This window comes from Terrapene carolina, unplaced genomic scaffold, assembly GCF_002925995.2.
Source record: "Terrapene carolina triunguis isolate 2854851 unplaced genomic scaffold, T_m_triunguis-2.0 Scaffold62, whole genome shotgun sequence".
In the NCBI taxonomy this organism is placed as follows: Eukaryota; Metazoa; Chordata; order Testudines; family Emydidae; genus Terrapene; species Terrapene triunguis.
Genome location: NW_020664413.1, coordinates 44,949,250 through 45,021,338, shown reverse-complemented (window position 1 = coordinate 45,021,338; position 72,089 = coordinate 44,949,250). Strand labels below are relative to the sequence as shown.

The following is a 72,089-nucleotide window of genomic DNA, read 5'->3' as shown; positions in this document are numbered from 1 at the left end:
TGAAAATTATTTCATTACTTTAAAGCAGGAATTAATTTGTTTATGTATTGAAATCAAATGCTGTTTTCATCACAAAGAAATGTTCTGGTTCTTAAAAGCTTCAAAGTATAGTCACAAATATTATTAGTAGCTATAGTTTCTATTGCAATTAAAATGTAATGACTCCAATCAGGGATCAGGGCCCCATTTTATAGGCACTGCAAAAACAAACGATACAAAGATATAGTATATTTATAAACAAAATGGTCTGCATGCTTTGCATTTGCAAAAGTAAAGATGAGTCACCATGGTTGCCCTCTCTCAAGAGTGGAGCAGTTCCCTGGCACATGTACTAAACATCCTATCTCTGTTCCTTCAAATCCTTCCTTAAGACCCTTATCTTCAAGAACACCTTCCTCTCATCGGCAATATAACTGCCACTCCTGATGTCTTGTCCTCTGTCTTGTCTATCTTAGAGTGTAAGTTCCTCAAGACAGAGAACATCTTTTAATCCATGTCTGTAAATTGCTGCATACACTTATGGCACTATATAAGTGTTTCCTAATAGCAATATTTTATTCAAGAAAAAATTGTGCTTCATTACATGATTATTAGTTCCTAGGAACTGAACTTCAGCAGTGGCATCTGAAGATAAGACACAGCTAGCAACAGATATTAAGCAGATATATATCCCAACCTTTGGTGGTTAAAATACTGCTCACAGGAAGCACTGCTACCAAGAGACTTTGTAGAGAAGTCTAAGGCTGTTCTCCTTGGGAAAATGTGGTGCTTCTTTCCCTAAACAACTAAAAACCCAGCGCTATGTTGTTCTTTTCAAATCCTTCCTACCATTACAAAGTGGACACAACAATGATGTGGCACTCATTGGAGCCAACCCCTTATGACTCATGGTGCTCAATTTTAGGGCATGAGTCTGAGAGATTGAAGAGCAGTTTAACAGAGTCTACTGTACAGAATGTGAGATCAAATCCCCGAGCATCAAACTTCTTCCAGCCAAGAAAAATGTCTGGCCACTGGTTCCCAATTCACCCAACTGAGACCTTGATGTCAATTCCTCCCGATGGTCTGGGAACAACACCCTCAAAGCCATTTCTAATAGTTTATGGGAACTCACCCAAAGTCTACAGGTGCAGTTAGTAAAAGCCTGGCACACAGAGCAACAGTCAGAAATGTGTCTCTTTGTGGTAAAGTCCTAGTGTGCTCACCTACTATGGACATGGTACCACTTGGTCTTAGACAAGGATCAAAAGACCTGTCATGGAACAGGGACAGCTTAATGGAGCCTTGAAAAAACAAAACCAATGGGGCCAAAAGGTTGGCAAAAGCTTAACACTGACTTACACCAGCAACCCTAGAGCTCTGGGTAAAACTTGAAAGAATAAATGCCAATTTCTCCCACAATGGATGGATGCTGGCAATGACAGACACTGCTGAGTTCTTGCTTACTACCTATGGCAGTCAGAAGAAGCTAAGTAGTGACATGGGAACTTCACATGGGAAGCACAAGGACATAGGAAGGGATTGGCAGGTGGGTCATCCTGCAGCCTCTGAAGTAGAACTCCCATATGGTGCAGCAGCTGCTTGGCCCTGGCTCCTTTCCTCTAGGATCCTGAAGTAGTTGGTAGGATGGAGGGCTACAGGGACTATATTGCCACTTTAATAGAGCATGCATAAAAGTATTCCCCATGCAGTAGCTGCCATGGAAATGGCTGGCACACCCACAGCTGGCTCAGTCCCAGTTTAAGAATGAGCCGAAAAATATAACCAGCAAGACTGGCCTTACCCTTTTGGAGTGGGCCTGTGAAATTACATGAGGGTTTGGGGGGGGGGGGGGTTAATTAGATGATTCGTTGAGATACACTCTTCACTTAATGAACTCATCTTACGTGTGTGTTGTGACGTGTTAGATCACAGAAACCCCCCTGGGAGCTGCCAACTGATGTGCCGTGACTACCTCTGCTCCTGTTTTCCCTGCCAGCTCAGGACTCCAGCACCCCATCTTGCTGAGCCAGACACGCCTGTCTACTCCAACAAAGACCCAGGGTCTGAATTACCTGCCCCAAAGCTACAGGTTTACCTGAAAACAGCTCACAGAAACATGCTTGTCTTTAGCACTCAGATGCCCAACTCCCAATGGGGTCTAAACCCAAATAAATCCATTTTACCCTGTATAAAGCTTATGCAGGGTAAACTCATAAATTGTTCGCCCTCTATAACACTGATAGAGAGATATGCACAGTTGTTTGCTCCCACAGGTATTAATACATACTCTGAGTTAATTAATAAGTAAAAAGTGATTTTATTAAATACAGAAAGTAGGATTTAAGTGGTTCCAAGTAGTAACAGACAGAACAAAGTAAGTCACTAAGCAAAATAAAATAAAATGCACAAATCTATGTCTAATCAAACTAAATACAGATAAGATCCTCACCAGTTCCAGAATGCTCCCTTTTACAGACTAATCTCCTTTTAGCCTGGGTCCAGCAATCACTCACACCCCCTGTAGTTACTGTCCTTTGTTCCAGTTTTCTTCAAGTATCCTGAGGGGTGGAGAGGCTCCTTCTTTAGTCAGCTGAAGACAAAATGGAGGGGTCTCCCACAGGTTTAAATAGACTTTCTCTTGTGGGTGGAGACCCACTCCTCACCCTGTGTAGAATCCAGTCACAAAATGGAGATTCAGAATCACATGGGCAAGTCACATGCCCATGCATGACTCAGGACTTGCAGATAGCAGCCATTACCCACATGCTACCTTGAACGTCCTCAGGTAGACTTCTTATCGGGATTGGAGTCTTCCAAGCTCTTTTGTCTGTTAAGTGCTTCCTGATTGAGCACTTAATTTGCACATTCCTTTCCCAAGAAGTGACCAAATGTTCTAACTAAGGCTACTTAGAAATCAAGCAATTATACAGCCAATGTTCATAACTTTGAACACAAAAATGGTGCCTGCATACAACTAGGATGAACATAACCAGTAGATCATAACCTTTACATAGATATGTTACATGGCATATGTAGCAAAACCCTATTCCAGTTATATCATACATACATTTATAAGCACCCCACATAAAGCCTTATGGGGTACACTGTCACATGTGTATCATTGGATTTCCCTCCCTCAGCCTCCTGGTTCACAGGTGGAGCCCAGTGCTTGTTCTTTCAGCCTAACAGTATGTCTGCCCAGAAGCCAGGCGGTGTAATTCCCAGCATGGATAGATATACACACACTAGCTCGGCTCGAGCTAGCACCTAAAAATAGCATCGTGGCCACAGCAGCATGGGCAGTGGCTTGGGCTAGCCACCCAAGTTCAATCTTACCTGGCCACCTGAGTCTGTACTCAGGCAGCTAGCCTGAAACCCCTCCCAGGCCATCAGGGCCACACTGCTATTTTTAGGCACTAGCTTGAGCAGAGCTAGCATGTGCATGTCTACCAATGCTGGGAATTACACCTCTCACCTGCTCTGTAGCCATACCTTTAGCGTCAGTTTGCTTTGATCATCTACATCATCTTACATTTCAAGGCTATTGTGATAAATGAAGGGGCGGGAGCTCCCTTTTATGGACACCCAGCCAGCCAGTTAGCTACAAAATCCCTGTTAGTTGCGGTTCTCTACTTGCTTTACCTGTAAAGGGTTAAAAAAGCCATTAGGTAAAAGGAAGGGAGTGGGCACCTGACCAAAAGAGCCAATGGGAAGGCTAGAACTTTTTAAAATTGGGAAAAAACTTTCCCTTTGTCTGTCTGTCGTTCTCCGGAGCGTGGAGACACAGAGCAACAATTCTATAAGAAGCTTTAAACCAGGTATGAAAAATTATCAAATCATACCTTGAAACTACTTATCTGAAACCCCAGATATGTAAGTAGATCAGGGAATGTCTACGAAGACGTGATTAGGTTTCTCTCTTTTATTTCTTTATGGCTTGTGGACTCCTCTGTGCTAACCCCAGGTGCTTTTCTTTTGCTTGTAACCTTTAAGCTGAACCTCAAGAGCGTTATCTTGATGCTTAATTTTTGTAATTTTTTTTTAAGATCTAGCAAAAAGCCTAAGTTCCAGATGTATTTTCTTTTTGTTTTTTAATAAAATTTACCTTTTTTAAGAACAGGATGAGGTTTTTGTGTCCTAAGAGGTTTGTGCATATGTTGTTTAATTAGCTGGTGACAACAGCTGATTTCCTTTGTTTTCTTTGTTTTCTTCCCTAGAGTGGGGGTGAAAGGGCTTGAGGGTACCCCACAGGGAGGAATTCCCAAGTGCGCCTTCCTGGGTTCAAAGGGTTTTTTTGCATTTGGGTGGTGGCAGCATCTACCCATCCAAGGTCAGAGAGAAGCTGTAACCTTGGGTGTTTAAAACCAGCCTGGAGTAGCTAGTATTAATTTTTAGAATCCTTGCGGGCCCCCACCTTCTGCACTCAAAGCCTTGACCTCTATCTTACATAAGAACATAAGAATGGCCATACTGGGTCAGACCAAAGGTCCATCTAGCCCAGTATCCTGTCTACTGACCAGGTCCGGCTCTACTGTTTTTGCCTCCCCAAGCAGCGTGGGCGCAGTCAGTGTGCCGTTAGGCCAGCAGGCGCGTTTCCGCGGCTGCGGCAATTCAGCGGCAGCTTCTGTCTTCAGCCAGAAGACAGAAGCTGCTGAATTGCTGCCGCAGGCAGCTGAACATAGAAACTGCCGCGGAATTGCCGCCGCCGCGGAAACGTGCGTGCCGCCCTAACGGCACACGGACTGCCCCCGCCGTCCGCGGGCTGCTTGGGGCTGCAAAAACACACGGACTGCATCCCCTTGCAGATTGCCGCCCCAAGCAGCTGCTTTGAATGCTGGTGCCTGAAGCCGGCCCTGCTACCGACAGTGGCCAATGCCAGGTGCCCCAGAGGGAGTGAACCTAACAGGTAATGATCAAGTGATCTCTCTCCTGCCATCCATCTCCACCCTCTGACAGACAGAGGCTAGGGACACCATTCCTTACTCATCCTGGCTAATAGCCATTAATGGACTTAACCTACATGAATTTATCCAGTTCTCTTTTAAACGCTGTTATAGTCCTAGCCTTCACAACCTCCTCAGGTAAGGAGTTCCACAAGTTGACTGTGCGCTGTGTGAAGAAGAACTTCCTTGTATTTGTTTTAAACCTACTGCCTATTAATTTCATTTGGTGACCCCTAGTTCTTGTATTATGGGAATTACTAAATAACTTTTCCTTATCTACTTTCTCCACATCACTCATAATTTTATATACCTCTATCATATCCCCCCTAGTCTCCTCTTTTCCAAGCTGAAAAGTCCTAGCCTCTTTAATCTCTCCTCATATGGGACCCTCTCCAAACCCATAATCATTTTAGTTGCCCTTCTCTGAACCTTTTCTAGTGCCAGTATATCTTTTTTGAGATGAGGAGACCACATCTGTACGCAGTATTCAAGATGTGGGCGTTCCATCTTCAAAAGGAAAAGGACTAGATGCTCTTTGTTTTTGTTATATGAAAGCTGAAACTCTCTTTTCTGGCTGCCAGTGACTGGCTGTGCTGCCATGAGTTCATCACTAGGCAGAACAGGGATTTTTCTCCTATCAGAGAGAAAATTGGGAAGGAGGAAAGCAGTGGTACCATTCCAGGCAATATAATTTGTAACACTCCGATTGCCAACAGTTCCCATTTGGCATAACACAGACAGTGCTTCAGTGATTGAATCATGTTGTGGTTCTGATTGCACATGAAGCAGAGTAATGAGGATAGAGAGAAAGTTGGGGGGGGATACAGTTATGTCATGTTTGTCTGCTTAGAACACTACTCTCTTTCAGCCGATGGCAGGTCTGAAAGCAGACACAATGTTGTCCAACCCCATTCATTATATGTATTATGGTATAATGGTAGCTGTATCATAGTTAAAGTTTCATTACAAAGTTAAATTTTATCAGAAGCATTAAACCTTTATTTGTAAAAATCATACTGAAATGCCAAAAAATCAAAATGGAATATAAACTCAGAGCACTATTTGAATTTTTCATGGTGGTTTGATGATAAATGAATTGATACAGAGAGAATAAGAGAGAGAACGGAACCTGTCCTTTGGCCATAGTGTTGCAGCTCGTGTGCTGATTCCTAGAATAGCACACCAATGTAGAAGGGTAGTCTTTGTCTATAGAGAATTTTATAACTTTTCATCATAATGGAAAATATGCCCACCAAGCTTACCCTGCTGAATGTTAATGTGACAACAAATCTGCCATAGTGCAAACACCCGCACTAGCTTCCAGGGGCCCAAACAAACAAGAGAGGCACTTTTGTCAAATACTCCTATAAGTTTGGGGAAAGTTCCTTAAGCTAGAATAGAGGAAACTAAGAGCTCAAATATCACCTCTTCTTAATGGGGTTTAAATTCTCATGCAACACTCCTTCCCCCATATTATGATGATAAACCCAAGCTTATTCATTACTACACCACACTGCCTTTCAGAACAACAAAGCAGGTTAGATTATCATATCTTTAAATCTGATGCAGCTCACTCTTCTCCCAAAGCCAGGGATAGAAAGAATCCAGATTCCTGATCACTTATAGTCTACTGCTAACTAGTAAATAGTTGTATGATGTACAGGAAAAGCGTCTGTCAAGACTTCCTGCAGGGGCTGGTATACAGCAGGGCTAGCAATTACTCCAGCAGCTCAACTAGTACAGAACTGAGCTAAAGGGGAAGAGGGTCAAACCCTGCTGATGATGTTTGTGCAGGGAATGATATGGTGTGTGTGAGATGCATAGCGAGAAGACCTCTTCAAAAGAGGTTCTGTTACTGAAAAACAATGATAATCTGTAAATTGTGAATAAATCACCAAAATGACAATATGAAAGGGGAAAGGCATGCCTAAGTCTTTTCCCTTAATTCTTATTTCATTTCTGGCAAGATTTGGGGTTGTGGAGTGTATCTGCCACTAGCCCTTGCTTTTGTTTTTTAATTTTCCCTGTCTTGAGGATCTTTGGACAGGGACTGTCCTCTTCTATGGTTGAAAAGGGTGTGGCACATTTTGGGTTCATTGCCATATGATCACATTTTGGCACATCAGTCTAAATAAATAAATTGTACTATTACTATAATAACTGCATAGCTATTAAGACAAACTAGTTGCTTCATAGTTAAACTTCCTGCGTAATTTTACCTATACATTATCATGATAGTGTATACGGATTTAATCAACATACAAAATCTAGATTTGTGCCTGCCTTCCCCTAGATTCACCTTTAGAAAGATGCTGTAGGCCTAGAGGTGTTGGGTTCTTTGTTTGTTTTGTTGTTGTTTTTGTTGTTGTTGTGTCACACACCCCGCCCCCGCACACAGTACACCTTGAGTGAGAAAATAACAATTTCAACCCTCAGGGTTTGATATTTCTTCCTAGCCTAAATGAGAATTGCACTTGCTGGAAGAAGTCATAAAGCTTGACAGAAATGGGAATTTGCTGTATATGAATAACATAAAAATGAATGTGTGGATTTGAATAAGTGTAAGAAGGTGTCTAATTTGGCATTAGTAAGCGTGAAGTAATGTCCCATTCAATATGCATGGAAATTCCATTTTTAATAATGTAGTCATTTGAAAACAATAGGGCAATTAATGTTTATTTGACTGTTCTCTAGCCTGTGCATAATGAAGCTGACCCTATGTGCAATTTTCACTTCACTGTCTTCAACCTGCAAATGAACATGTTCTTATGTTCATGAGCACAATTCAATTACAAAGAAATAGAAAATGGTCCCTAAAATCAATAGCCTATTACAGTACCACTATGATGGGTAATTTCAGCTCCCTTTAATGTATTGAAATATGAGACTATGTGCTGTTATACTATGTGCTTGGAAATTCCTATGGGCTTCAGCCTGCTCCTACTGAAATCTATGACAATACTCTTGTCCACTGCAAAGGGAGCAGGATAAGACCCCAGGGGACTAATCCAGTGAGGCACTGGTCATCCTGAATTCTCCTTGCCCTTAAATTTAGTTTAGGATGTTTAGTTTGGATCCTAAGTATGGAGGACGTATTTAGCACACAGAGGCTTAGAATATAGAGGCAGATGATTAGAATGCAGAGGATGAAGATAAAATCATTTAAAACTCAAAAAAAGTGAGAGACACAATATAAAAATAATAGAGTTAAAAATATTAAAGATATTTTTAAATATAATTGTAGGATGAGCTATAATCATAATGAAAACACTATTGGAGGAAAATGTCCAGTTAGACTTCAAACATTATTTTTATTTTATTCAAAATGACAAAAAGAAGAATATGCACATTCATGTAATCTCATTTAACTCAAAACAGATGTACATTTCCAATCATATATTTTTTCATAACTCAGTTTGCTGATCAATTTTGATGTTTTACATGCCTATTTAGTAGATTTAGTGCCAAAAAGATTCTTTGAGTCTGGGTTTCTTGAAGACTTTAGAGTTCCAGTGGGAAATGATAGGATGGTCTTATGAAAATCAATTTTGATCAGATACAGTAAGTAATATTTAAGACATCTGGCAAAAAGATGCCTCATTTAATATGAACATTCTTCTTTAAGTCAAGACAGGAGGCCACAGAGCTTTTTTTAAAATAAGTATATCGGGGTTGGGGAAAACTGAATATCTTACTGAAACTGAAAGAGAAGTGCAACAAGGGAGCACTGAAAAGAGGAGGTTGCCTAGTGGTGAGAGCAAGCCTGCTGTCATTGAAATCAGTGGCAAAACTTCCACTGATTTCAGTAGGAGCAGGAGGAGGCTCCAGGTTTATTCTGCCTAGATTCTTTGAACCCAGGATTTTCAATTCTACCAAGTTTAACTTAGCGCTTCATCTTTCTGTGGAAAATACAGTTTACGTCAGTTTGCTGTGTGGGAGTCTTCAAGCTGTAACTAAAACCCAAGTTCCTTTCTTCCCTGCAATGACATTAAAGATCACATGACACTTTTCATAAAAGTAAGAAAGGAAGAAAACAGTAAGCCAACATGTTTCCTCTCCAACTAGCATAGTGTGCACCAAAAAACCAAAAGACTACATTTTATTACTCATGGTTTGTCAAAAGTTTTTGAAAAATTGGAAAAAAATGAAAATATCGAATTCCTTTTGTGAAAATGAATTTTCCAAACAGGCCATTTTGCAACCATAATGTCAACCAGCTGTAATCATAGTGAGGTGCCATGCATTCCACAGTAAAGTGGACCTAAACTCTACAACAGTCTTTGGAATGCATGGAGCAGACTAGAAATTCTGTGGTACTGTTATTTAATTTTAAAAATGCAGCTTTATAATAAACTAAACATGAAAATGAGAGGTAGGACTCTGAAGAGTAGCTGTGTTGTTTGCATATTAAATTCAATTTATTTTACCTTGTCCAACATTATTGGCATTCAGTATGCTACAGATTTTGTAGAGACGGTGCATAGTTGCACTCTAGAAGTTGTAAGGAAGAAACTGGTGGCATTGGCATTTGTGCAGGGGACTGGCATATGACGAGGAATGTTGGGTTTGTGAGAAGTGCATTAGTGGAATGTTTCTACTAAAATGATCAGCAGTGAAATAGTTAATATTGACCGATATTGTGCCATCATTAGGTTTCAGGGTGAATAACCAATTTCGATTAATGGGGTGGTTCACACATCCGAGCTATTGTTTTAGGCCTTCTACAGGCTCAGACAAATATCAGTGCATCAGTTTATCCTTGGTTCATGTTTGCAAGGTTATCTTTGCAACCATATGTGCTCGAAAGCTCTTTTTTTTTATTTTATTTTTTATTTTTAATTTACAAAGGAAGCTGAGATTCTGGAACACAATTCTGCAGCAAGGGATGGATTTTGACAGAATAAACGAGGCTGGGGTGGTCACTAACAAGATGTTAATTAAATAGCAGACACATAGGAAAAAGACAATGTCCTTGCAAAGGAGGATTTTTCCTACTAAGGATAAAATTCACCCCTACTATGAACAAAGCCTGAGTAAATGGGTTTCTGTGGAGAACTACACTGGAGCTGTTGGGAAGTGAAAACAACCCTAAGCCTGAATGTAAGAAAAGACAGCAGGATGAAACTAAAAACTGCTCAAAGTGGCAGTCCCCATGGAGTAGAGTCAAAACTATTCCTGGACTGCTGTGGAGACAGCATAATTGCAATAGGGTTTTTTTCCCCTAAAAAAAAGATATCTGAAGATTTAAAGAAAAAGGGTCTTTCCTTGCTATAAAAAAAATATACTTCATCTACAAAAAGCCAAATTTGCAATTCAACTTACTTCATTGTCTTTGTATCATTATGCCAGGAGTGAATTTGGCCTATTTAAGGTACAAGTCCATTTATATATTTATGAAACAATGACAAAACCCCTCTCTGGTGGCTCTCAAATAATATCAGGATATAGTCTGCTGAGAGCATTTTATAAGGTCGGATTCGGATGTCCTTTCTCAGGCAAAACTGCCACTGGCTTCAGTATGAGTTTTGCCTCTAGCATGGTGGCAGATTTAGCTTTATCTGAGGAAGCACAGTACATATGCATCAGGCGATGATATACTTTAGTTGTGTTTAGCAGGAGACTGGAAATGTTTTACAAACTGATTATGTTGATATTATTTATGCATTCATTTTTAAAGGTCACTTCACTAAACTAAAGACTTTCTATCAAACTGTTGTTGCCAGTACTTGGCTCATCATTGTAGAACTTGTAACAACTTGTTTTCCTCCTGGGAGGCAAAAACCTCATTCATAAACATTAATACATACAAGCCTGACAGCCGGTGCTGTTAGTATTTCAATGCTTATTAACAGTTATGTACTACAATCGAAGGCAGGCCTTTTTCTCTTGTCCGATCATCTAAAAATATAGCTTTACCAAAGATGCACAAATTTGCCTGAGGGCTAACATTTCTACTTTATGGATGAAGAATGCTTACTCCATTGACTGTACCCATTCAGTTCAAGGTTTATAACCTGGTTCATTAATCTTGTAGTAAAGTTTGTAAGTAGTTCAATTCATTTTACTTAAATCTGAGCAGCATGGTGAGGAATCCTGGGATTTCTCCCTGTTAACTGTAAATATGTCTCACTGCTATGTGTTATGATGGCGATAACAATTGCTTTGTACACATTCAGTTTTGTCTTGAGGGAGATGTTTTTGAGTTGCTAGATGTTTCTGAGTCTTCCAAATGCAGTGTTTACCTTCCCGATTCTTCTTATTATTTCCTCGGAACTAGTACCATCTTAGCTGATGGTACTTCCAAGATACGTAAAATTGTTCACCTTCTCCAGTTTCTCTTCTTCAATTTTAATTTCTGTCCCTGTAGTCCCCATTAACATGACTTTACACTTCTTTGCATTGTATCTCAAACTTATACATGGCAACTTACTAAGAAAGATTCGCGAAAGCTGGATACATTTCATCACAAATGTCTGAGAAGAATATTGGGAATAACATATGGAGATAGGAAGACAAATGAAGAAGTCAGAAAAATTATTGGACAAGGCACCCTCTAACAAACAATCTACAAAAGAATACATCAGTGGCTGAGACGTGCTGAGAATGGAAAAAGAATGCTTACCCAATACCACCCTTGAATGGAAGCCCGAAAACACAAGAAGAAAGAGAGGAAGACCACGAATAACATGGAAACTAACAGTTCTAAACGACATCAAGCACCTCAACATGAAATGGGAAGATTTGGAGAGAAGGGCAGTTGACAGGCAAGGATAGCAAATGTGGGTAGCCCAATGTGCAGCAAAGCATAGGATGGACTAAGGTCTAAAGTAAAGTCTAACAGTAAATATATTTGGATGCTAAGTAACTCAGCATGTCTGCAAACTTGTCTTTCTCCTCTGGACATCTGGTATCAAATCAGACTTTTTTATGATGCAATTGGTCTGAAGTCCAATCCTTTGTGGCTACTTTACATAAATAATTATGACTTAAGTTTATAGAGCATTATTCATCCAGAAGGATCACAACTCATTTTACAAATTGATTTACAAAGCACTGCATAGGCCAACTCTAACCTTGGTCTTTATGCTAAACTTACACTGTTAGCAATGGAAGTTCTGCATGAAAAACAATGGAAGAATATGGTGACCTGTGCACGTGTGTATATATTACTTCATCTACCGCTGAAACACAGCTACCACTTGTAGGAATGATTGCGAACTGAAAGTGCACAGAAACACTTCACGACTATTTAGGAGAGGATATGAAGAATATGTTATATAACAGAAACGACAAGGAAAACATTTGGAAGATATGGACTAGCCACACTGGAATTTTCCAGGATACTGAGGTTAACACATCCCTAAGCTTTGAAAAATTTTAAAAAAAACAAACAACGCTATGGGATGTTCAATTACCACAGGTGCTCAGGAGCTTAGTTTTAGGGCTCACCCAAAAAACAGCACCAGTTGCACAGGGCTCCCTCGGACATTAATTTGATACTGCCTAGGAGATAAAACTGCCACCTGCTTAATCACCAACACTACTTTTCCTGCAGAAACTAGGTGATTTTTTGGAGGTCTCCCAACCCACTTATTAACCAAGTTTGGCCCTGCATAGCATATGAGATCTGGAGAGATCACATTCCAAGATAGAATAACTGCTGCCTATTAAAAAAAAATCAAACACAACAACAGTGGAATAGCAAGGGCATTTCATAGCACTAATCGGAGACGCCTACCTTGCCCAGCTAACGCTGTTTACTTTATCTAGCCAGAGCTATCAGTCCCTTGCATCACAGGCACAGAAAATCCAAATTTTTTGGAGAGCACATAATCTATGGCCTAATGGCAGCCTGTATGGAAAAATAAACATCCTGATGGCATTTTCTGTTTCTTCTTCCATTACTAATCTCATAGTATAGCACAGGTGCCGTCTATGCTTTAATGTAGTTTTTCTACACACAAAGTTGTACTGCTTGAACTGTTACAGGAGGTCCAACACCCCCCACACCAGTATGCATGCAATTTTATTGGTATAAATGTGCTTATACTGGTATAGCCATTCCTATACTGGCATTTCTGGTATAACAGCATCACTGTGTCCACATTAGCCGTTGTACTGGCATAACTATATCAGTAAAAATATAAATCACACCGCTAACTGGAATAGTTACAGATTACAAAAACTGTGTAGATCAGACCTTACTTTGAAACTTGGAATATAAATTCATGGACTAGGAGTAGTAGTTTAATTTTTTTCTTCAAATAAGATTGCCTAGTTTTACCCACTCCTAGGTAGATAGCATATAAAATCCCTCCTAGTAAAAAGTTTTACTTCATTTTAATAGTGAACATTTGCATGCTACTAATCAATAATGTGTGCACAAAGGTATACATTTGAACAGCACTTATCCACATTAGGGCAGCACTAACTGTTAATGCACAGCAGTACTTTCCAATACACTCTATATTGCGAGGCAGTCATAAAATTATAATGGATCCACAACATTCATTGAAGGTTATTATTATGTATGTTGTCAATGCTTAACAGCTGTGCAAAACTGCTACATTGAATGGGGGACAAAAGAATCAACAGAATGGGCCTACTCACTTATCAAGTCTAAAAATTCTACAGATATTTGGAAAGGTATTGGGGGAGCGGGAGGTTTGGTTGATGTTACACTTGTTTAGTGCTGTTAACAATATTTTTAAAAATAAATTAAATGTAAGAAACATATTATTAAGATTCTATTTAAACCCAAAAAATTCCAAACTTAAACCTTATTTTGGAATTTCCTCATTCTTCATTGTCAGTTCTTTAACAGTGGTTTTTAAATTGTATTTTTGTATGTAACAAACAAAACAGTACAGGCTAAGCTATCCAGACCTATAACCATATCAATAATGATATTCAACAGCCTCCCCATCACACAAACTATAAATTTCTGTCATATTCAGGCAGTCCCTCTTCTCCCCACATTTCTAAGCTTTTACCTGACCTGGTCACTTCATCCTATATGTCATCCCTAAAATTTGTTCTTTACTTTCCAACTCTATCATTAAAATACATGCCCTTGCCTTTGCTACCTCTAATCTACTGAAACTTTGTCTTCACATCTCATCTTGCCCTAATCCACATCATACAAAATGCTGCTGTTAAATCATCTTCCTCTCCTGCTGTTCTGACTTTGTCATTGCTGTTAGAGGGCTTTCCCTCCCACTTCCCTGATTCTTGTCACGCAGACAGCAAGCATCAAAAGACCAGAAGTCCAAAGTGCAGACAATGCGATGTTTATTGGGGTCAGAGGTGTAGCGAGCGCCCTCCGTACCCTCCGACCGGAGGGGGCCCCGCAAGGAAGGAGGCCCCTAAAAGTGGCAAAATAAATACCGCATTCCAGTTTCTGCATTGTAAGGGGCCCCGCCCGGACATATGTTTGGAGGGGGCCACCGTTCGGAGGGGGCCACATTCTTTGTTGCTATGGCCCTGATTGGGGTTAATTTCCAGCAAGTATGATTCCAATTTTTTTCCACCCACTTCCTGTTTGCCCTCAATTTATATAGGAATATTCTCAGCTATACCTTATCCAACCATTTTACTGAAATTTAACTAACCAACCCTAACATATTGTAAAAATTATCTAACCAATTATATACCACTACCCTAATTAACTTACACCTCACAAAATTAATTATACAGCAGACAGAAACAATTAAAGAACTAGACAGATTAACAATAGAAAAGTGGGGGCCATAAAGATAAAACAATACAGAAATGAGGGTTTCACAACCACAACCATTGATAAGTAATTTCTTGCCAGACAGGATGCAAACTAAGTTTTCTTTAACCATCTGAAGATCTCCGTCTTTATCTGGTGGTGGTGGTGGTGATGGGCACTATTAGGACAGGATCGTCTTCCTAACAGCCCAATATCACCTTATTTCAATGTGACTGGTTTGGAACGTGAGGATATGACAGTAGCCTTCCCAGCCTATGGCTTCCCCTGCTGCTTAGCCAAAGGCCTTACCCTAAGAACAAGGCCTCAGACTATCCTAGTGAGACAAGGCCCATACACAGACGTACTGTGATTTTGATTCTTTGTTTTTATACCCCTGTAACTAGCTAAGTCAGGGGTGGGAAAACTACGGCCCGCGGGCTGGATCTGGCCCATCAGAGCTTTGGATCCGGCCCACGGGATTGCCACCCCCATGGCGCCGCGGGCCCTGCACTGCTCCCAGAAGCAGATGGCACCACGTCCCTGCAGCCCCTGGGGGGGGAGAGGGGGCAGAGGGCTCTGCGTGCTGCCCTCGCCTGTGGGTACCTCTCCCAAACCTCCCATTGGCCAGGAACGGGGAACTATGGCCAATGGGAGCTTCGGGGGAGGTACCCACGGGCAAGGGCAGTGCGTGGAGCCCTCTGCCCCCGCTCCCCCAGGGACGTGGTGCAGGCCGCTTGCGGAAGCGGTGCAGGGCCAGGGCAGGCAGGCAGGCAGGGAGCCTGCCCTGGTCCCAGTGTGCACCGCTGCCAACCCGGAACCGCTCTAGGTAAGCGGCACTGGGCCGGAGCCTGCACCCCAACCCCCTTCCCTGAGCCCCCTGCTGCACCCCGCACCCCTCCTGCACCCAACCCCCGGCCCTGAGTTCCCTCCTGCCCAATTCCCTGCCACACGCACCCCAACCTCCTGCCCTAATCCCCCTGCCGCAGCCCGCACCCCAACCCCCTGAGCACCCTGCACTCCTCCTGCACCCCAACCCCCTGCCCTGAGCCCCCTCATACACCCCACACCCCTCCTCTGTCCCAACCTTTCCCTGAGCCCCTTCCCACACACTGCACCCCCTCCCACACACTACAGTCCTTCCTGCACCCCAACCCCCTGCCCCAGCCCTACATTCATGGTCATGCATGCAATTTCCCCACCCAGATGTGGCCCTTAGGCCAGAAAGTTTGCCCACCCCTGAGCTAAGTGATAAAAATACACTTAAGTTCTTAAAGTATAGGCCTTTACAGGCAGGCCTGAATATCTATGTTCTAATAATTGCCCCTCTGAATCCTTTCACTGAGGTCCACTCACTATAGGTATTTATGTTTCCCATCCTCACCTTCAAGGCTCTGCTAGATCTGCCGTGCCTATATTTCTGCTTAGGTGGAATTCCTCCTCCTCCTCCTCTTGTTGCCTATGCTTGTCTCATGCCCCCTTCTGACTACCCTTTTGTATTCGTTCCCCACTCATTTTTGTGCCTCCTCCCATGCATCTCCCGCCCTTGTGCACTAAACAGCTTCCCTCTCATCATTCAAATCACTACACACACACTTCTTGTGTGAGGCCATCAGTTCTAATTTGCAGGACACTGTTAGTGTCTTTCTTAATTGGTTGCAGCTACTATGAGGACAGGTAAAAGCACTCAAGGTGCATTTGTACACCCGATGAATGTTATTTCTCTCTTGGCACCTGCTGGCAAAATCTGTATTAATGGCCTTTCTAGTACTTAACACAATTTTATAGAACTAAACGGCTTTTTACCAAGAACTGTGCTTACACTATTTTACATTACCTAAAAACTCTTCGCCCAAGGCATTTTACAAACTACACATATACACTACCACAAAGGCAGTCTATTTTATTGAGCTAAAGAGGTCCTGAGGAAGGAAAAGAATGGACTAGAAGTGTACAACCCCTTACCCTTAAAAAAAGGAATCACGGAAACGCTGATGTGTTTGAACAGTGCCTAGCACAATGGGGCCCTGGTTGGTAGCTGTGCAGGCACTCCTGCAATACGAATAAATAATGTTCACTAGACAAAAACAGCGTCTGAGCATAAGAATCTCTCCGGAAAATGAATGAGTAAATACTGATGGAACTTAAGTGAGGTTCCAGACACAATATAGTTCAAGCCTAATATTTAGATACATAAGCCATCCCCTTTGTAATTTGTTTGCTACACTGGGTAAGAACATTTCTGCTATATATACACACTAGCTCTGTACTTTCCTTCTCTTTTGCCCACACCGCTGCCGGTCTAGAGGAAAACTTATTACATTTCTTTTTTAAAAGGTGTGCTTTTTTCTTCTGGTATTGTTTACGCACATAGGTTTAATAGAGCATATGCACTGGTACATCAAGATTAACTGCTGTTGTGTGAAGTTTAACCTCCAATTCAATTATAAAGCTTGCACACCAGACAGTTCTAAAAAGCTGCCACAAGATGGAGATAGCAGTCTACAACATGAAGTAGAAACTGTATTTTCGGTTAGAGAAATAAACATATACTATAGTTAAAATAACTTTTAATCATTCACATTTGTGTTCTATAGTTGTCCATCTGGGCAAAAAGTTACCAAATTAAAAGTTACCTAAAAGCAGGCTGTAAATTTTGGGCTGAGAGGTGGTTATGTTCTCATCTATTATCCAGCAATGAACTTGCCTGCAAAAAGGACACTGCCAACTAAATTGTTCATGAAATGGATATGAAATAGCAGAGGCTACAGGACCCTACTAATGAAGAGTTTAAAACTGTATAGAATTAGGACATAATAGTAGATGTGACAATCAAGCCTTTGACTAAGCTGACTCAGTTGTAGCAGCAGGAAAGATTAAACAATATGTTGAATATTTATGAAAAAAAATTGTTTAAAATTATGGCCTTGGTCCCACGTGGGTAGATCTCCCAGTCAGCACAAAGCCCATTGAAGTCAATTGAGCTGAATACATTTCAGTTTGCAGGACCAGGGCCTAGGGGGAACCTGACACTGAATAAGAACAGATTTAATTTTTTTTATTAAAGCTAATGTTAAAATTATATAATACACAGGTTAAGGAGAGTGTGTCTGTACATCTGGGTATAATGCTTAAATTATCCAAAAGTACAAAGTGTGGTTTGAAAATCATAAAATACCTATAGTACATAATCCACAATATCCAAGATTAAGGTTAATAAATTCAGTGGTTCAGTTAAAGTATTAGCATCCAAATATTCAGGTACATCACTCATAAAAGGTCATACTAAGTATCTTGTAGTAGTTTTACAAAATGGCCCCTTAATTCCAGGTACAATGCCAGTCAGCTACCTGTAACTATACTTTTCCATTATAAAGCAGCAGTACTAAGTGCACAGGACAGGAACAACTCCTAAATTTCTAATGCCAGTTCTCCTGTAACTCACCCTCCGGCCTTGACAAAATAAGGCTGGAGATTTTCAAAAGCACCTATGCGATTTAGGAGCACAAGTCCCTGGAAGTCTCTAAATACTTGAGAGAGAAAGTGTGTGAGGTAATATCTCTTATTGGACCAACTTCTGTTGGTGAAAGACAAGCTTTTGAGCTTACACAGAGCTCTTCTTCAGGTCATTCTTCAGAATGTCACAGCTAAATACAAGGTGGAACAGAATGTTTAGTATAAGTAGTTAACACACATACCATTCAAGGTAAAGTGGCCCATTAACATCCCTGCAGGACAAAAATAGGACAGAAAAAAGAAGAGCTAGTGGGTTAAAGATTCTTGTAATAAGCCATAAATTCTGTGTTTTATTAAGACCATGATTTTTAGAATCTAGCAAAGTTACCAATTTAAGCTTCCAGGCTCATCTTTTGAAGTTGTTGTTCAGGTTTCCTTTGAGGAAGAGGACTGAGAGGTCAGGTATGAAGTGATTGTTTTGTGAAAAGTGTTCACCCACAGGTAATATGGTGGTTTTTGTTTATTTTTCTGAGAGAGTTCATTCAAGAATGTGATGATTGGTTTCACCCACATAATTGTTGGGGGATTTAGTGCACACATGTAGTGATTGGCATGTATAGGACCCAAAGATATCAAAAGCTTGTATCTTTCAGCAACAGAAGCTGGTCCAGAAAAAATTCTCACCACCATCTCTTTAACATCCTGGAACCAACAGGGTTACAACACTCTAAATGCACTAGGCATTTTTGAAAATCCTCCCCTTAACATTCAGTTTCTTCATTTGTAAAATAGAGATGCTTTCTTTTGCCAGCAACATAGTCTAAAAATGAGCATTTCGTGCAATGTTTTGGGTGTGTAAGACATTAGATAATTCTTACTATATTCACGGTGAGCATTCCGTTTTAAATGAGCTAGTCTATAAATAAAATGAATACAGCTACTAAGCACACCATTAGACACTATTTGGAAACACATATTGTAACAAGTGTGTGATACAACTTCAAGTCAGTCCAGGAAGAACCTAGATCAGCAACAGAACAGCAGAAGTTAGACAGTAGAAGCAAAGTGTATTGATTCTTTGATCCTGAGCATGTTTTCTCCCTGCCTACAGAGAGAAGTGAACCAATATCCAACATTCCTAGGCAGTTTTAATGTACAGACAGCATCAATGAGGAAAAAAGTAGTATGTGAAGGTGCTGGTCTGGGCAGAAAAGTCATCCTAAACTCCATGAGAAACAAGACAAAAGAATAGCAGCAGTCGAGAAACTAAAATCTGGTACCCGAAACAGTGTGAACCATCAAATTGTTCAGCAGTTTAGTTAGTGAACAAATGATCTTGAGCTCGAAGTTCAGTGAAGGGAGGGAGAGTGAGCAAGAAAGGAGATAGATCCAAGTGGAACTCAGGAGATCAAAAGTGAGCAGCTAAATACAATACACCAAGAATTCTGTGGAAGTCATGAGAGTTTATAGGAGGAAAGATTGTACTTTGCCAGTTGTCAGAAAAAAGCTTCATTACCTGTTTTCTGTATGGGCTCATCTGTTTAACAGGCTGTTTGGAAGCTGGGGCCAGAGAGAAGGTATTGCATTTTGAGCAGGTGTATTGGGGACTGCAATTAAGGAGCAACTGGAACCCAACATACTGATTAATAGACATGTGATTGCTTGTCCCTGTTTAGATTCCAACAAAAGGACAGCTCTTTAGTAAACACCAGCTATTATACACAATATAATAGCTCTCAAAAGGAGCACCGGGCTGGTCTAGTTAAGCAGATGACACTGCTTGTATAAAGGTTATTTAAAACCGATATAGTTAAACTAGTACACAAAGCTATGTGGGCACTTCAATCAATAAACCTTTCATATCAAATTAGCTTGAATCAATTAAGAACAAGTTTAAGCTAAACCACCATAAGCTACTCTTAAACAGTGTCTCTGCTGGGTTTTGCACTGGTTTAAAGTCTGTTTAAAAGTCAATTTATCTTAAACTGGTGCAATACATATTTAGACAAGGCTTAAGACTGCATATGTTTCCCATGGTTTTATGTTCCCAACTTTGTGTAAGATCCAGGACGTACCATGTATAGTTGGTTTCTATTTGGGAGTAAAGACACATGCACCTTCTTTGATATGCTCTGGAACCAAGTACAAACTGCTGGGATAAGACTATCAGTGGTGCACTGAGCCACATGCTGCCCCAAGCTAAAGGGGTTGCCATCAGCTGTAGAACTGAATTCTGAGGAGTTATTACTAGAGCCCAATACTAATTGAAACATGTTAAGCTTATTGAGGGGAGAGAAGTTTCCTCTCAAGCACCTTGAGAAAGGGAAATTTACAGAGTCAGGCTGAAGTTTGTAACTGTGTGTAGGGGTAGTAGTGTACAGAGGCAAGATTTTTCCCTTTGAGTAAATGTAGAAAAAATAAGCTGTATTTAATCACATCTCAATCTATGATCATGGATCTCACATAATGTAGGGCGAAGCCTCCTCAGTCCCGGATAGGCCACCTCTCAGGAAAGTCCTGGATACTGAAGGAAAGTATGTTGGTAAGACAGCATTCTACCCTTTGATTCACTATTCTGCCAACATACCAGAAATAGCTTCTTCATTAGAAAGTTTTATGATGAAAAAGGCTCTGGCCCCCTGCAGTAATTAGTTTAGCCCTTGTTCTGGCCAAGTTACAGTTCAGGAATTTTTTCCACTTGCAATTGCAGTTGGATATTTTTAACTGCTTGTTTCAAGCTGTAGTGGTGCTGAACATGGTTAGAAGTGGGCATGTCCTGTGCACTCAAGGGGAGGATGTATTTTAGTCCTGGTGAAACATACAAGTTTGTGTAGCATATTTTTGATCTTTTCTAAATAATGCATAAGGTATTAATAAGTGGCACAGTACACTACTACATTAGTTTCTTAGTAGGTCCAAATTTAAATATTAATAGTGTTACCAATTCCAATTTACGCAAATTAAATCCACCCATTTGGTTTACCTGGCTACCTCAACCCTGATACAGTGCCATGTAAGTTCAGGTAGTACATGCAATATGCCTGGCTCAAACCTGAGAGACAAATGGGAAGTTCATGAACACATGGATCACTCAAGCTTTTGAAAGAACTCAACTTTGCAAACTCTTAATTAAATTTTATTAGGAAAATGTAAGTTAAAAAGATTAAAAGGCTGTTATGAACATTTAGAATGGGACTCCAAGATGAACTTTATATAAACAGAGAAGTATTAAACAGCATCCAAATTAAAATTTAAACATTCATTTTAAAATTGGTAGCCCAAGAAAAATCCCTTGTTTTACTAGAATACATAGTGTTCATCCTGCAGAAAACGTACTATCTTTCCAGAAAAGATTAAGAAACATTGTTACATTATTGGGAAACAGTGAACTGAGTTATCATTTATACATTATCACTTTACTGGAAAGTGAAATTAACACAATTTCATAACTTACAGCAAATCAGTACTGACTTTTTTCCTGAAGTCATGCAATCACTAGAGCACAAACAGCAAGAGACCACTTGTATTTACACTGATTAGTTTAAGATTAACATCTTAAAACGCTGTGTACATTGCACTTTAAATGATGGCAAACAATGTATGCTGAATTCTCCTCTCAGAAGGCATAACTGGTATGAAGGGAAGCTGAAATACTGCCATGAGTGGTTATACAACTAACCAGGAAGCTGGCAGTCTATTTGTAGCCCTAACTGTGTTTTAGTGTAATACTTTCCATTGCTTACTACCAGCCAAACATATATTCCATAGCTTTAGATACAATACTTTCATCTTTCCTTGGGGTTTGTCTGTCAGAAACCACCTAGAAGAAACAAAAACACTTGGTCAGCCAGCATGCATTCATTCTATTTACACACCCCAGCTCTTAGAATTACTGTGACTGTAAAAATGGGCATCTAAGGGTCTCAACGCAAATTCAACTTCTTGGAATGATGGACTTTCTAAAAAAAGTCACTCCGAAAGCTTTTTGACAGATGAATAGGCTATGTAGGCAAGTTTGGAAAAAAAAAAAACTGCCTTGACAAGTGGGAAAGGAGCAAACTACAGGTGGAGATGAAAAATGAGTTACGTCTAGAACAATGTGCTGATGTCCCCACTACTCAGTACAGAAAGTACAAACATGCATTCAGCGTGTCTTTTGGCTTAGTTGTTTCTTTTGCAGTTTACCTTGAGAAAGTCAAGAAGAATACAAATTCCTTTTTTGGAAATGTGCTTAAGTATTTTGTAACCTTTGTCGCTCTCTACCCTCTCAAAATACCTGATAGTCACTAGTGGAAGCTTTATATGCTGTTGCAAGAGGTCTCATTGTAGAAATCCTTGGAGTACTTGCAGGCTGCATCGGTGTGCCTAAGGTTTTTGTCGGTGGCGTGAAGACTGAAGACATGGAGGATGCAGAGCCTCTGTCAAAACTTTCCATCACACTCTTGAAAGAGAGGGGGAAAATAGGCTATTTAAATGTCAATAAACTGGAAGCAAATACTAGGTGCATATCAGTTTAATTCCAGTTAATACAGTAACCGGATTTGATTTGACAAAAAGTAATATCCCAGTAGCTCAAGTTGGACCAGGACTCTAATAAAGTTGCCATTATGTATTCAATGAAGAGTATGTAAGATATTTACAGACAGTGTACCAGACAGTGAACTACCAGTACATGTTCTACGATGAACATTAATGCACAGAGCAGCAGTAAGAAAAATGCTTATTTAAAAGAACTGAATGAGGCTAGTACAAGCGAGTGGTGAACTAATGATTTACTAGCCTTCAAGATAATATCACAACCAAATTTGAAAACAGTACAGACAACATGATTTTAGTGATTTATAAATAAACTAAAAGCAAGTCTCAACAAGCTTGTAGTGGGTCCAACCTTGGGTGTTAAATACCTAAATGTTATGGATTCAAACCTGGATAGTGTCAACTCAACCCTTCATCCTTCCATGAGTCTACTGCCAAACAATCCTGGGTTATCTGTAGAGTTAGTGATCCGATGGCTTTTTCCAGAACAGAGGTTTATATTTTGTCTTTCCAAAGAGTTTTTTCCCCTCCTTTTATTTTTTGATTCTGCAACACAAGACAAGCTTCTTGACAGCCAGCCCATTAAAGCTGGGGCAAGAATAGGTCTCAGTCCTGTTTAGAGGATTTTCTGAGCAGAATCGTTCGTTCGTCTACTCCTATTCAGTTGTATTTCCCCAGTCCTACATTATTCCTGCTCATCCTTCACCCCCTTTAGTCTGGTATGTAGCTTAACCTCTTCCCTTTAGATGGTTGACAGCCACACTTGAACCCCATTACATGTGACAGCATAGTCAGCTCAAGCAAGTATACAGACGAGACTGCCAAGATAGCCAGAGTGCTGCAGGAATTGGTGTTTAAACAAACAGGCAGGCATGCTTTCCTCTTAGTGTAGAGGAGACAATTACCAAGTGTCTCTGTACTGTTTTGGTTGGGGATCTATATACTTGCCAAAGTCTATATGCTAGCCAAAGACTCAAAAAGAATAGCAAAAAAAAAAAATGTTTAAGTACATCAGAAGCAGAAAGCCTGCTAAGCAACCAGTGGGGCCACTGGATGATCGAGATGCTAAAGGAGCACTCAAGGACGATAAGGCCATTGTGGAGAAACTAAATGAATTCTTTGCATCTGTCTTCATGGCTGAGGATATGAGGGAGATTCCCAAACCTGAGCCATTCTTTTTAGGTGACAAATCAGAGGAACTGTCCCAGATTGAGGTGTCATTAGAGGAGGTTTTGGAACAAACTGATAAACTAAACAGTAATAAGTCACCAGGACCAAATGATATTCACCCAAGAGTTCTAAAGGAACTCAAATGTGAAATTGCAGAACTACTAACTGTAGTAGGTAGTAACCAGCAAAGTGTTAATCCAAGTGAATCAAATTCCAACTCAGGTAAATGCATTCTACCCAGCTACATTTCCCCTGCAGTTTTAGATGAATTAATATACTCATTTCACAGCCTTAAGTGTGGTTAGCACTGCTGTACACAGTTCTAGTTTCCATGTTAAGTCCTCAGATAACAAAGGACTCTACTACTGCAAACTACTGATGTATACCACCTGATTTAACATATGAACCCTTTCCCCCCCACCCCCACCCCCACCCATCTACATGCTTCTGGAAAAGGAAAAGCAAGGAAGAGACCAAAACAAAGATGCCTTATAATTTAATTTGTTATTCCATACAGAATGGATGGCTAACTTACTTTATCTATACAAGGCTTGACTCCGATCATGATAGATTCACCAAAAATCCTTCCGTCTTTGCTTAAGGCTTTCCGGGCTTGCAGTTTGGACTGATACCGAATATGCATCCAGTTTCCTGTATTGGACATCTGTCTCGGTTTTGGTTGGAAGTAGTGAAATTTAGTATTTGAAGAATGAACAAATTAGCATATGTTTTTAGGAGATAGTCAACATAAGACTTACCACATGCTTTAATATGTTTCCATACTGTGCAAACTGTAGTAGAATATAGGAAGCAGATGCTTGTGGAAACCTGAAAGCAATAGACAAGATACTCAAAATGCTGTTCAGTGAGAAACTATTATAGAACACACTAAATATTCTATAATTTTTGCTGAAATATATATCCTTGGCAGAGTTCCCAAAGTGCAACATCAGCTGAACTGTTCATTAAGCACTGATTCTGAAACAGTATTTAAGATAACAGAATGTTCTAGATCTTATTGGCTCATCATCATCTACACTTTTGCATGAAGAGAATGATGTGCAGATTTCCTAAGGAAGCCACTTTACTATTTAGCAGATGTATTTACTTGCTGTCTCCTGGCTTTGAGGATCGAGTCCTGTGATTGCTAGTACCCCAACACAATGTCCTATTGCTGCTTCTTTCTGGCCTTGCACTGCCCACTCTCACCCACTTCCTAAGAAGCAAGTTAAATTTCAGTGTACTGTAGTGTAGAAAATTTAAGTAATTAAAACGCATACATTTTTCAGTGATGTCTAGATTGTACATCTACATGTACCAGTACTCAAACAGAATAGCCAAGTATAAGGACTTTGCCATTAGATGTCTTAGAAAAATGCTGCAGATCACTCACCCAAATACAGTTACCCAGGTGTCATCGAGATGATCTTCTGAGGTTAAAGAATCCCCTTGAGTGTAGAAAGGATCCAGCTGAGCAGGAGACAGTGTAGTCTTTCTGGGCTGTCCAATACTTGCAGGACTAAATACACCTGTGGCTGTTAAATTGAAATAGGATTGGTTTCAATGAATTGCTACTGTAACTAAGCTAGTCAGAGTAGTGTACAAAGCTAGGCACCTAAGAGTATAAATTTGATATCAAGATTATTTTAGCAGGAAAAATTAGGCGATTTATTTTCATAAACACAGTAGAACGACATTAACTCACACTTCAGACTAGTGAAATTTGAAAACATGTTGCTAAGCTCTGTGACTGAGCTACTTACCACACCTTTGTCAGCTGCTGCTAGAAATGGGGCCAAATCCTGATCCTGCATCTACTGTGGGAACAAAGAACCCAGCAGAAAGCTTTACAAGACGCTGCTGGGTTCATACAAGGAAATGAGGAGGCTTTAGAATGGTGGCACCATGTGTCATCCTCCATAGTATTCCTTAAGAGCACTTCTGCCTCTGTGTTCAATACAGCAGAAGGAGTTCTACTACAAGGAGCAGATAAATAGCTGCAGTTCCTTGTTCTTGTTCTGGCTGCAGTACCCTAACAATAAATAAGGCAGTACTTTCCTGCTCACATTTATCGCCTGCAAGCAGAAAGAATGCTACTTATTTGCAAGGCAATTTACAAAAAAAGTGAAAGAGTTCAGACAGAGTTGGCCCTCTACCATGCTAACAGAAGTATAGCAAGCAGTTTGACAGGATGTCTACCTGTTCCAGGGGTTGCTGGCATAGCTCCAACCAATGGACTCTGCGTTACAGAATAGCTGGGCTGCATTAAAATACAGAAAAGTAACAAATCATAGTTGCATGTACATTCTTTTCATATAGTCAGTAAAGACCAGTTTTCAGCCCAATTGTTAAAAATCAGGAGAAAAGGTTATTTTTTTGCCCCAATATCAATTTAAACCAAACATTCTTCTGCTTGCAGCTAGTGAAACAATTGTGCAAACCCAATAAGTGGATCCTAATATGCAATAATTTATATAACCTAGTAAATTCCTTGTATATCCAAATAACCCTCAATTGGTAGATAATGAAGAGCTTAATTCACTGTTTATCCTTGTGGAATAAAGTGCAATTGACTATGGGTCTTCTGACTAAAAGTATCTAACTCCTATTCTTTTACATAGTGAACTCCTCTAGTAACTATTTCACATTGGGGAAACATTGTGAACAGCACACTGCTTATAAATTTGTTCATAAGGCAGTTGCCATCTAGACAGCAACCAATCATCATACATTAGGGACATCTATGCACACCACAGATTGAGGGGCCTCTGAACTACTGAAGTAAAAGTCAGCTTTCCTATAAACAGCAATGTTTTGCCAAGAATGAATAAGTATTTTGCATCTATACCCAAAGACCTTTCATTATTTTGAAGAGTTTGAACATAACTCACCACAACAGCTTAATAAATATTTACAACGAACATATCAAATGAGAGGCCTCACTTGTGTCTATCAGTTCTTTAAGTTAGTTATGTCCCCTTCCCTTCACTCAGTTGTAAGCTTCGGCAACATCTGCGGTATGACGAGAACACTCAGTTGGATTACCTACCCTTGAACGACTTTTACCCTATGCTATCTATTCTCTTCTTTCCCCCTTCCAAACTGAAACAGAGTATTCAGAAGTTTAGGTGTCTCAAAAGGAAATGTCAGTGTTTTAAGTTAGGGCTTCAACAATGCCCTTTCAACATTAAAGGCAGCATGTTTTTTCTTAAATACAAAATATGATTAAGAAAACAGAAGTACTTTTAAATTTAACAGGAACTATTAACTATAGTGAAAGAATTGGTATGCATTCTGTGAAGTCTCCAGCCCTTCAGTCTACATTAGTGGCTTCTCCCCTTCATAAAATAACTAATTTTCAGTTTATAAGATCCTTATGCCAGAAAACATGCCTATGTTCTATGCAGGACCAAGTACACAATCAATAGAGTACGTCAGTTCTCTTTAGCAATAGAAGAGTTTTCTAGTGAAAGTATTTGCTCTCTTATTATGAATCAAGAGGCCGACTGACAAGTTACTGAACTGACCATCCAGAAATCTTACTTCTGGCCTGTTGATGATGGCCTGCATCAGAAACAAAGTTTAACCAGGCATTTCACTCAATAGAATTTAATTGAAAAGCATGAAGATGACTTGCTATTCCTGGCAGTGCCCCCTTGCTTCGACAGAATACTGCCATCTCATTTACGCTAACTTTTTGTTGCATTTTTGATACCCAAAAAAACTTAAAATATTTTGTCTTCCTGTATTTTAAGTCTTAATTAAGTTGTGGCAAACATGTAAAGATATGTAACTTCTGGTCTGATGTAAGAGACTTGACTGTTTTGTTTCAAGAGAAATTCCTTGATTTCATATTTCAACCTCCAAAGTCATATGGAGGAAGAGGAAAAAAACTAAAGGAGATACATGCTAATATTGCAGTGCTTGTTTGTCAGACTAAGCAGCTGGTAACCAGACTAAAGTGAAATTTGAGCTAAGTTAAGATTCAGGAGCTGAAGCCCTCACTAACCAGAACATGAGAGGCATTCAACACTGAAATAAAAATTGTATGAATCAAATGCCTGCACCCAACCTGGGAAGTAAAGGCATTCACTACCTAAGTTAACTCAAGTTTCAGTTTAGCTTTGCAACTAACCTTTAAGATTACCACTTACTGGTTTTCTTGAGGTTAGAGGTGTAGATCCAAGTCCTGGACTAGATAATTCATCATATATACTTCTAACAGGGGGAGCACCACTTTTATCCTTATGTGTAGGAACTACTGGTTGTGGAGGAGATCCACCTGCAATGGAAAGGAGCAAGTAGAAAGCCTATCATTTCCATTTACTCCACCAGATTAATTTTGAAACTCTAGCCTTTCGACATTCAAACACTTAGCAATCATAAGACTGTCTAGTTAGTTTTTTAATTGTCCCCCCCAATCTCCCTGGACACCTAATTTCTATAAACTAAGAACAGACTGTTCAACCACTTTGTTGGACAGTTTTCAGTACATCGGATATATCAAAGGGACAGATTTTGATACTATCACTCACTGAGTAGCACTTTAACTCCTTCAGTTATCCCATTGAAGTAAATGGGACATTTTACAGAGGAAGGTACTACTCAACATGAGGAAGGATATCAAAACCCAGTCCCTAATAATTACCCAATGGTCTTCCAGTGGCAATGCATTTGCTGCTTATAACATTTAAAGTTATACAGAACACAGCATGAAAAAATACTGTATGGCACAACACTACAGCAATAGGGGAATATATCCAGTAACTTCAAAGATTATATGACACGAGTTTTGATTACTATCCACTCACTGGAAGTGAAGTTACTTTAAATTTTGAGTTCTGTTTTGCATTTCTGTGGACACTGTCAGAGTGTGGTCTATGTACTTTGTCAGAAAAATAGTATTAATGTACAAATGTTAATATTAAGCTCGAAATACAAACATCCCAACCCTAATTTGTCACTTGGTTTCATTGTTGATGCTTGGACAGCATATGAAATGCTAGATGCCTAATGTATCTGGATATTGTACAATAGCAGGATTTGAGGACTGTTTGCACTAAGTTTACCATACTATGAATGTACAACAGGATGATCACAGATTTCTTTTAAAAAAAATAGTCATGAACTACACTACCTAAAGACATAAGACTACTCTCTAGGATCAGTTTACAACAATTGCACTGATTTTTGCAATGTCAAAGTTAGAGGAACTTCTAAACCATCTAACCTAAATCCATTTAGATGTTCCTTTTCATTTTCTTCTGATTTCTAATGTTATTTAACAACTGTTTTTCCAGTTACCTCTTGCTGTTTTATGGCAGAGTAACAATGTAGTATTCGCCACAGTCATTTTATGTTAACCAACTGCACTACAGCATGAAACAGAAGACGTCATGAGAGATTAATCAACAACAACAAAGGACCATGGGAGATTAAGACATCTATATGAGTAATCATCAAGGATTTTGAAACATTAAGGTGTGCATGCAGTTAAACTATCTCATTATCATTGCTCAAATTCTCTCTTCCCTCCCATTTGTATTATGTCATAAATTAGACTGTAAGCTCTTCGGGACAAAGACTAACTGCCTATGAATTTATACAGCATCAACCAAAACAGGGCCACAAATCTGACTGGAGCCTCTGGGTGCCACCACAACACAAGGATATTTAGTAAGAGTAGCTCAAGAAATTGAACTGATTTAAAGAACCTTGATGCACCCAAGAGAACATTTACGTGGGCATGCTCAAGAGAATAGTTGTGCGTGTGGAACTCGGTAAGTCAATAATGTCTACATTAAACTTCTATTGCTATCCAATTCAAATGTATTTCTCAATCCTGCACTACAAGACTCCCTATGAATGAATTATTTGTGAGCTGCAGAAAGCGGTGAGTATATCCACACAGCAATTGAGGGGTTTGATAGGTATACACTTGATAGCTCTACTAAAGCTATTGCCTTAAAACAGGTATGTTCCCTCAACAGCTAGCCAGCCACGCACGCTCCCAGGGCATCAGGGAGGATTTTACTTGGGCAGCTAGTTCAAGACTCTGCTTGTACTGTTGCAGCCACACTCCTATTTTTTTAGGTGCTTGTTCAAGTGGAGCTAGCACATGTACATCTACCTGAGCTGGGAATCACACTTCCCAGCTTCTGGTTAGACATACTCTGAAAGTCTTCCAATCATTTAACTACTTTAATAGCTCAAAATGTCCAGAAGTTGCTATAAAGCACTATATGGAGCATCCACAAATTAATGCCTCCAGGTTACTCATCTCTTAAATTAACCCAAGTTTAAGATGACATGTTCAATCTTGTCCCATTTTGGGTCTTGTAGTTAGACTATCTGATGGCTTGCCTCCAACCATCCCTCAAGACTTAGGCGGAAGCCCTACTTTCACTGTCTTGCGGGGTGTCAAATTTGTGGCAATTTATTCTCTATTGCAGTAACTCCTAATTTTGGAGGATTAAGTTAAATCTACATTGTTATTCTAAATTTGTGTTGGTAATTTTCTGAAGAGTTTGTATTTTAAGAAAATCAGGAGCGCCAAGTTCTTAATAGACAATGCAACATAAACTGCTGAAATTTCTATTTATGAACACTTAAAAAAAGCTAATCAATTAGTTCAATAGCTGAAAGTAACAGCACATTTCAGTCCAAAGTGATATTTAGACCAGTTATACTGAAATATTGACACAATAGCTCAAAGGAGACAGAACATGTCAGTATTGCATTCTGCACCTTTAACCCCGTCCTCCGTAATGGAACTTTTGCCCAGTGGCACTAGCGTGCTGCTCACACTATACCCATGTAGTTAGTTGATTCAGTGAAACAAATACTTCCTACTTCATCTGGGACATTGAATACATTGATTTACAGATGTAGAAGCTGGTAAGTGTGTCTAAGGAAGGGAGAAAAGCTGACATAGTATTGCATTCCTCTGGGTAAGAGCAGAGAGAGGGGGTAAAGCCTCTTCCACCCACTCAGTTGTCAGGATGGAGAACAGATTCACACAATTTTCCCAGTAGTCAGGAGGGAAAACAGTAGATATACATTACTTACTACATGCCTATGTAATCAGTAATGCCTATGTAATCAATAATTTTCCCATATATGCCCAATTTAACTTGACAGCCTTCACCTAATGTAGCTAATAGGCACCTCACAAAAACAGTCAGATATTCTGAAAAGGATTTTTAGTTCTTCCCCAATGACAATTTTATCTATGTACAATTTCTCAGGCAAATTTACCAGTAATGTCTTCCTTAAAAATCAAGTTCCCAAAAGCTTCATTTTATTTGTGCTAGCACAACAGATCACTGCTTTGATCGAACAACTTCCCAACTAGCAGAGCAGCTACTTTTACCAGCAATTTACCTGTGGAAACCCAAACTCCCTTTAGTATAGATTGAATTAGGGATGTAAATATTGTTTAAAACATTAAACAATATAATTTTAATTGTTTAACCGGTTAACCAGTTAACCGAGGCTGCTCCGGCTGGCCCAGCTCTGGCCAGCTGGATGTAGGCAGTAGAACTACCTTTTTGACTGCATGATGGTGTCATTTGTAAAACGCCTGCTTAAGGTCTTGATCACTCATGCCTGGTATACAATTAAAATTTAGGTTAACATAGCTATGGTGCTTGGTGTTGTGATAAGTTCACCTCCAATGTTGACCATCATAGTTACCTAACCTCTGGTGATGGAGATGCTTCCATCAACCTAGCTACTGTCACTTGGAGAGATCGTGTTCCTAAAACTACAGAAAATCCCTGTCACTGTAGGCAGTGTCTACACTACCACGGTATGCCAGCGTAGCCATAGCTATACCACTCTAGTCCCCACAGTGTAGACATACTTAAAGAGTATGGGAAAAAGTGAACTAATTGACAGTTGAGCACCTTGATTTACTAGAATCTTCTAGAACAAACACTGTATGTATATCTTTACTTGTGTACCACACCATCAATCCACATGGCCATTTACAATGTACATTAAACAAAATAAATACATGGTTCCTTCCCTGAAGATTTTACACTCTAAACTGACTAAACAAATTTACAGGAATTAAAAAGGGAATGTGGGAGGGAGCATCCACTCATTAAACCTCCTTCCTCAGTGGAAAGATGCTCCGCCATGTAAGCCTCTCCCTTAAACAAAAGTATCATATCTATTAACACTTTCCACAACACTTCCCCCACCTTCAACAAAGCAAAAGACCCTCATTAAATACTTGTGTAAATAAACCCCCACTCTTTCTTTTTCTGAAAGTCAAGCTAATTCCATTGCTTCATCCTCTAATAAGATTTTTGCTACTCTAGCTGGCTGAGCATTGAAAACTCCTACTCCTAGAAAGTCTTCAGATGTTCATCAAATCAGTTATTGGGGTTTTTTGGATAGTGTACCCTCTGACTAGGAAAGTGAATTCAATCATACTTTGCTAGAGCTATTTATGCCAACACTATACTATTTCAAACAGACAAAAATCCCTATGTGCTATAATTTTTATTTCTCAAGTTGCTTCCACTTTACCAATTACATTAATTAGTGCTTTAAAATATTTGACCATTTATGACCAGTTAACGGACCAATTATTTTTCACAAGTCAAATGTTCAACCTTAGATGGAACCTATGCCAGCAGAAACTCACATTATACTTCTTGAGGAAATTTTGTTAGACTGAAAGAGTCATAGTTAAATCACCATGAAACTTATTCAAGACTTATTTGCAATAATTGGCTATTCAAACTAATTTGAGTATTTAGCAACTACAGTTTGGAAAATGATGGAGACTCCAATTTGTAACAAAAACCACTGGATTGGTAAATCAAACCTAGCCTTTTTTAAAATAAAAAAAATACGCAGCTACTTCTACAAAAGGCTTCATAGTAAAATGTATTCACCTGTAAGTAAAGGAGACCTCATTTCCATCACACCAACAGAAGGGCCACTTAAAGATCGAGGTTGTGGAGTCATTGGAGCTGGTAAATCGCCCATTAAAAATCCAGGTAGGAACTGAGCACCAGCTCCTGGCTTTGGAGAGGTGGGGGAACCAAGAGTCATTGGTTCAGCTCCTGTATTAGTAAACCAAAATTTAAGAATCTAGAAATGTTAGTGATTCAGCATACCGCAGTTCCTAAGGCTAAAGAATCTGTCTGATGGAAAATTACAAGAAAGTTAAAATTAGTGCTGTGAAATTGATATGAAAGAACTTTCCTCATTACAGATTTACTTTTATAATCAGAATCAATACCTGCTAAACCTGCATTTTCAATGACCATAGCAGCTGTTATTTCTTATCACTTTAAAGAAATAATAACCAACTTTACATATTACTTTTCCTCCTGCTCCTTGTTTCATTTTGCAGCACAGAGCGCTCACACTGTAGGGATGGAACCAGGAACTTCCAGATCCTAATTCCAGCTCCATCACTGCCTCAGTGCATCGCCCGGCTCAGTCACGTCACTGCCCGAGTCCCCCAGCAGCACAAGTGACAGTCGCTGAGGGCCGGATGTTTCCAAGTAACGAAGCATCTAACTCCCATGGACCGTTAACGATCCTGGCCCTGCGCTGCTGTAGCTTTTGCTGCATCCGAGGAAGTGGGCTGTAGCCCAGGAAAGCTTATGCTCAAATAAATGTGTTAGTCTCTAAGGTGCCACAAGTGCTCCTGTTCTTTTTGTAGCTTTTGTGTGCAGCTTCAGACACGAGGTGCTGAGCGTGGTGACTGGCACCGTCGGGAAAAAAGGGAAGCGCTCCTCAGCCATGATGGGACCTGCCCCAGGCCAGCCACGCAGCAGCGCTCCCACCGGGGAGCCACAGGCGCTGCTAGGCCTGTAGGCAGCTGCACGGCTCGGATCACCGTCAATCACGGCAGCGCTAAAAGCCGGGACACCAGAGGGCCCGCGCGGCCATGCTATAGTCACGGGCCAGGTGGAGAGCGCGGCCGGGGCCATGCAGCGCCGCACACGGCGGGGAGCCAGGCCGCTGACACGACGGTCCGTCCATCCTTCCCCCCCCCGGCCGGGCCTTCCTCCTCAGCCGCGACTTGCCACCCGCCTCGGAAACAGCCGGAGCCGCCCCCCAAGCTCCGCGAGACCCTGCTTACCGGCCGGCGGCAACTCCATGGCGAAGGCGGCCATCACGCTGAGGGCCCGGAACCGCGGGAAACAATAGCAGCAGCCGCCGCCGCGGCGAACACTTTCAAATAGAGCGGAAATTCGGCCCGCCGCGGGGCGCGCTGGGATGCGTCACTTCCTGCCCTGCCCAGCAGCCATCTTGGGGGAGCGTGACTTCAGGGCAGGAAGAGGCGTGGTTACGGTGACGGTAGCGCGTTCAAACGTTCACCTCGCCCCTATCCCCACCTCAGCCTTCTGCCCTGCACTGACCAGGGACCCTCGGACGCGTTACGCCGGCGAGATACCCCCCACCCCGCTCCGAGGTGGTCAGACCCAGCTCGCCCCCATCACCCCGTGAGACTGTATCACACCCAACAACCACCACATGGCCACCGTGAGACTGTAACACACCCAGCAACCTACGCTCACCTCCTGTGGCACTGTAACACACCCAGTAACCTCCCCATTGCCCGCGTGAGACTGAAACACACGCAGCAACCTACCCTCACCTCTTATGACACTGTAACACAGTCAGCAACCCCTCATCATCCTCGTGAGATTGTAACGCACCCAGCACCACTCCCATCATCACCCATCACTCCCATGAGACTAACACATCCAGCTACCCCCATCACCCTCTGTGAGACTAACAAACCCAACAACCCCCCATCACCCCTGTGAGACTGTAACATGCCTGACTACCCCCACCCATCACCCCCGTGACTGTAACACACCCAACAAACCCCAGTAACCTCTGTGACACTGTATCGCGGCCAGCAACTGCTGCCCCCTCCCCTGAGATGGTAACCTCCAGCAACCCCAGAAGACTAACACCCACACAGCAACCCACATAACCCCACACTCCATGAGATTGTAACACAAAAACGCACACACAGAGAGCAATCTCCTGCATCATCTGTGAGACTATAACAGACACACAGAAACCCACATGACCTCAGACCCCTGTGAGACTAACACACACACACACACACACACCAATCCCCACCCCCTTGTGAGGCTGTAAAACACACAGCAAACTCTACCCAGTGAGACTGTAACACACATACAGCAACCTCTCTCACTTATACCCTGTGAGACTGTAACATACACACTATACCCCCGTCCCATGAGACTGTAACACACACACACACACACACACACAACATATACCACATTCAATGATCTTATCAATCTTATCTATATGTGTTACTAGATACTGTAAGTGACTGTTGAAGGGGGAGTTGCGAAGTTGCCTTCTGTTTGGGATTACGTCTGGCTTACCTTGTGTGGGGGTGGAAGGGTAACCCTCCCTACACACCCTCTCCCAGGAGACTAACATCCACAACAGCCTCTACCATACCCAAGACTAACATGCACAGCAAACTGCCACCTCTCCCCTGGAAACTGTAACACACACAATACCACATACACTGTGAGTAGGGTGGCCAACCCTCCAGGATTGTCCTGGAGTCTCCAGGAATTAACAGATATAGACCCAGATCTTGCAAGTGAGTCCACTCTTGAACCCATGTGAAGCATCACTGCCTTCAGTGAAACTCCACATGGGTCCAGGGTTCCACTCATGTAGATCTGCTTGCAGGATCAGGACCATGGACTTTTTAGGATAAAATAAATCCTACTGAGCCTTGAGAACATTGCTGACATTACTGATAATATGCTTGAGATACACTTTCTGGTTTAGCTTTTGATAAAAGCTCCTTAGATTAGTTTGCCAAAAACATACAGAGTGGCCACTTCAAGGGAGTGCACATTGGAATAGCACCCTTTGAAAAAGTAAACTCTTTTTTGAGCAGGCCTAACTATATCATGTGTTGCAAGAGATAAAGAGGAAGAGGTAAGTTTCCCACTCTTGCTTTGGAGACTAGAATCACTGAAAGCTCCAGCAGGAAGCACTTCCTTTATTCTTAAGGAGGCTTGTGGCTGACCCCTGAACAGGATGCGAGGGAAGAGAAGGCTCCTTACTGTCTGGCCAACCCACGGAATTCAATAAAAACCTGTTTGCCTTGCAATATCAACTTAAGAACAAAACAGAGGCATTTTGTTATACAAACAGTTTATTATCTAGATTTTATAACCCACTAGAATGGATAAAGATTGGACTTGGTATTAAAGTAGATGGGGTAACTTTATTATCTGAGCCTGCATTTTATTTTATTTTTCTATTGCTACCTCCACAGACAGTTCAATGAAAACCTACCATTCTGTTCTATCTGATATTTCAAACAAACCAAAACTTGTTTGATCATTTTTTCACCACTCTGGGAAAAATGTGTCCTTGGGCCAAATCTTCTCTGAAGTCAATGGAAGAATATCAGGGGAAAAGCTGGTCTCTTAGCAACTTGATGTCTGGACCAACTAGTGTAACAGTCTATTTAGACTAAAAAGCTGAAGAATTAACTGTGGGGGAAATGAATTTACCCTCCCCTCATACATAGCTATTTAAATTCAGAAATGACAGTTTAAGGTATGCTATGCCAGCACATTTGTTACAGAATAACCACACTGATAGTTGCATGCATTTCTCTCATTTTATCATTTGTGATCATTTATGCTTCCATTTGCCTTTTTACTGCACTCTTGGTACTTGTGAAGCTGCTCCATGAAGCCAGGATTTGGACAGATAGCAGGTCTTGCATTTTTCACCCAAGAAAATGCCCTAGCAAAATTGAGTCCTTCTGAATTAATTAAAAAACCAATGATGATTGCGGCAGCACGAGAAACTCCTGCATTACAGTGAACCAACACCACTCCATCCTTCAAGAGAAAAATGAAACACATTAGTCATTTGAGATACTGTATTACTGTCTATTATATAGGCAGTGACATTTCATATATCATGTCCTACTGTTTATTTAGGTTTATTAAAAGCACCTTGTCTAGCTCTAAGCAATTGTATAAATATCAATACCTACAAACAAGGATAAAGTGCCCTAAACTAAAAACGTTACTGACCAAAGCTGCTTCACAATGGCCAAGTCATAACATAAGTAGCCTCTTTTGAAGTTAAGAACCTCCCATTCTATACTAAGATCCTGCAATCAATTACCCCCAAATCCCTCACGCCATTCCTCTTCACTCCCTAAAATAGATTCCTTGCAGCTTGCCCTGAAAGTTAAGAAATCCAGGCTCTGTCAGACCAATGGTGTTGGGGAGGGCAAGTCCCAGAGTCAATGATTTGTAGTGTGGAGAGGAACTTATTTGTGTTTTGTAACCAGGCTAAAATCCTGCAGGTCCAATCCCACATTCTTTGCACACTCAAGACTCATTCATCGTTATTATTTATTTGTATTATTGTCGTGCCTCAGAGCCTCAGTCTTGGATCAGGACACGGTTGTGCTAAGCACTGTACAAACTGTGAGGACTCTGGGTAGGCAGGATAAGGCTCATGAATAGCTATGTCAAAACAGACCTTAGAAAAACATGTGTAATGAACAGAAATAAATTTGCTATCTACTCTATTTTGTACTTCGATTAGACATAAATGACTAGAGATAGACCTGAGGTGCAAAATCCTGACCCTGATCCATATCTGAATTTCCCCCAAGTTCACAGGGGTTCATTCTGGGAGTTACATTCAGTCTCGTCTCTAATTAAATAATAATAATAACAAATAGTAATAATACTTCTTTTAAAACAGCCTGAACCTTGTCTGAACAACATTTTTGAACGTCCTGAACAACTTTTTAAAGATGTTGCTGTTCTGATAAAAATAATGGAGATTACTTAACAATTAAAAAGGAAGCCACCATCTAGAAAATCACAGGAAATGCAGCTTATCTTTGGAACTGATGGGAAATCTAAAGACTATCAAAGTTGTTGTAAAGCAAGAAAAATTAGTATTTACCTTAAACAAACTTTGTGATGCCTGCATCTTAGTCTGTGACCTGGCAAGAGGTCCAGTCAGATGAAATATCTCACTTCCATTGAGAAAAATCACTAGCACCATTTGCTGAATAAAGATACTGAAACTGTGACAGACCTCTTAAAGTATACATATATTCTTAGTTAATCTAAATTCTAAATACCCGAAGGCCAGGTTTGACAGCCCCTAACGTGTAATAAGTCAATGGAAGTTTCACTGGGGAAATAAGACCTTGTAAATGACAAGGTTCCCGTCCAGAAACTATTATTATTATAGTATCACCTAAGGGTCCCAATCAAGATTAGGACCTTATTGTGCTAGATGCTGTACACACAGAGTAAAATTAGTCCCTGTTCCAAAGAACATACAATCTAAATAGGCAAAACAGATCAAGTGTGGGAGAAAGGAATATTATCCCCACTGTACAGGTGGTGAACTAAGACCAGAGAGATTAAGTGACTTGCCCAAGCTTACACAGTAAACCTATGGAACAGCTGGGAATTTAATCTACTCTCTGCAGACTAACAGCAAGTGTTCCATAGATCACAGTTTGTTCTAATCTAGTGGTCTCCAACCTTTTTACACCCAAGATCACTTTTTGAATCTAAGGGCAACTCAGGATCTACCCCACTCCTTCCCTGAGGCCCCGCCCCTTCCCCAAAGCCCCGCCCACTCAATCCCTTCCCCCCCCCCCGTTGCTCGCTCTCCCCCACTCTCACTCACTTTCACCGGGCTGGAGCAGGGGGATCGGGGTTCGGAAGGGCGGGCTCTGGACTGGGGCCGAGGGGTTCACAGTGTGAGAGGGGGCTCTGGGCTGAGCCTGGGGCAGGGGTGCAGGAGAGGGCTCCAGGCTGGGGAAGAGTGTTGGGGTGTAGGAGGGGGTACAGGGTGCTGGCTCTGGGAGGGGGGGTCAGGGCTGGGGCAGGGGGGTGGGGTGCAGGAGGGGCTATGGAGTGCTAGCTCTGGGACGGGTGAGGGCTGGGGCTTGGGGTGCAGGAGGGGGTTTGGGGTGCAGGCTCCAGAAGGGGGCTCAGGGCTGTGGCTTGCAGTGCAGGAAGGGATATGGGGTGCTGGCTCCAGGAGGAGGCTCAGGGATGGGGGTTGGAGTACGACCTACCGCTGGGCAGCACTTATCTCCGGTGGCTCCCGGTCGGCAGTGGGCGCAGCGAGGCTAAGGCAGGCTCCCTGCCTACCCCAGCCCCACACTGCTCCCGGAAGGGGCCAACGCGTCCCTATGGCCCCTGGGGTGGGGAGGGTGGGAGGCACATGGCTCCGTGCACTGCCCCCGCAGCTCTCCCGGCCAATGGGAGCTGTGGGGGCAGTGCCTGAAGGCAGGAGCAGCAAACAGAGGGAGACCCCTGCTCCCCCACCCCACCCGCAGGGCCACGGGACTGCAGTGGCCGCTTCCGGAAGTAGTGTGGAGCCGGGGTAGCCTTAGCGGCAGCCACACTACACTGCCACCGGAGATCGTGATCGACTGAGAGATCCTCTAGGATTGACCAGTCGATTGTGATCGACCAGTTGGTGACCACTGTTCTAATCTAATCTCCTGGCAGTCTAGCACACATAAACATCTTGCAGTATAGAAATATTAGTATTGCCATGGAAGGCTTTATAAGAATACCTCTGATTATAGAGAAGTAACTGGAAAATTTAACTTCTGAAGTGGAGCAGTGACACTAAGCTGGCAAGTATCATTTAGGAATGAAGTGGAAATCGTAACTGGAAACCTGAAGGAGGTCATTAAGTGACACCCCGTTTCAGGTAACTTGTAAATGATATGTTAGAAAGAAAGAACACTATGTGACACAAAAGCGGATGGGGCAATGTTACCTTCCTTTATCCTAAGCTATGTAAATAATGAACATGATAGATCTGGTGGAATAATCCAGAACCAGGTTTGACTGTCAAGGCATTTTCTCTTCTTGCACTGTTAAAGTCAATGGCCTGTATGAAATATAGTAATTCAACATATAACAATTAGAGAGGACTTTGATTATCTGTAGCACCTGCCAAGGTTTTTAATAATTCTGGCATGAGATGTGACATCTTTTTTTCCCCCCTCTCTAACCTGACAGTGCCTTAATTCTTGTAGAAAAAGGAATCAACCTAAAACACAGCAACATTCTGTTCCCAGACTTGCTTTGTAGATCTCAGTTTTGATATCCTGGTCTTACACTTCTGTAGAAATGAGATCAGTGCATGTACACAGAACAGAATATCAGAAATGAAAGCTGCCATGCTGCCATGATAGTTTTGTCCTATTTCCTACTTTTGTTCTTCTACAGGAATTTTGACATGCAGTTAGGCACTGATTCAGCAAAGCAGTTAAACACAAGCTTATGTCTATCCCGGTTCAGTAAATATTTGCTGAACAGGGATGGTTTGCTGAATCAGGACCTTTGGTTACAGTTACTAACGTGTGCTCTAACTATTTTTATGTTGAATTCATAGTTTACTGTGTTTCACCTTTAAGGGAGGGTTCAAGGGACAGTAGCAGGCTGAGGTATCCCTGACAGCTGGAGGAAGCCAGCAAAACCCCACTGATTTCCAGGGGCACTGCCAAACTCCCTGCTTCTTCTCTGGTATGTCAAAACACTGCCTCCTAATAGATGAATTCTGGAAGCTTATAAAGCTTTCCTTTTCCTCTGCATGTTTTACTCCTGGAAGAGGGATCTGGACCTATGTTAAGACTTGCTTATCAAAAAGTCACTCATTGCTCTAGATTGAATTAAGAAATACTGCACTAAAAAAAAAAAATCTAGTAGATAATAGTAAACAATATTTGATCACTCTAAGAAAAGCATGATTGATGTGTTTTTGGTTGTTTTTTTTAACCAAAGGAAACTGTTTTAAGTTATTGCCACATACCCAGAATAACTAATAGTATGAAATATTGATTTACCAGCATCTTGGCTTGCTCAATAAACTCAAAACATTCCGGGAAATACGATGTGATGTCAGTCTCAGGGAGATCCAGTATAGAAATATTCTTGTATATAAAGTCATTGGGGAAGGCATTTTCAACTCCATATGCCACATTTAGGACATGAGTAACCTAAGCCAAAAAAAGTAGTTTATGACGACAATAAGCAAAATGGACAAGAACAAAAATAGCATTATCCATTAAGCAGACATCAATTGGAACATCAAATAGTAGTAGTCAATTTTATTCAGACATTCTGTCTCTGTTTCTAACTTGACTATCTTTTTGAATCCACTTAAGATTTTATCAAGTGTTAAAATGTATAAAGTGGCATTTCAGTTTTCTTCAGTCCATCTTAACAAAAGAAGAATTAAGCATAAGGGTAATGATGATGTTTCAAGCAGTTAACTTCTGAAAATGAATCTTTGAGAAGTTGTTGTTGCTACAGGTTAAGTCTGCATCTTAGGTTATCTAGTTCCTTTCATAAAGAAGGCACCCAAAATCCTTTGCAAACTACTTATAGGAATCCCCTCACTTATCACTGAAACATAGCCACCTCTGGGGTGGAATGAACCTACTATTTAATAGTGCACAGCCACAGTATGTAACAGATAATGAAAGAATATGAAGAATTCCATATCCAATACACAAACTACTAAGGGAATTTTTAGGCTGGTAGAATCTGATTAATCAAATTGAATTTGGCAAGACTGACACCTTGTAGAAAGGTTTCAAAAGTAGCAGCCGTGTTAGTCTGTATCCGCAAAAAGAACAGGAGTACTTGTGGCACCTTAGAGACTAACAAATTTATTTCAGCATAAGCTTTCGTGGGCTACAGCTGAAGCCGCCACCTTCAGCCCCCAACTGAAACCTCTTCAGCGCATCATCAAAGATCTACAACCTATCCTGAAAGACGATCCCTCACTCTCACAGATCTTGGGAGACAGACCAGTCCTCGCTTACAGACAGCCTCCCAACCTTAAGCAAATATTCACCAGCAACCGCACACCATACAACAAAAACACTAACCCAGGAACCTATTCTTGCAACAAAGCCCGATGCCAGCTCTGTCCACATATCTATTCAAGTGACACCATCATAGGACCTAACCACATCAGCCACACCATCAGGGGCTCGTTCACCTGCACATCTACCAACGTGATATATGCCATCAAGTGCCAGCAATGCCCCTCTGCCATGTACATTGGCCAAACTGGACAGTCTCTACGCAAAAGAATAAATGGACACAAATCTCACATCAGGAATCATAACATTCAAAAACCAGTGGGAGAACACTTCAACCTCTCTAATCACTCAGTGACAGACTTGAAGGTGTCAGTTCTGCAACAAAAAAAACTTCAAAAACAGACTCCAAAGAGAGATTGCTGAACTTGAATTAATATGCAAATTAGACACAATTAACTTAGGTCTAAACAGAGATTGGGAATGGTTGGGTCATTACACTAATTGAATTTTTTTTTCCCCCATGTTAAGTTCTCCTCACACCTTCTATGGGTCATCTCGATTATCACTTCAAAGTTTTTTCTTCTGCTGCTACTGATAGCTCATCTCAATTGATTGGCCTCTTACAATTGGTATGCATACTTCCACCTTTTCATGTTCTCTGTATGTATAAATATCTTCTGTCTGTGTGTTTCACTCTATGCATCTGAAGAAGTGAGCTGTAGCCCACGAAAGCTTATGCTGAAATAAATTTGTTAGTCTCTAAGGTGCCACAAGTACTCCTTCACCTTATAGAAAGGAGCCATGGGATCTTGAATGACTATGAGTAGGCAAAAACATCCCAGCTGAATGTGGAGAGGGGCCCAAATTAAATTAAGACTGTGAGGGTCTTCTGCTCTCTGGGTGCGCTGACTGGTGCTCTACCAGACCTTTGCCTGCTAGCACTCTGGGGAAAGATCTGGCCAATGGGGCTTCACCCTCACGCTGAATCATATGATGGAAGAGCTACTGCTTCCCCTCACCCTAACTACACCAGCTAGCATAAGGGTTTTAAACAGAAGAGGGGGATAGCAGAGCACATGAGAAGAACAGAAGAGAAAATTAGAGGGATAAGAGTATAAATGTACTGGGTGCTCCAAATATATTAGCCAGTCCTACAGCTGAGGAGGCAACACCTCAATCAGCAAAATGTCCCTAGCATTATGGAGAACTGGTTGGAGAACCAGTTGGAGACATTGGAGAACTGGTTAACAGTGCACTTACTGAGTCATCAGCCTTGCTTACTGGAGCATGGGGCCTCATGGTGCAGCAGGTACAGACTAGGCAGGGCAAAGATGGCCTTATGGTCTGAATTCTGGCCTGGCTGGAGACTACTCTAAGTTATGGCAAGGTGGCACAAGGCTATCCGCACAGTCCCTATAATGCCAGGGTATTGGCCTGCAGCAGGGGAATCCCCCTGGACTACATTCCACTCTCATTAGACCACCAGTGATCTAGAAAGGGACCAAAGACTCAGGACCATGTCATCCCCCCTTGAATATCTCCCATACAAACAATGAGCAAGCTCATTGACCCTGCTTAGTATCTGAGGACTGATGAAAACACAGTTTGAGATGCATATAATCTGTTCTATAATAAAGCAAACTTTAAACCACAGCTAATCTTGAAATTTCATATTTCTTGTGAAACCCATGAACACCCATCACATTGTGTGCATGGATCAGATGCAAGCTTTTGAGTAGCAACTTTATTAAATTAGATATAAAATATAGCTCATTTTTAAAGGGAAAAGTCAGAAAACTAACATTCTCTAATGATTAAAAAAGCATTCTCACTAGCAAATGCTAAATATAAGACAGTCTATAGTCTTTGTTAGGCAGTTTGTTACCCCATATTTTTTCATTGTCTCCAGATCCTGAGCAGCATCTTGTGATCCTGTAAAGAGAAGGGACTCAGTATCACATTATTTGCATAGAGCTGTCAAAATATAAACAGACAAAGCAAATACCCTACTTAATTTTAAAAGAAGTTAATTATTTGTTTTTCCTTGGGGATGATGAGTTATTTTAATAATGCAATCTAAATATGTCTACATTGTGAATAGTAACTTCTCATCTGAGTTTAATACATCCAACTTTCCATCTGCTTAACTGGATAAAACAACGTGAGCAGGAATGCAAGAGGGCAAGCACGAAGAAAGTCATATTAGGAATGCAAAGATAGCAATCTCTTGGAAGGAACTTGATCCTGAATGGTGCGGTGCTGAGCACTTTATGGAAGATATGTATCGGCGTCACCTGCAGTTGACTTTCGTGGGAGTTAAGTACCCCCCTGGTTGGTGCTCAGGAGGGCCTTGCAGGAGCAGACATTTAACAGGGGATGAAAATTTAAATTCAAATACTGTACGCACTCACCTAGCAGCAACCAGGGCTTAATAACGCCAACCTGCAGGTCCAAGCTAAGGTCCTGTACGTAACCACAACCAAACCCATCACTTGGCTCTGCTTCTTCCACCACCTGCATTCGGGCATCTTTCCATGTCTCTATAATTCTCTTCCCCGTTAAAGTTGTTACCCTTGTGCATTGCTTCTTAAGATTTTTCCTGGAGAAGCTTCTGATTTCCTGAGTAAGTGAGTGCATTACATGAGCAGGCAACTTCCAACTAGCAAGTAACGCAGGCAAACCTAGCAGCCTGTAATTCTTCTCAGTGAAGCCAATCTCCTTCTCTTTAGCCTATGGCACAGTCTGCACCGAACAGGCAGGCTGCTTGGAGTGGGCAGGCAGCAGCAGGCAGAAGGGAAGGCTATCACCTTAAGCCTCATTTTTCTAAAACGGCTGTGCAAGACAGCTTTTGATTGGCCATAGAAAAGCGTTCCCCGATTGGTTTACAATCTCTTCTTCCTGTTAGCTAGCTTTCCATCCCTAGCACTCAAGACACCAATGAAAAATAGCTCTGGGCAATCATTATGTTTTGATCTGATCACGGTTGTTATTTGTCTGTGTTCTAGTTGTGTTTGTTTAGTTGATTGTGTCGACTGCTACAGGAGTGTTATTTGTAAAATAATTGGGGAAGCTGTAAAATTGGATTGTGATTTATAATGTTTTAATTTAAAATATTTTCAGATGAAGTCAGGGCTTGTCAACATTGCAAGTCAACACGCCTGGAGACAGAACTCCTGATACAGAAAGGTGGGCAACAGAGCTAGTTGGGAAGTGATTTCTTTCTCCATGAAAAATGTTGACAAGCGTAGGGGAAGAAATCATTGTGTTGAAATTTTTCTACAAAATTGTTCAGGTTTTCACTGCAAAACTTTTTTTCCCCCTGGGTTTTGGCAACAGAAATCTATTTTTAACAAATCAGTTTTCAGCAACATAAAGCCAAAAACTTTGGGGCAGTCAAGCAACATTTTTTTATTTTAGTGGAAACTTTAATCCGACTAACTGAAATGTTTCAGGTTTTGGTTGCTGGAGTTTGGGGTTCTTTGTTTTCCAAGAGAAACTCAACCAATTTCTTCAAAAATAACTATTTCATGTGGAAATTTCCTTTTTGACAAAAGCCCCATTTTTTGTCCAATGAAAATTTTTGACCAGATATGTATGTGAGCTTCCCCATACTGCCCCACCAGTGTAATCTGCCTGCCTTTAGAATACCATTTTGTTTAATTTGTTGTTGTTGTAAATGGTTGGCTGGAGATCTATTTTTTGCTTGTATGCCCTGACTGCTAAGATGTGTGTTCAGGTAATTTGTATAATTTAAGAGAGAAGTTCTTTATGACAGTGTGTGGCCAAGGATGGTGCAAAAAAAAATTAAAAAAAAAAAAAAGCAGAAAAAAAAAGTATTGATTTGCAGTGTAACCTGGTGTCAACCATAATAAACAGAGTCTTCACTGCAGCTCCAACTATAATAATTGGAAAAATCCCATGCCTGCAGGAAAGAAACCCTTAAGCACCAAAATGGAATAGTTATGAAGACTGATTTTATATCTCAGTATTTCTCTCCAGAATCTTATGGAGTCAACACCAAAAACTTGAGCAGGATGAGGCTCTCTTGCTTACAACACTAGTGTAATCATAGTGAGAGATAGAAATGGGAGGGGTAAGGATGTTCTCATCTCTGATCTCCCCCTCACTCACTCTCATACACACACACACACACACACACACTTTCAGGCATTCTGATTGGAGGGTATGTTTGTGGGGCTGTTCTCCTCCCAGACAAGGTTCCATACCATTGTTTTACCCATTTATTTTAGTTGGGCCAGGGTAGCATTTCAAATTCCAGACTGATTCAGGAAATAAGGACCTAATTTGGCAATGCATACTCAAGCAGGCCCTTTGAAATTAATGGAAATCCAGGAGTAGGGCTGGAGCTGGACATTGTCTGTCCTAGGAACCCCTATCTCCAAAAGCTCTGCTGGGGAGGTGGCTTGGCTGGAGCTGCATTGGTGTTTTGGCCCCTGGTCCCAGCTTATGATGTGGGGTGCCTTTAAAGGGGTAGAAAAAAATCTTTGGTGAAAGGGGTTGGGCCAGAAGTGCCCCTAAAAAAATCAGCCCATGTGACCTATGACATCTGCCTTGTGTGCGTGTAAGGCCTATTTATGTGAGTAAGAGTCTGCAACATTGGGCCCTAAATCTTTTAAGCCTCCATCTTTCTGACCGAACTAAACAAAAACAAAACAAAAACCCTGCAAGCGTTTACCATCCAGGCTTAACATCTGATTCAGAGTCTCCATTTTGAGTAAAGGTGTTTGGGGCGGGGGTTAACATAAATTCAGCTAAATCCCTAGCTGACTAATTGAAGGCATATCTACTGTGAGAGGAATGTGTATAATTGCTGCAGCTGCTTTAGCCACCAGATGTCAGCACTACACATGAAATTGTTTTTAGTTTACCAAAAGGGATGAATGTGCTGCAAAGTGTGTGTATGTGAACAATATATTTGTCATGCTCTGGGATCTGCATCATGAGCACTGGAGTCATACAAGATGTGGTTGTCCCTATGGTAACTATTTCAGCATTGAATGCGTCTGTGAACAAAAGTCCATAAATAATCCAGTAATCCATACCCAGTTTTTGCAGACAGATGATCTAATCCTTTGAGGTGCAGAGCACTTTCTGCAAGCTGATAAATGCCTTCAACTCCCATTGAAGTCAGTGGGTGTTGCAAGCATCTTGCAAGATTAGTCAGTTACTGTGGCAGAGAGAAAAATAGATTTCAAAAAAGCCATCTTGATGTCTTGGCTGATCCACAAAATTGATAATGGACTTGTGTGAACCTGCAAAGAGAAAAACATATCAACAATGAGTATTGTTAGCAATTGTGTAATTCATATTTTTTTCATTTTCACATGGGTGGCTCAGTTTCACTGTTACATTTTCTAATGGTGGATTTTCTCTCTGTGTTTACAATAACATTAACTTGATTCTATCTACCTGGTTCAGTAGATCAGGGAAGCAGAAAATACAGTTTACAGAATTGTATAGAGTAATTGCACATCTAATGCTAGGGCAATATTGAGGGCAATTCAGAGCATAAAGAATTAGAAGGAATTCATCCCCTTCTAATTTTTTGAACTGTGGCTTGCCGAATGTGCTGTTTGACCCAGGACAAATTATTAAGACAGAAATGTTAAAACACAGATTAAAAACAATCAAAATATATTAAAACATATTAATTTGTCTCAAATCAATGTATATTTTTGCAATATTAGATGGCCTTGTACTTTGTCTAAAAATAAACGAATCATGTAACTACTCCTTTCACTGCAGAAATACTATCTGAGTTTTCAACTCCATGAATATTTCTTACTCATGCAGGCTAAAGATTAATGTGTTGTACTAGATACTTTCATCTCACCACAGGTAAGTGAGCACCAGTACATCCTCTTGGGACTGGGGAGCAGTTCCTGTATCTGTCTCTCCCTGATTCAATGCCTCTTACAAAAGTTCAGATGAAACCAGCTTCATGCTATCTTCAGCATAATTTTTTTGCTTCATACATTTGGTTGTTGTTGGACTAGATAGTCCTTGCATTAAGTCACTGCTGGAAACTCCTTCATCTGTATCTCCTCATGAAAGGTCCCAATCTGTTCACCTGTCCTTCACATCAGTGTGATGGCTTGAAAGGTGATACCCCTAGTTTGTGAACAAAGGCTTTCTTCCCTGATCTTCTGGAAGTTGAAAGACTTATTGAAGTCAATGGAAGTTATGTGCCTAACTCATTTAAGCACCTTTAAAAACCCTACTAGGTTCCTATCTGCATCCTTAGATACCTAAAATACCTTTGGAAATCTGGCCCTAAATTCCTCTGCCTTTATATGTTTGCAACAATATTTATGGAGTATTTATGTTCTGGCATGTAATAAAGCTATGATGCACAGCAGCAAAACCCGATAGTAGTATATGGAAACCATTTATATATAAGACCTATAACCATAATAAGTCATTCTCAATCCTTATTATGACATTACAGCATTTCTCCATTTTCCAATCAAGTGAATAACACAGATGGAAGAGCCCAGCATTTTAAAGCTAAAATTTCCATAGGATCACTTTCCATTTTAATTACAGAAATATTTATTTCCTCTACAGCTCTGCCTGTGTGCTCCAACAGAATACATTCTGCAAAAGACCAGAGTAAACCCACAACTAGTCAATAGTATTTATGGGGCAAAAACCACCACTATAAGTTAGCCTTTAACTATGATGATAATGTATCAGCAAAGGCAGTGCCACAGTTGGATTTTTTGTTTTAAGTCTTTGGGAATTGCTGGGGGGGGAGTGAGACAAAGATATATGCAGACAGGGCACCCCCAGAATTTTTTCACATGGTAGGCACAACTGAACCACTGTCACTTTAACTTAGCATGATGTCATTTAGGTTTGGCCCAGCCTTCCCTTTGGTGTGATGGAGGGTCCGCTGGGTCAAATTTCAGTGAGTGGCATTGCCCCTAGAGCACAGGGTCACAGAACCACTTGGTTTGAAGGGCCTCAGGCAAACTGTTTCCCTCTCCTCCCCCCGCCCCACTCTGAGTGACTCTCCCCCCTGCCAATGTGCATACATTAGACATGCACCGTGTGTAATATGTGCATGGTTGCGGGCACCATTGTATGCAGAACCATTTCAAGTGCGATTGAAAGTGTTTGGAAAGCAAGATTTCCATAAAGTTAATAAAGTTGTCAAAGCACATGGGACATTTCAAGAAAATCAGGTGATGTGGCAGATGGTGATCAGAACACCTACATCCACCATAAGAACAGTGATCTGTGTACAATGACATATATGGTGAGTCAAATGTGAAGTCCTGGCTCTCACAAAAGTCACAGTGATTTCAATGAGAGTTTTGCCTAGGGCCTGAGAAAGGATTTTAGAATTTGGTCTTTTATATTTGCTAATACTGTAAAAGTTTATGCATCATAATAAATACTTATAAAGTTCTGTGAAGTGAGAAGGCACAGCCTTTCAACAGCTACAGTCCTGGGTTCAGTTCATGACATGGGTCAAAGGTGAAGTAAAATATTTTAGCCTTACACTAGTATTTTTGTGAACACTATACACAGAACCATCTGATGACTTGGTACTAGACTTCTATATCAGACGATGTATATCTAATGAATGGAAAAGCTAAGATCTTGCAGATTGGGTCTGTTCGGTCACATATGATCCCATCCTCCCTATACAGGAATGACCCATATCAGAGAGTGGAGACACCCTGTGACTCAACTAACAGAATTTCTTTACCATTTTTCCATAGGGGCAAGGAGCAGGTGTACAGATGCTGATCCTGAGGTCTCAGGTTCCATTAGTCTAACGGGATAGAACCCCAGCAACTCCTTCACAGACAGTATTCTCGCTCATTAGAAGGTAGCTGTGCAAGAAGAAGCTCAAGAAGAATCCATTCCCTATTGTGACAGACCCAGACCAGTGGGGTACAGGAGTCTGGTAGAGGGCAAATATACTGGTCACTGGATGAGTAGTTTTCTGTTCCCTGAGTGACCAGAGCAGGGGCTGCACTAGAGTAATCAGGAACCTGCTAGAACCAGTTAAGGCAGGCAGGCTAATTAGGACACCTGGAGCCAATTAAGAAGAAGCTGCTAGAATCAATTAAGGCAGGCTAATCAGGGCACCTGGGTTTTAAAAGGAGCTCACTGCAGTTTGTGGTGCAAGTGTGAGGAGCTGAGAGTGAGAGGTGCAAGGAGCTGAGAGTGAGAGGGTGTGCTGCTGGAGGACTGAGGAGCACAAGTGTTATCAGACACCAGGAGGAAGGTCCTGTGGTGAGAAAAAGGAAGGTGTTTGGAGGAGGCCATGGGGAAGTAGCCCAGGGAGGTGTAGCTGTAGCTGTCATGCAGCTGTTACAGGAGGCACTATAGACAACTGCAATCCACAGGGCCCTGGGCTGGAACCCAGAGAAGAGGGTGGGCCTGGGTTCCCCCCAAACCTCCCAATTGACCTGGACTGTGGGTTCTTCCAGAGGGGAAGGTCTCTGGGCTGTTCCCCAACCCACATGGTGAAACTCTGAGGCAAGAAAATCCACCAATAAGCGCAGGACCCACCAAGATAGAGGAGGAACTTTGTCACACTATATAAAAATAATCTACATAAAGGAGGAATATTTGCCCTAAATTAGGAATTTGTTCACGTGAGTGATATATGCCATGAGATCCAGGGTTCCATCATTTAACCCCCAATATATTATAAATAACACACACTGTTTTTCACAGTGTTACACCTGCAGGTCATCAGTTTTGTAAAATATACAAGACTATTCAATTGTCTTTCCAAATAAAAAGTGAACGTTACAAATTGTAAGGCCAAAGATGAAAGGTTTCTGAAATCTCTAGATCCCGCAGACAGAATCAGTTTCAGAAGATCATCCACTGGTAACAGTTAAAAACAAAACTGGTATAAATCTCATAATTAATTATTTTAGTTTCTTTAAAAAACATAATAAAATATGTATTACCATTTCACATATTGCTTTTTATCCAACTGTGAATTTTGTTTAAATTGAAAAAAATACTTCAGATGCACAAAAATCAGCCGTTCAATTACATTTATGAAAGCAGTATTAAATTTAGTTCTTCAGTATCTAGAGCTCTACTTAATATTCCTGTGTATGCAATCATATAACATTCCTCCAGGGAATAAACCACTAGAATATTAGCACTTTTTAAAATTAGAAACTCAGTCTCTCTGCAGTATAATTACAGTAGTTAGATTACCAATAGCAATAGTTTCTATTGCTTATTGGAGAGAGAGGTTATCTAAGATGCTTGACTAACATAGATGATGTATCAGAAAAAAAACCAAAAACTGTGCATGGTGAACTAGCTTTTTTTCTTTTTATACAAAATATTGTGTTTACAAGCTTTATTATTTACTTATAAAGTAAGTAAAAATTATGTTAGAATGATTAAGAAGTAAATCTTAGTAAAATAGAAACTTAGAGAAGGATATAATTGTTTAAAGTTTCCTCATAATCAAGTTCATGTTTGTCTTCATTCACAGTACTGATCAGCTCTAGGTTGAGTAGTAGAGGATGAGCTAGTAATAGAGCTGTACATATTAAGGATGTGAGCCTGTAATCAGTTCTACTACCACAGTCCTCTGTGCTGTGTGGAGCACATCAACTTCAATGACGCTGTAGTAGGGTTGAATCTGGCAACACTTGAATGGGAGGCTGCAGGAAGCAGCGTTGGAGACTTAGTAGATTTCCTCTCCAACACATTGCTGAGGAAGAAGGTGGGAAACTGTGCTGCTCTAGGTGCTATCTTACCAATGAAATATAAAGTGACCTAAACCAGAGGTCCTGAACACTTATGGTCATTACTTGTGGGCAGTGATGAGCTGCCAAAATCTTAACAACCGGTTCCCTACTAGGTCTTTGGCAGCACTTCGGTGGCAGGTCCTTCACTCGCTCCGGGTCTTCGGCATCACTTCCGCGGTGGGTCCTTCACTGCCGCCGAAGACCCAGAGTGAGTGAAGGACCCACCGCCAAAGACTCGGAACGCCGCCCGGTGAGTAGAAGCCCCACATGTGGTTTTTTTTTTTTTTTTGGTCATCCCTGCCAGGGCCCCGTCAAAACTGTTCGAATTGGGCCCCGCACTTCCTAAAGCCAGCCCTGCACATCGGGGTTGCAAAACTGTATCGGGGGCTGGGTAAGAAAGGCTGTACCTCCCAAAACAGCCTGTCCCCCCCCATTCGACCCCCACCCATGTCCTGCCCCCGACTGCCCCTCTCAGAACCCGCAACCCATCAACCCCCCCGCTCCTTGTTCCCTGACCACTCCCTCCTGAGACCCCCCACCCTAACTGCGCCCCAGGACCCCACTCCCTACCCTACCCAACTCGCCCCGCTCCCTGTCCCCTGACTTCACCGACCCCATCCACCACCACCCTGACAGACCCCTGGAACTCCCACGCCTACCCAACCGCCCCTCCCGTTCCCCATCCCCTGACTGCCCCCCCAGAACCTCTGCCCCCTCCAACCGCTCCCTGCCCCTTATCCAACCCCTCTTCTCAGCCCTGGCCCGCCCCCCCTTACCATGCTGCTCAGGGCAGCATGTATGGATGCCGCGCAGCCTGCTGGAGCTCGAAGCCCCACCCCCTTACCATGCCGCTCAAAGCGGCAGGAGCTGCAGAGCTGCCCAGGAGCGATCCAGAGCGCTGGCGCCGGCGGCGCAGCACACTGAGGTTCTGTGAGAGGGGGGAAGGCAGGGGATCCTCCCCAGCCGGGAGCTCAGGCGGGCCGGACAGGATGGTCCCGTAGGCCGGAGTTTGCCCACCCCTTTAACAACCAGTTCCAAACCGGCTTCTAAATTTAATAACCGGTTTGCGTGAACCTGTGCGAACCGGCTCAAGCTCACCACTGCTTGTGGGTAGGGTTGCCAACCCTCCTGGTTTTGCTGGGAGTGTCCTGGAATTGGGCTGTATCTCACGGAGGCTACTGAAGCCAATCTGGGAGATTTCAGGCTGCTAAAAATCCAGTGGTGCAGCGGGGCTAAGGCAGGCTCCCTGCCTGCCCTGGCCCCGTGCCACTACCAGAAGCGGCCAACACATTCCTGTGGCCCCGAGGGGGGGGTGTCTCCACACGCTGCCCACACCCTGAGTGCTGACTCTGCAGATCTCATTGGCCGGGAAATACAGCCAATGGGACCTGTGGGGACAGTGCCTGCAGGCAGGGGCAGCGCACGGAGCCCCCTAGCCCCCCCCCAGGGGCTGCAAGGATATGCTGGCCGCTTCTGGGAGTGGCGCGCAGAGGGGGCAGCGCACATAGCGCCCTGGCCCCACTTACCTTGGGTGGCTCCCAGTCGGCGGAGCTAAAGCAGGCTCCACCCCGGCAGCTCCCATTGGCCGCAGTTCCTTTTAAATTTGGGGTAAGTTGGACAATAGGGGCCTGTTCACTGGCTTTGGCTAAGACTCTTTTGGACCATTCCAGTGGTGGAATGGGACTTAAAGCTACCTTAGAGAAAAAGCTGGGGATTCCTCAGAAGTAGGGGAATTTCTTAGTTGTCCACAGCATGTGTAGTTAGTTCTATGTGACCCATTTCTCCCCACTCTCACCACATCCATGTACGAGACATTCCGACATGGGAAGAGGGCTATTACAGAGGTTGAAGGGATTGAGCTGGAGTATACTGTTCTCTGGTGATCCTGTGCTATCAGAATCGTCTCTAGGAAGTTCGAACCAGCTACTGTAGGTTAGAATGGTTCTGTGGCATCTCTAACTAGTGCCAGCCAACCGTGAGACTAGGAGAGGTGGAAAGGTGACTTCAAATCATGTCTGTTTCCTCCACCCAGGCTTTGCCAAGCGTTGGCTTGGTGCAGCTGAGGATACAGCCCTGGATGTCTAAGAATAAATGGACAGTAATTTTGTACATGCAGGTCCCAATTTGAAAAAACAAGCAAACCAATACACAGCCACAACAGTGTGGATTTTGTGGTTGTGAAAGGTGCTAGCTTGATCGTTATGAAACTTGAAATGCTCCACAGAACCACAAGCATGGTTAGCTACAGTTAGATTGTAAGCTCTTCAAGGCAAGGATCCAGTCTTTGTACACATCTACATTTATGGAGCTATGTTAATAATAATATAATAGTAAATGCTTGCCTATGCTGACTTGCCCTGACCAAATTCCCACTTCGTCACAGTCTACAAATGTGTTACATCAATGATATGGTTCAGCTAACAGTACTTTTCAAAACTAAATGTCTGTTACAAATACTGTGGAGGGGATACTCACCTGCTGAGTGCCTCCTTGCAGCTGGGTGTGCTGCTGCAGTCCTGCCATTTTGGGGGTGTTTCTTTATGCTTGCAGTTTTGTATTTGTGACTGCATGTACCTGGCCTCTGCCATTTCCTAGAGGAAGCCGAATGATCCTACTACATCTGACCCCAGGAATCGGCAATGTGGGACAAAAGGAACAGCAAAAGTGAGTCCTCCAAGCCTGCCTAGAAAGGCCTTTCTGAAATAGCCATCTTGGAAACTAAACAGACCTGGTACTCCAAGGGCTAGAAGGGCTAGCAACACCCAATCAGAGCCCAGAAGGCCCAGATAAAGGGAGTTGCAGGGCCTTAGCAGGGCAGTCCCTGTCTGGGACCAGAAGAATCTGGATGGGTGCTTTCTAGGCAGGCTTGGAGGAATCCAAGTAATGACTGCTAATGTGATGAGACCGCATGTCTCTAGACTCCATCTTGGGATGTCAGTATTTTTCCACAGACTGGTCTGGGAACCAAGCTTTGGGAACAAAGGGTCCCTGCCATATGCAAAAGCTATATAAGGCAAGAAGTGACATCATCTGGGATTCTTCACTATCCACACGGAGACTCCTGGAAATAACCGAGGAACAACGACTGAACTGGGGGAAGTGCTGGACCCAGACTAAAGAGATTTTTAGTCTGTGAATGAAATACCTGGGGATTCCAAGTTGTAAAGCAAGTGCAGCTTGCCACTTAAGAATCTGCAGCCTGCTTGTATCTCTTAGAGTGAGAATCTGCTATTCATATCCAATCTATTTAGTATATTAAGCTTAGTTTGCATTTTTTTTGTTTATTTGCTAGGTAATCTGCTTTGATCTGTTTGCTGTCACTTATAATCACTTAAAATCTATCTTTTGTAGATAATAAACTTGTTTTTGCTTTATCTTAACCAGTGAGTTGGAGTGAAGTGTGTGGGAATCATAACTCAGGAGCAAAGGCCATTGCATATGCCTCTCCACATGGAGGGAGGGGCGAATTTTATGAGCTTACGCTGTACAGTTCCCTGTGCACCGCAAGATGGTATAATTTTGGGTTTACACTCCAGAGGGGTGCATGCCTGAGGAGCTGGGAGTTGCCTTAGCTGTAGCCTTCCTATGCAGGGGCTGGTCAGAGAGCCTGCATGTAACTGCAGCTGGCTGTGTCCCTATCTGTATGTATGCTGGTGAAAGTACAGGCTGGAGGGGTTTGCAGCTTGTCACAACAGTAGAGTGTGAGAGGGAGCCCAGGCTGGTGGGTCAGGGGGCTCAGTGGTACCCCAGTTCCAGGTGACACCCTGGGGGAAACCTGTCACACCCACCACCTAGATACTTGTGCAATACACAGGGGAAACTGAGGCACACAGTATTCATGCAAAGCATTAAGAAAATTCCCACTTCGTCAGTCTACAAATGTTACATCAATGATATGGTTCAGCTAAAAGTACTTTTCAAAACTAAATGTCTGTTACAAATACTGTGAAGGGGATGCCCACCTGCTGAGTGCCTCCTTGCAGCTGGGTGTGCTGCTGCAGTCCTTTCCTGCTCTTGGAACTTCTGTAAGTTGTTGGTCTTACTTCATTCATCTTCAGTGGCTCAGCTATCACATGGTCACAATCAACCCCTTCTGGAGTAGCAAAGAGTCTAACAAATGAATAGTCTACCTGCCCTCACTAAGATCTTCATCCCTGGCTCTGTGTTCTTTAAATTCAGTCCTTCACTTGGACTTCCAGACAAGCCCTGTGTCCTTCTTTGGGTTTACATCACTTTACCTGTGGCCTGAGAAGAGCCCGAGCCCGCCTCTTACTCCGGGGTCCAGCCCAGGGGCCCTTTAAAGAGCAGCCATGTACTGCTCAATTCAGTTTCTTGCTGCTACTTTCCTGGGCTCCTTTATCTTCATCCTTATTCCCAGGCCAACAGTCTCAGGTACCTCTCTTCCTGCTAATCTAGCTATGCAAGTGTGGTTAGAGATAAACCTGGCATCCCAAGATGGAGTCTAGAGACATGCGGTCTCATCACATTAGCAGCCATTACTTGGATTCTCAGGAAGGCTCACCAGGTGGGAGATAAGCTCCTCCTAAGGCCTATTGTTTTTTCCTAATGACCCATTGCCCTGCATAGGCCCTTCCCCATCCACTATCTAGAATGAAAGCATCTTGTCTAGTGGGCGTTACCCAGGTGTAACTACATTTGAAATAGAGTTACATAGTCAACATTCATAACTTCAGACACAAAAATGATACATGCATACAAATAGGATAATCATATTCAGCAAATCATAACTTTTTCAATGACACTTCACATGACTCATCTTGCATAAAATGCATCATAATTGTGCCATACTCATATCATATCATAGTAATATCACTGTGAAGAATATGGGGTACAGTGTCACAGTGGGACAAGGGTGTGTGATCATTGCAGAGACCCTAGAGGGCAGATCTGACTGCCTCTAGCTGCCTGCGCACAGACAATAACTGGACACTCTGTATCCTGGCAACTGATGTCCAGGACTCCTCTGCAAAAGCCAGCCAGCTGAGAGTTGGAGAAAAGAAAAAGGTGGAGACCAGGTGACCTGTTGGTCTGGGAAAAAGACAAAGGATGGAGGAAGGGCAACAGGGCATGACTGAGGGTGGGCTGCTGAAGGCTGGTCAGTCTTTTGGTTTGGGACTCAAGGGAGAGAGCCTAGGGCTCTGGGCTCTGGATCCCCCTTCAGGATGGACTTTCCTACTTTCTGTGCTAACAAGAACTGGTCTAGCTATGTTCCAGATAACTAATATATCCTTCTGTTTTACAACGCTGGCTCACTGCTGACTGTGAAATTGGGGGTTTATGGTCCCTATTGGGGGCATGTAAGTCTTCTCCAGGTGTCCTATTCAGATAGACTCACTGTGAGGAGCTCATGATGTGAAAAAAGGGTGCTGACTGCTCTGAGGTCAGACCCTCGAGGTACTGAAGCCAAGGAGGCTTGCTGTAATGAGAGTGTGCCCTGACGGGAGATACACTACAAGAGGGTCCTGTCTAAACTTCATTCAGACTGGTTCCAGAGTACCGAGCCTGTGTACCTGTGACATAGACACACACTGGTAACTGAGCACCCAGCTATAACAAGGACAGCAGTCTAAATGCCAGGAAGTTTCTGTTATTATATTTCAAATCAGTTCTTGGCTACATAATACAATTAGATCATAATTACCATTTCCTATATGGAAGAGTGAAACTGGTGTTTTTCCTCTTGCTACATTAAAATGTCATTATATTCTGTGAAAGTGCTCTGTCAAAACACCAGGAGAATCGGTTTGAAAACCTGTTATTTCTGCAAAACTGATTAAGATACAATGGTTTTTGTTCTTGCTGCTGATATCCTGCCCCTCCCCTGATGTTATGACTTTCCTACAAACAGGAAAACAGATTAAAATGATAAAGCATATGTCTTATATGCTTTATTTATATATATTTAAAAGGAAGCTTAACCTTACCATTGATCATGCACAGCTTCTGTAGCATTAAAGATTTTAAGGTTTAGCCATTGTTAGCATTTTAAAAATGTTTATTAAGAAAAGATGGGAAGCAGCCAATGCTCCTTTCCAAGATTCCTGAAAATAAAAAGTTATCTAACATTTAAATTAGGTCTTTAGTTACAAGCAGAATAGAATCTATTGGCAGAAAAAATATCTTGATGGGAAGAAGGAACTTTCCAAAGACTTGATATAATTATTAATATACACAAAACACTGACTTGCAGTTTATCATTGATATAACTGTGTCTCTAAGCAACTGGTACCGACTGAAGAATTACTTTATGAAGGTGCCTAGACAAAGTGGGAAACTGGAGAGAATGTAGAGGAGAACTGAGACACATACAGAATAACCAAAGAGGAGACTGGAATAAAAGTCAATGAAGAGAGGCCCAGATTAGCTGATGAGAAGAGTGAACGAGAAGAGTGGAGGTGGGCAGCTAGATAACTCCCACAATATCATTGCAGAAAAAAACAGGAGATGACCACAGCATCTAAGGACTTATCTGTACTGGAATGTTACATTGAATTAACTTTAGTTTCTTCACATTAAAGTTCCCTGCGTGCCCACACAATTTTTAAAAAATAGAATTATTTGGCATTGCGTCACGGTAATTAATCCTCTTTGGAAGAGAAGTAATTCTACTTTGGAGTGAGTTTGTATGGATGCATTCCTAACTATTCTGATTCTAGTAGTCCTCCCACTGCTATTCCATACTGCATTGCTTCACACCTGAATTGTCTCCAGCTGAAGTACCTGAAGGCAAGGAACAAGAACCGGACATCCAGTAATGCTCTCACTACCTGTCCATACTATGAGCATCTGGAGAGCATTTTTGCATCTGATGAAGTGGGTTTTAGCCCACGAAAGCTTAGTGCCACAAGGACTCTTCGTAGTTTTCTACAAAGCATCCCAGACACCATGACAACTACATTAGAATCCATGTATTGGATCTGACCAGGAGGAGATTTTTCTGGGCAGCCATGAACTGTAGATTTGAGATTACCCGAAAGCCCCCTACATACAGCCATATTGAAAATGATGTGAAGGATAGGTCAACCAACAGCCAGCCTGAAAATGCCACAGAAGGGAACTCTACCATTAAGTCTTATGCACTGTGTTATAATACAGCTGTAAATCTCCCTATTTAAACAACTTTTTTCTGGGTGCCAGCTCTCTTCTGACACCTGCTCAGTTTTTAACACTCCCCATCCAGTGTACTAAAAATGGTGTCTATGATGGAGCCTTAGCATGGTTTTATTTTTCTAAAGTATCAAATCCCACAACCATCAGCCAGCCACATGTGCAGCCCCAGTCCACTGTGGCTCCCTCTCACTCACTTCCCACTCAACATGTTGGCACCATGTGGGTTAAAAATCAGTCACATTCTATAGCAGGCATGTTTATTGAAGCAGCAGTGACAGAAACAGAAAAAACAGTAGAAAAATGTACTTTAGGTTATAGCTGTAGCAATGCACTAAGATTTTAGGTACAATTAAATTTTGTGATAAATTGCCAAAATCAGGAGACAGAGGCATTCCAAAATTCATAGAGATTGCAAATCATTTTTAGTTATCTCCTCAGCATTGTTAATTCTTTTTCTTCAAACCAATTACTGCAAACATTTGTTTATTTTTAGTGCACTTTGTGCTAATCTAGAGGTGTTATAAAAGAGAATTGAAGGCAAAGACAGTGCTCTATTTTGGCAGACACATTGCCTGGCAATGCAGCTTTCTTGGGGCCACTCATATAACTAGTGATTCCTTTCCACTCCTGCAAAAGCTGCCAGGGGATACCATCCTGGTAAATAGCAATATTGTATATCTTCAGGGTTTGCTCATTAACTTTGGTCTCCCTGGAGATGGAGGAGAACAGACTAGAAAGACTTCCAGTGCACCATGTACTGAAAAGTCTTTGCAAGCAGTCCTGTGTGGCACTGTCATCACTACTGGAATTGGAGCCTCCTAAATGCAAAGACTCCCCAAAGAGCAAGGACTCCTCAAAGAAGTCATCTTTGGTACCATTTTATTTAGGGTCCCAGAAAAGAACATACCGATCGCTCATCAGTACCATCCCTAGTACCACTAGACATACTTACCCCTAAGGAACAGTACCCACATTCATCAATTCTGACCGGGTTCTTCTCCTATTAGAATCTTCATATCATGGAAGAGCCCAAATTCCCTCTGCTAAGGGGTACCAAGAGGGATTTTTTGCTGGTACCAATATACGCTCCAGAACCAGCTTACCCTCAAATCAAGACTCAGATGCTGGTCCTGACATGGTTGCCAGCCCCTCCTTGGTCTCTGGTACTGATGATCCCTGGTACTGACACCTGTAGCTCCATTGCTAGACACAAGAATGGCACTTTCTCAGAGTCCAAAGCTGCTGTCCAGGATGCCACCAGCTTTCTGACTTCTTCCCTCAACATATTTCCAGGGGACAAGTAGACAACGTATTTCCCCCCAGTAGACAACTGACCATCAGTCTTGGAAGGAGCACTCCTGGATTCTTGCCCCTTTCCCTTATGTACCACCACAATGGGCTTTTGGGAAACATTGGGCCCCTTATGGTGACCCATTCTATAGGTTGCCCTCGCATAAGACGACCCATCAAGACCAGCAGCCACTGACACCTAGAGACCCTCTTCCTCAAGAACAGCTTCCAGAAGAACAGGAGCTTGGAATAAAGGAGATGCCACCATCTAACAGAATCTTCTTTTTACCAGACGAGTGTGATGTAGCAGTTAGATGGCTGAACAATCTAGGTATTGATATGTGACGCATACGAAAGCTGAAGACCAGATGAGGCAGTTATGTCCTATAGTGAGGAAGTGTGGCCTCCCTCCAAGCCAGAGTGGGAGGAACCACACTCTATGCCCGGATGGGCAGAGTCAGGCCGGCTTACCCCTCCCACTGGAAGTTGAGAGGCGGGACAGGAAGTATAAAAGGTGGAGCCTTCAGCTCAGTTGGAGCCCAGCCAGGGAAGGAGGCAGAAGTACCTTGCTTGCTGCAGGCCTCTGACTCTGCTGCCAAGTCAAGACCACAGAAGAGCTGTTCGGACTGCCGCTGGCAATCTACTTCAGTGAGCCAGCGGACACCCACGGAGCCGAGGTACCAAACAGTGGGTGGTTGCATTGTTGCCTGAAGTTGGGTCAGCGTGTTTCGGGCGAATCCCTGCTGACCCAGTGGTGGAACACTCCACCACTGTTAGAGCCCTGGGCTGGGACCTGGTGGAGTAGGGTGGGCCCAGGTCTCCCTACCCCATGCTGTCAACCCCACCCCTAGGGTGGCAGTCTCCCCACCATGGGCCCAAAGGCCTGCATTGTCTGCCATCTGCCAAGACTAAGACGACAGTCTACTTGCTTGCTTTGCCCCGGCCTGAGGGCCAGAGCCCATAGGCTGCTTGCTTGCTCTGCCCCCACCCGAGGGCCAGAGCCCATAGACTGTTTGGTGCTCCACCCCATAGAGAGGACAGGCCACGAGCATCTGATTTGCTAATAGCCCCTGATATTAGGCAGTGACATAGTGAGGTGGTATGGCCTCTCTATGACCCAGAGGGAAAGGAGGACTGCCACCGTACTACATGTCCCCTCTGCCATTCTTCAGCTCAAGGCCTTTCAAGACCTCATAAAAAGGATAGCAGAGGCCTTGCAGATTCCATCAGAGGAAATACAAGATCCTCAGCACTCCCTGCTGGATATCTTACATATCTCCCCTCGGGACAAGACTGTCTTGCACATTAATGCTGTTTTATTGTCACCAGCCTGTATTGTATGGCAAGCGCTAGTAACCATACCACATACATGTAAATGGGCTGATAAGAAGTACTGTGTACTGGCCAAGGGTTCGGGGTAACTTTTCTCCTATTCTATCCCTAACTCCTTGGTTGCTGATGCTGTCAACAAGAGAAATAGACAATATCATTCTAGATCAACCCTCTCCAACAAAGACCTTAAGTTTCTGGACTTGGTTGGCCACAAAAGCTATTCTTCAGCTGTTCTACCATTCAGAGTAGCCAACTGTCAGCCTTTATGGCAAAATATGACTTTACAAATTACACAAAATTTTCTCATTTTATTGAACATTTGCTTCACTTGCTTCCAGAGGAAGCAGGTTCAAGCTCTCATTGCAGAAGGCCAGATGATTGCAAAGGATTCTCTTCAGGCTTCTCCTGATGAGGTGAACACAGCTTTGCACTCTCTAGTAACTGCTATAGTCATGCATCGAGCATCATGTCTGCAATCCTCTGGCCTTTCCAGTGAAGTACAAAACTCCATGGAGGACTGGGGTGGGGACATGGGCTGGGGGCTGCTCTCAGGCACCCCAATCAGGACAAGTGAAGGTTCTGAGGCTCCCCACAGTGGCCTGGGCTCCCTGGGCGGCTCTTACCACGTCCCAGCTCCGGCTTCCAACCTGACCAGGGGGCAGAGCCTCGGGCAGAAGAGGAGAAGCGGGGGGTGGGGCCACAATTCTGGCACAAGTGGGTCCCCCACTTCTACACAGGTTCTGGCGCTTCTGTGGGGGCCCCCCATGGGCCCAGGCATTAATCCATGACTGGATCTTGCCCTTTTCACTGCCAAATCTCCCAGAAATTGACTGAAACACCGAGCAAGAGATCCACATTTCCTAAGAAGGGGTCGTAATCTACAGTGATCTCTCAGTTGTCCACTTCTTTTAAGCAACCATTTTGACCCTTTGGTTGACGGTCACAAATCGCTCCCTGGTCTGGATCATTTGCTGCATCTTTCATCCACCCTAGGGAGACTATCTCTCCAATTTCCTGCATTCCTGGGAGCTCATCACCTTGGACAGATGAATCCTAGAGGTGGTTTCAACAGGCTATTCAATCCAGTTCACCTCCATCCTTCCCTCCCACCGCACCACACCATTCTTTTTCAGGGACCCTTCTCACAGGGGTCTCTTAAATCAGGAGATACAATCTCTCCTGCTTTTGGGGGCCATCAAACTTGTTCCATTTGACTTCATTGGGAAAGCGTTCTATTCCAAATACTTCCTGGTTCCCACGAAAAGAAGAGGGTGGAGACCAATTCTGGATCTCAGGAGTTGGAACACCTTTGTCCTCTCACAGTGATTCAGTATGGTAACTCTGGCAACAATAATTCCATTAATAGATTCTGGGAACTCCCTCTGAGGGTTCATCTCCCTCAACCTCCAGGATGCATACTTTCATGTAACTATGCACCCTTCCCACAGTCATTTCCTGTGATTCTTCATTGGCAAGAACCACTATCAGTACCATGGAAATTAACAGGAAGAGGTAAACAGCAGTGAGGGGGACCCCTATTTTGAGGTGAATGTCAAAGTTCTGTACTGGTGTACTTGGGAGTGCAGAGACACCCTGACATCCTTCAGCCTTTCAGCCATCCTGAGCATCTTTACGAAGGTCCTCTCAGCCATCACAGCCCATCTTCATCAGATGGGAATAATTGTGTCCCTCTGGCTCCTCGAGGGTTGCTCATTTGTTGCGATTCAATGTGACCCAAGCATGTCTTGATGACATCTAGCAGAAGGCACAGAGGTATATAGAAGTACAGGGATCCCATAGGTTCACCAAAAGAGGTCATATAAGATTCCTACTGAAAGCCTATGTTACATTGGTCATCATAATTGTTGCGATAGATTAGATTAGACAGCTATCTGTCTTGATGACCAATGTAAAATATATATAAACGCCTCACATATTTTCCATGTATTAGATATGTAAAATATTAACTGGTTAACTGATAAGCTTTAGTCTTACCGGTAATGCATTCAGTTACCATTTAAATCCTAATGTGCACATTAAAAACACCGCAGCAATACATTTCATAGTGTATGTGGAACTAAGTTCCGCATTGTTAGGAGTCGGCAACTGACATCACACTTTGATAGCAATAAACCTTCAAACAACATCATGTAGGTTATCGTGATTTTTGGTAACTACTGTTCCATAGTGAAGATGGAGCGATGGAAAAAGAGTAATGCCTGGAATCATTTGACAAAAATAACAGAAGACACCGTTAAATGTAAACTGTGTAATACAGAGCTGAGGTATACAAACAGCACTGGAGCAATGCCGAACCATTTGAAGCTGAAACATCACTCTGTTTCATGTGAAAAAGAAGGCAAAAATCAAACAACGCTGACAGCATTTGTTTCTGGCAATGCAAGAAAATTCAATACACAACGTGATGAAAAACTAACGGAGTTGTTGTGCACCTTAATCACTACAGATATGCTGCCTGTAAGTATCGTTGAGGGTACAGGTTTTTGTGCATTGATGAGTTTTATAGAACCTGAATACCACGTGCCTGTGAGACAGACTATAACCTCGTGACTAGAGAAGTGCTATAAAGACTGTGTGAAGTCTGTCTGGGAAAAATTGGAAAATGCATTAATGTAGCTTTCACCACTGACTGCTGGACAGCATTAACTACAGAATGCTACGTGACTGTCACTTGCCATTATATTGAAAATTGGGAGCTTTGATCTGCAGTTCTACAAACCGAGAGTATGGTAGAACGACATACAGTGGAAAACCTTACTGAAAAATTAAATGCTGCAGTGGAAAGATGGGGTCTGGGAGGCCATGTCTTGGTGTGTGTACACAATAATGCAAACAATATTGTGCTCACCAACACATCAAGGTACATTACATGGGAATCTGTCAATTGTTTTGCCCATACTTTTCAGCTAGCCATAAATGATGGGTTTTCTTCAAGTCGTGTGGATCGTGCTGTTGCAGCTGCAAGTAGACTAGTTGCACACTTTCATCACAGCACCGTGGCTGCAAAAGCACTCGAAAGAAAACAAACAAAGCTTCAGGTTAAGCGACACCGTCTGATCCAGTCATGTCTGCTGAACAGTCAGTGTTAATTTCAAATATTCATGCCATTTGCAACAGTCTTCTCCAAACTCACCTCAGAAGCGAAGCTCCTGTCGAAAATGGAAAAGTTACTGATTTCAAGGCTGCTGTTCATCGCTCTCTGGAGTATCACATGAAACCCAACGATCCTGCAATAACTGCCAAACCTGCACTTGTTGCCTCCTTGTTAGATCCATGCCATAAACACATGCGGTTTCTTTCACTTGTTGTCCAGATTGCTGCTAAATCAAAGCTTCTGCAACTTGTATCGATGTTAGAAATAGAAGAACCTCTGCATGCTAGGGCTAAACTGAGAAGTGCTGAACCGGATGAGCCGATAGAGCCGGAAAAAAATGCGTGAAAATGAGACGAGTGCTGTAGTGATGCTTTTAGATGAAGATTATACCAAATAGGAGAATGCAGTAAAAAATGAACTGGAAAATTACTTTATGGAGCCTTGTCATTCATTGGAAAGCAGTCCATTGGAAAGGTGGAAGGCATTTTCCAAGGCTTGGAAAACTGGTAAAGAGTTACCTGTGCATTCCAGGAACGTCTGTGCCTGCTGAATGTGTGTTTTTCAACGCTGGCCTTACTGTTAATCGGCTGCACATAAGACTGACACCAGAGCATGTAAACATGTTAATTTTTCTTAACAAAAATCAGCAGTAGAATTGAAATTCTAATCGGATCTTTTGTGTTTTTGGACGGCTCAGGGATATTATGTAAAAAGTTAAACAAAAAAGTGGGTTTTACACATAAGACTGGCTGTTTTTGTTGTTAATAAGGGCACTTGACAAAGAAAATATATATGTGCGGTAGATTCATTGTGAACTTGTTAACGGTTAAACATTTAACCGATACAATTTTAATAAGGCTGTCAAGCAATTAAAAAATTAATTGCGATTAATCGCATGATTAAAAAAATTAATTGTGATTAATTGCACTGTTAAATAATAATAGAATACCATTTATTTAAATATTTTGGCTGTTTTTCTACATTTTCAAATATATTGATTTCAATTACAACACAGAATACAAAGTGTACAGTGCTCACTTTATATTTATTTTTGATTACAAATATTTGCACTGTAAAAATGATAAAAGAAAATAGTATTTTTCAATTCACCTCATACAAATACTGTAGTGCAATCTCTTTATCATGAAAGTTGAACTTACAAATGTTGAATTATGTACAAAAAAACCCTGCATTCAAAAATAAAACAATGTAAAACTTTAGAGCCTACAAGTCCACTCAGTCCTATTTCAGCCAATCGCTCAGACAAACAAGTTTGATTACATTTGCAGGAGATAATGGTGCCCGCTTCTTGTTTACAGTGTCACCTGAAAGTGAGAAAAGGCGTTGGCAAGGGCCCCTCTCTCAGTGTCGCCAATTCTCATGATTTGGTCATGAGTCCCATTGTATTTGATGTTTTTCTTAAAGCCCAGGCTCTTGGGTTCATGTGATTAGGTGAGAATCTCAGCTTTCATTTTCAAAAAAAGGTTCTAACCCTCATGTTGGTAGAATAAAGCATAAAACTGGTACCCAAGTGCACCTTACAGGCTCAGAAACCAGAAGGCAAATAAAGTGAACTCCAAATTTATTATTTTTAAGCCAATCTCATGATTTTTGAACACTTGGAGTTGACAATACTGCAGCATCCTCTGCTCAAGTGGACAGAGGCTGAGTCCTTCCCCTGCCCGGATAGACCTTAGTCCACCTGAAGACAGGAAGTGGAGATCCAAGGAGAACAGGAGTTGTGTATCAAGGAAGAGCAGTGGTGGACATTCTGGCACCAGCCCAGCAGCTGGCTGTCGGGTGGGCCCCTTATGACCCTCATGCCAAGACCCACATTCCTGTACCCATCTGGAAGGCAGCTTGTAGCAGACTGTACCATCAGTGACAGCTGCTGTCCATCCTCTGCTTGCCTCTGCTATCAGGATCTGCAAGTATAAAAGGATTTAGAAAACCCATAGTGTTGCCAAGGGTATCTGGGAGCCAGGCTTCATGCCTGCATGGTTGAACCACTGAGGTGTTTGTTATTTGTTTATCTTTTCCCCTGGATTTTCCCCACTTTCTATATACTTCCCTCAATAAATTGTGGTTTGTTTTGCACTTTATCCTGGGTTAAGTTTTTACTTACCTGAGGGAGTGGGGTGAGGGTCTAACTTATCAGGTGATTAGATACTGGAAGCTGGGGCCGAACCAACAGTCTCCTAGGTACCTATTGCCATACCATTCTCAGTGCAACAGCTACCCTGCCCCCCATGAATTGGGTTTGGGGACTCTTCAAGTGGGGAATTCATGATTGTGGGTTTCATTGACCCCAAGAGGCCAGCACCATGGGGCTGGACTAGGAAAGGGAAAGACTGCAATGTGGCTAATTCTCATAGCTGTTTAGTGAGGCTTGCAGTGGTTGGTGTGTTGGCTCTAGGCCCCAGCTCCTGGAGTCCTGGGATTATGTGAAAATCTCAGTTTTTGTTCTTAAAAAAAGAGTCAGTTGCTAGCCTGGGGGAACATGTAGCCCAACAGCCCCAACCTCCCCCGCCAAACTCATGATTTTTACCCAGTCTCATACTATGGGGGGAAGAGGGATGATTTATCGTTTGTGGCTATTGGGGACTTGGGCTGCTGCTGCAAGAGGAGATGAGGTGATCAGTAGTGGGTTTATAATGGCGCCAGTGGCTCCATGGTGCCAGGCTCACACTTGGGAAGGGGTCCATAATCTAGGGTTGCCAGGCATCCTGGTGGCTCCAGTCAGCAACCCCCTGCCCTAGCCTGGAACCCTTTCCTGCACTCCAAACCCCTCATCTCGCTCCCCCCCCCCGAGCACTCACCCCCACCCCCTCTCAAACCCCAACCGCCAGTTCCAGCCTAGTGAAAATGAGCAAGTGAGCGAGGGTGGGGGAGAGTGAGCAACGCAGGGAGGGAGGATGGAGTGAGTGGGGGGCAGGGCCTCGGAGAAGGGGCAGGGCAAGAGTGTTTGGTTTTCTGCAAATAGAAAGTTGGCAATGCTACCATAATCCCAGGTCAGGTGTGTGGGGTGAGGGCAGCAGCTGTCTGCCCTGAGCAGAGCAGGCAGAGGCAGCCAGCAGCAGGCAGCGTGGAGTGTCTGGCCCCACCACCCCTAGCAGCTCATACCACTTGGGGTAGCTGCGTGTGGAGGGGGGAGGCTTGGCTGGCCTAGGTCAGGGGTTTCTGGCTGCCGCGCAGACAGCTGGGCTCCCCAGTGGCACCTGTGCGCAGATCGCGTGGCCCCTACCTCCTCCCTGTGCTCTTGGGCCCCTGCCGGCCCCGGGGCAGCACTGGTGAGAGGGGTCCCCGCTCCGTGCACCCACCCTGGCCCCACTATTATTTGAATGCGGAGGCCGGGGAGCGTGGGGGTCCTGGACCAAGCTGGGCAGGAGGCAGGCACCCCAACTAGTGGGTGCTTCTTGCTTCATGTAAGCCTCCTTAGTCCAGGCCCTGTGAAGCAGCTGGAGTCCCATCGCCCCATCCCCCCATCAGCGCCCCTGGGGGAGACTTGAGCCCCCTGCCCCTCAGAGCTCCCTAGCCCACCTGTGCTCCAGGCCTGGTGGGGAGCTGCACCCAGCCAAGCTGCAGCCAGGTGTGGCCCAGCCCAGTTCAGTTTGGTTTGGAGAACAGGGGCAAATCAGCAGGGGGTGGCTCTGGAGTTGGGGGCCTGATAGTGGTTTGGCTAGGGATTTGGGGGATGGGGGGTCTGGTTCAGGAATAGAGGTTTGGGAGGAGCCCTGTTCTGATAGGCAGGGGGGAGGGGTTCAGGTTGAGAGGGGTCAGTTCATAGAGGGGTCTGATCAGGTTCTGGCTGGAAAGGGGTCTGGTCTAGTTTGGTGGGTTCAGTCTGGAGAAGGATGTGGGACTGGTCCAATTCAGTCTGGGGAGGGATATGGGTCTGGTCCAGTTTGCGGGGTTCAGTCTGGGGGGCACAGCTGGTCTTGGTCCTAGTCTCTGTGCCTCTCTGCCCAGAGCGGGGATTTCCCATGGGGGGTGTACACACACATCTGAATTTTCCCCACATCCCCCCCCCGCCCCAGTGGACAACTAGTTACATGCAGTGTTGCCAATTTAGTCATTGGTTGGAAATTTGAATTTAAATTGAAACATTAGTACACACTTTAAAAGCATATACAGTGTATGATAAAGTACTTGTATCTGAAAAAGTATAATAGGATAATAAGTTTGAAAAGTATGAACAAAGACTAGCTTCTTCACACAGCTGTTGTTTTTTCTGACAATGTTGGCATGTTCGTTTCGGCAATGTTGGCCAACCTTATAATTTCAAATTATGATTTGTAAGAAAGGTCTGAATGAGCTCTCCCCTGACAGCTAGTGAGGAGCCGGGGCCGGGATGGGGGGTGGCGGGTGGGGGAGGCTTCAGGACCAGACTGTATTTACATGAACTCACCTACTCTGCTTAGATATCCAGCAGACAGAGCTGTGCTTCCCAAGTGATCAATTTTGGCTTGTGTTGGCTTACAAATCACTTTAGTATTTTGAATGTGAGGGTCATGAAATCTTGTTATCCTTATTGTATGAGTAAAGGGCAGAAGAACTATACTTAGCCTGTCCTGATTGAAGGGGTCACCCTCGATGCTTAATTTTTGCCAGGGCTGAGCCCCGGCACCTCTAGGCTTGGCAGTTCATAGCCCTGGGACCTCTGGGCTTGCCACATCAGTTATGAAATTAAAAAACTTGCTTGAGCCCCAGCACCTCTTTCATTACAAATTCAGCACTGGTCACACTCAACTGAACTGCAGTCGCTAAGCAAGGGGTTTGGATGGCAGATCCCAGTGGAACGGGGGGAGGTGGGGAAACAGGGGTTTTGCTTGGTGGTGTGGGCTATGCCTAAGAGTCACAGGCACTATTTGACTTGCCCCTCTTCTCTATTTAAAGATAGAACTTATTAGGCTCAATAGAGAGTCTTTTGTTTTGTTAAGTGACCACTAGAGCTGAAATCACTAATAATCAGGTCTAAGTGCTTAGACCTGCTGCAGGACAGCATTTCTGTGGAAAAGACAGCTCAGCCTGCACTTGCTGTGAGGTTCCCACACTGAGAGCTGAAATCACTGAGAACTGGGTGGAACCTCAAGAGACCAACTTGCAGAGGTCACAGTGGCAGGTGGCAGCAAAAGGTAACGGCGCAGGGACTCGATGATGGAGTGGTGGAGTGAATGGTGGCACGACAAACAACAGTGGCCAGAGTGAGCTGCTGGAGTGAGTGGCGAGCAGCTGGAGGAACGAAGGAGGTGCCTTCTCCCCCGCACCCCCGCAGGGTGGGAGGTGAACTCATGCAAAAGCACCTCTGAACTCTGGGTCTTCACTGACCAAGGACAACAACTATGAGTGGGGTGCGGTAGAAGGGAGGGGCACGTTAAAGGAACATTTGTTTGTTGGACTATGTTTTAGTGACTTTTCTAGATTTGTGACTGAGAAACTTATATAAATATACATTTCCTAGTAGGCCAAGATTTTAAAAACACATTATATGCCAAGGTCATTATCTCACATTGTTGCTATCTCAAGAGGTTGTTATCATGGGGAGTTTCTGTACTAAACATTTTTATTATATTATAATTAATTTTTACATAAGAGCATAAGAACGGCCATATTGGGTCAGACCAATGGTCCATCTAGCCCAGTACCCTGTCTTCCAACAGTGGCCAATGCCAGGTGGTTCAAAGAGAATTAACAGAAAAGGGCAATTATCAAGTGATCCATCCTCTGTCGTCCACTCCCAGCTTCTGGCAAGCAGAGGCTGTTAAAAATGCTGGAGCCACAAGACAGTTTATTCAAACAAACATGGCTGTCACATCATACTTTCTCTTTAAGCAAGAGATACCATACACTGCAAACTGGAGGCCAATGTGAAGTGCATTATCATTTGTTAATCCTGAAGTTGGACACTGGTTCAGACCAAGATCAGCAAATGCTCACTATCCTTCTGCAAGACACTCAACTGACTGCTTAGAAGCATGCAATGCAACAGTGAAAGACTCAGCAGTTGAAAAAGTGAAGACCTCTCTCACCGCATTCAGAAAATGTGCATATATGGCTGATGAATGAACCAATGTAAATGGGTGTCTAGTATTAAGTCACTGTGTACATTATCTTGATGTCAGTGGTAGGCTAGTAGATGACTTTCTAGATGTTCAGTTTATAGAAGACACTTCGGTTGCATCTCTGACAATCCATGTCTTAGAAAAGTTAAATGTTTGTGAATTGGACCCCAAAGAGATGGTTGCTTGTGCATTTGATGGAGCTGCAAACTCCTCTGGAGGACAAAGTGGAGTACAAGCTTTGCTCAGAGAAAAGTGTAACTCTAAAGTCTTCTATACACACTATAGAGGCCATCTACTCCAACTAGCACTAGTACGAGCTGCAGAATCTTCAAAAGGGATTTTAAAAGCTATGAATTTAATGTCTTCATTATACTCTTTTTTCAGCAACAGTCCAAAAGGACTGAACGTCTTGTAAAATATAGAAGGTACACTGTGACTGAAGTTCAAATTAGTTCAACCTGGGAAAACCCGACGGCATTCTCATGAGCGATCCTTGGCTGTTGTCTTAAAATTACCGCAACCATTATTATTGGCTTTGGAAAGTATCTACCGAGATGGGAGGGATCTAAGTAGTGAGGATGTTGGACTACTTTTGCTACTAAGTTTACAGAAAACAATCACCATTATCTCTTGTAAGTCTACTGTTGAAACCACTTGGGTCATTAAACAATGCCATCTAGGCATCATTGACTCCTTAAATGAAGAGGACAAGAAGTGTTTAAGCCAGCTGAAAAAGTAAAGTACACAGACTTGATTCTTATATCTCTACAACAGCAACTTCTGAATTCTATCAATCTCTACATAGCTTTTACAGATGGCTCTTTTCTAAAACGCTGAGTTGAGTGGAGTGAGGCATTAGGCTGCTGTGTGATCAGGACAAAATAGAGAATTTGAACACAAAAAGGAATACCATACGATGAACAAATTAAGATTTGACTTCAACTTCTTTATCATCACTAGTGGTTCGACCCAATTTTTGTGCTGTTTCCTGGGATGAAAGAAGTAGGAATTCATCTCTTTCTAGTCCCACTCACAACAGCTACAGTTGAGCGTTCTTTTTCCTCATTGAATAGAATTTTGGGTTCTGAAAGAAGTCGCCTTCTGCATGATCATGAGCATATCATGAAGGACTGGAAGTACAGACAGATGAGAAGCCACCAAAAATGAATGCATTGCATTTGAGAAGTTCATTAACAGCGTTGTGCAAAATTACAAGAAACCAAGAAGGATGTAGATATAGTGCATCATAGTAGGCTTGTGTAACCAACTTTAATTTGTGTGATGATTTAAAAACATGAGTTAAATCTAATAAAATGGCTGTGAAACATTTTTCAGTTTTTACTATGGTACCATACAGCCCACCTTCGCCCTAATGGTCTCACCCCTCATTGATCCTCCCCCAAGTATTTTTGAACACCCCACTCCCCTAATTTCAATCCCTGTGGGCAACACTGGCTTGGAGCGAAGGATTAGCAATGTATTTTATGCGCACTTGTGAGTATTCTTTTTGCCCTAGGGCTACCATTGCTGCTACCCTAATGACAGCCACCTCCATCTGCAATTTAAACCTGTAAATAAAACCTGTGCAGCTGTGTGCTGTGTCAAAGACAACTCCTGCTGTGTAGCTCTCATGTCTTTTACAATCATACCCCATGGGGGCCCAGAGATATGTTTGGAGCCTGACCCACAGAAAGTTAATC

General features: G+C 42.6%; 2 protein-coding genes across 5 annotated transcripts; both read right to left on the bottom strand.

Moving 5' to 3' along the window:
• Positions 1–21,677: 21,677 nt before the first annotated feature.
• Positions 21,678–34,056, bottom strand: NUP35 (nucleoporin 35). Of its 3 annotated transcripts, XM_026647629.2 has the most exons (9): positions 33,911–34,056; positions 32,709–32,879; positions 27,954–28,081; positions 25,999–26,059; positions 25,193–25,334; positions 24,558–24,627; positions 24,335–24,463; positions 22,370–22,534; positions 21,678–21,913 (listed from the first exon to the last, which is right to left on the bottom strand). In XM_026647629.2, exons 1-9 carry the CDS (start codon positions 33,942–33,944, stop codon positions 21,836–21,838), a joined length of 978 nt encoding a protein of 325 aa, XP_026503414.1. In that variant the 5' UTR covers positions 33,945–34,056; the 3' UTR covers positions 21,678–21,835. The 3 variants fall into 3 exon arrangements, with proteins under 3 accessions (XP_026503414.1, XP_026503415.1, XP_024059819.1); XM_026647630.2 differs by lacking the exon at positions 24,335–24,463; XM_024204051.2 differs by lacking the exons at positions 25,999–26,059; positions 27,954–28,081.
• Positions 34,057–36,003: 1,947 nt separating this feature from the next.
• Positions 36,004–44,510, bottom strand: DUSP19 (dual specificity phosphatase 19). Of its 2 annotated transcripts, XM_024204064.1 has the most exons (5): positions 44,107–44,510; positions 43,581–43,627; positions 40,709–40,861; positions 37,786–37,890; positions 36,004–36,695 (listed from the first exon to the last, which is right to left on the bottom strand). In XM_024204064.1, the coding sequence occupies exons 1-5, from the start codon at positions 44,330–44,332 to the stop codon at positions 36,474–36,476; spliced, it is 753 nt and encodes a 250-aa protein (XP_024059832.1). In that variant the 5' UTR covers positions 44,333–44,510; the 3' UTR covers positions 36,004–36,473. The 2 variants fall into 2 exon arrangements, with proteins under 2 accessions (XP_024059832.1, XP_024059833.1); XM_024204065.1 differs by lacking the exon at positions 37,786–37,890.
• Between the last annotated feature and the right edge of the window lie 27,579 nt (positions 44,511–72,089).

What these genes read in the sequence shown, in the direction of transcription:
- NUP35 (XM_026647629.2), bottom strand. Translation starts at nt 33,944, where the DNA reads ATGGCCGCCTTCGCCATGGAGTTGCCGCCGGCCG. An exon ending in CATGGAGTTGCCGCCGGCCG is followed by an intron (nt 32,880 to 33,910) that starts GTAAGCAGGGTC and finishes TTACTAATACAG; the next exon opens with GAGCTGAACCAATGACTCTT. An exon ending in GAAACATATTAAAGCATGTG is followed by an intron (nt 24,464 to 24,557) that starts GTAAGTCTTATG and finishes AAACCGAGACAG; the next exon opens with ATGTCCAATACAGGAAACTG.
- DUSP19 (XM_024204064.1), bottom strand. Translation starts at nt 44,332, where the DNA reads ATGCACTCACTTACTCAGGAAATCAGAAGCTTCTCCAGGAAAAATCTT. An exon ending in TAAGCCCTGGTTGCTGCTAG is followed by an intron (nt 43,628 to 44,106) that starts GTGAGTGCGTAC and finishes TTCTCTTTACAG; the next exon opens with GATCACAAGATGCTGCTCAG. An exon ending in AGACAATGAAAAAATATGGG is followed by an intron (nt 40,862 to 43,580) that starts GTAACAAACTGC and finishes TTTTTGGCTTAG; the next exon opens with GTTACTCATGTCCTAAATGT.